Raw genomic sequence first — 71,899 nt, 5'->3', positions numbered from 1 at the left:
GTGACCTACTATTTTGAGTAAATAATATCAATGTTTTTAGGTTGGTTCAGTTGTGCTAGTGTTTGGTGATACTAGTTGCTAGTCTGCTCTAGTTGGGGTCCATCATCATCTACTCTGTTCTGTTCAATCCAGTTTGGGCTGCTGGTTATTTTGTTCTCATGCCGGTTCACCCCATCACTCATAGCCCTTGGCTGTCCCATCTTCACTAACCTGCTAATCTTTATTTTTCACCTTCATGTACCACTGATTCTATTAAATATATTTTTGCCTGGTTCTTCCCCTGTTTGATCTCCTGAGTCTGTTTTTATTCTGTTGTGGCGCATGCCGGAGGCCAGCTTTGCCATACTTCACACTTAATTCATATTCCTTTCCATAGGTAAGAACACTAGAGTGCATAACAGCCTATGAAGTCAAGTGCTCAAAGCCATAGAGCCGGATGTCCAGTCACAAAATAAGCTTGCCAAAGCTAAACAAGGACATACTGCATCTGGCCTGACCTCTTCAGGCCTAACCTATATGAGCTACAACCTTTCTCCACCCAAAACAAACCTGAGCAGACCTAACCTAACCTCATTGGCTGCAAGAAATTAGAAAGGCAGTCCAAGTGTGCTGGTAGAGCCAGTCATTGGCTGCAAGAAGATTGTGAGCCGGGACAGCGTAAATAGGTTAGGCCAGAAGAGGTTAGGCCGGAGTAGGTACAGCCGGATGAGGAACTGTATGCTTATGAGCAAGCTTGCTTAAGCAGTGGCTGAAGACCTACAGTGCTATTATCTTTTGGCAGTGTGTTGCTTGTCAGGATCACGGAGTTCAAGCATAGTCAGCAGCTTCTAGTTCTAAGGCTGAGAAAATTTAATGCATGTTGAAGCTAGGCGTTTGCTGCAAGGCTTATTTAAAAATAAAATTTGTCTGATCCCAACAATATACCTGGCTGTTTTTTAGTTAAGAGTAGTGTGTAAGGGTTCTGTTGTTTGTTTGAATTTAAGCCCAAACTCTGTTCAAATACTTTTTAGTCAAGTAACCTTTTGCATTAGAATATATATATACTTTGTTGCTATCGGATGTACGTTCATTCACTGCCCTGGCCCTCATGCAGACTGTAAGTATACACTTCATAGACTGGGAAGCCCTTTGACTAAGTAGGATAGAAGCCATGTCCCATGTAATTGTTTAGAAACCTTAATTCTTGTGTCCTGTCCAATTTCTGGTGTCTTATTTTTTGCTCACAAAAAGACATAGTGAGTATCCTGCAATTTTCCAGTGCCCATGAGGTTTCTGATTCTCTGGATGGTGTTCTGCCTAGTATCCCTAGTGGTCAGAGACTCTTGGCCGCCCTGCTACTAGACAGGTGAGTACTCAGGGGTGTGTGTGCCTGGGGTGATTGCCTGTGTGCGATTGGGGGAGTCTAATAGACCACAACTACATTGCCCTTAAGCAATATGTCATTATGAATCTGTGCATCAAGTAATGGGTACTGATGGTGCACCACTTACTCCCAGAAATCAAGTAAATAACCACGGTTTCCTCTTTACAGAGTTTTCTCTTCGTCCTTGTGTCTACTATATCCCATGTCTAGCTACTTATCTGATGGTATATAGTGTGTTTATTGATCCTCAGTTGTCATAGGCTAGGATGTGTTCTTGTGATGCGGTAGTTTGCATATCAATTGTACCAGTTGTGCTGTAAAATTGTCAAGCCAAGTACCATAATTCCATAACCAAGACTTGCGCATTGAGTAGCCTAAATCAACCTGTGAAGGATATGTTTTGCTACACCTGGGGATAATCTGATACCTGCTGTTAAAGTTTAGGTCCTTAGTTCTAAGTATACTAGCGTTTTGTAATAACATGTTTTCATTGTCCCAAATTCAGTCTAATCATCTTGAGAAGGGTAGTACCTTGGGGTGAGTGGGCCCATATCCACATTAGTTTCATGGAACCCCAGTTGATCGAAACGCTACAACATGAGAAAATTTCAAGGAGAAAATCTATGCTTGAATTTCAAACACAAGAAGCAAATAATGCTTAGGTCTTCTATCTGTAATAAGAAATAGAGAGCTTTGAATGAATGTATCACTAAATTTTCACTTAATAGTTTATTTTGAGCCCATGTGAGAGCCTGAAGTATGGCAAAGAGTTCTGATTCCAGAACCTGTACCTCTGGACGGAGTTTCCAGCTGAGGCACACTCCTCTGGATGGAATAACCACAGCAGCTGATGTGGAGCAGGCTGGTTCTTCCACCCATGACCCATCTGTGTAAGCAGCAATGCAGTTGACATACCTAGTTTGGGAAAGATCATGAAACAATTGGCTGATGGCAGCAGGTGAAATAGATAACATCGTGATAATGTCCAAGTTGGTGAAAATATTGAAGTTAACATTGAACCACAGAGGCAGTGGCAAAATCAAAGAGGAGGTGGAAGGACGTGGACATGAGAGGCCAATGCAATTGAATATTGTTCTGGTATGTGGGATGAAGGAGCAGTATGCATTCTCTGGGCAGGAGTGCCTGGCAAGAAGGAGCTCATTAGTGGCAGGGCACTTGGGTAATTGTCATAATCTGGCATAGTATTTGAACATTGATTGGTCTCTATGGATTTTAAGAGATGGTATATTGATTTCAGTTTCTAAAGTAATGATTGGAGTAGTTTTTTGGCATCCTGTAGCGATTCTGAAGCTACTGTTTTGATAAACATTTAGTTTGGATAAGTGTGATTGAGCAGCAGATGCATAGAAGGGAGAGGCATAGTCAAGTTTACTGTAAAGTATTACTTTGTATAGCTTTAAGAGAGTTAGGTGATCAGCACCCCAATGCCTATTGTGAATGGATTTGAGATTAAGAATTGGCAAGCATAATGTTCTCAACATCTCAATGCAAGGCTCCCATTTGAGGCAAGGTGCATTTAGTACTATGCCAAGGTGTTTGTGTTGTTGAACAGATTCCAGGTTATGTCCATTTCCTTGAATGGGGAGAAGGTGGGCTTTCTTAGTGGTAAAGCACAGAATTTTGGTTTTGTCCTAGTTTAGTTTTAGGCCCCAACTGTGTCAATTTAACCAATGAGTTTATTTGGTCTTGAAGTTAATTGATGGCTGTTTGGATATCACTCATCATATCACTAATCGAATTGTTGAACAATGTGGGGGAAATTATTGCTCCCTGGAGCACCCCAGATATGATTGGTCTACAGGAAGAGTACTCTCCTTCAAAGAAGACTTTGAACATCCTTCCACTCAGGTAAGCATGAAATTACCTTATGAGAGCACCCTGCACTCCACAGCAACTGAGCTTATACAGAAGGCCTGTCAAAGGCATTACTCAGATCAACAAAGAAGACTAGCAGTACAGACTGTGTGGAGAGCATGATGGATGGCAGCTTCCAGTTGGGCTACACGATAAATTGCCAACATGCAGCAACAAAAACCCCCCTGGGAAGGGCGCAGGGCCTGCTTCTGCTCAAGTGAGAACGTGAGACATTTATTTACCATTGCTTCAATCACCTTGTTGCCGCGTGTCTCCTGCAAGTGAGGCAAACACGTCGCCTACTTCTACTTGATAGGTTGGCAACAACCTACTTGGAAAGTGGGAAATGATGAGACTAAAATTGATCTTTCATTACTGACAAATGAAACAGAATTTAGATAACAGTTCAATTAAATGGCTCTTGGTTATTAAATGAATACGTGTGGTGCATACATAACTGAGTGAAGAATGGCCTAGTATAGGAGCATGGAACTAACGTGCATAGGAGTTAAGGGGACTGGCTACCCTCCAGAAAAACTTCTACAGTTATTATCCGATCATCATGAAACTTCACATACATACGTAAAATGTAAAAAAATGACATTTTGCTTCTATGAATTTTGCGAAAAAATTGATAGAAAAGTGAAATTCATAGAAAACGGCTAAAAACGGGTACTTTGGAAAATCTATCTCCTCCTACAAATATCACCCTACAACATCGAGACACATATCATTCGATTTGTAAAGACCATACCTATCGATTGGAACTTGGTTTTTTTCATTTTCCTATAGTTTTTTATGCGCATTTTTCTCATTTCCCCCCCTCCCCCCCTTCTCCCCCATATAAAAAACGAACCAGACAGAAATTAAAAAAAGTGATGTTCAAATCGATAGGTATGGTTTTTACAAATCAAATGTTATATGTCTCATTGCTGTAGCTTGAAAACTGTAGGAGGAGATAGGTTTGCCGTGAGAGCAGTAGGATTTTTTCACCATGCCCAAAAAACTGCCGGGCGGCACGTAAAATGACGTAAAAGAGTCGTAACATAGCCAACATACCGTAACTAAGCCTTAAACCAAGTCAGGAAGGCATAGAGCGACTGGCTGCACACCTCTCACCTTGCTATCATGATCGGCACTGGCTGCTGTGGCAGAAGCTGGCTTAATTAAGTCCCGCCCTCGAATTAAACCCATAGCAATTAATGATGGCTGCCTAGTACCGCCCCCTGTTCCATGTGCATTGTTTTCGTAAAAATTCCAGTAGAAAGATGTTTCTAGTACTGTTTGAACCGTCAGAAAGTACCTAAGCTTTAAGATGAGTATAAGCACCGGATAATGCCCTAATTGGCCGCTTTACGTCAGACGTTCATTTTTAGTGCGTCCAGCCTTCGAATTAATCCCATAGACTTTACTGAAGGGCCCTAAAAACTGCCCCCCTTTGGGGAGCTGTCACGAAATCATTTTTCGACATAGAGGGATGATTCTGGTACCATTTGATTCTTCAGAAAGTAAGCTTTAAGATGAGCACAAAAACCTGAAAATGCCAAAATTGAAAATTTTAGGGTAGCCGGTCCCCTTAAGGAACTAAAGAGCATGGGAGTTAAGGAACTAAGGAGAATAGGAGCTAAGGAACTAAGGAGAATAGGAGCATGGACTAATGTGCATAGGGGCATGGAACTAACATGAATAGGAGCATAAGGAACTAACATGAATAGGAGCATAAGGAACTAAGGAGCATGGACAAGATGCATATGTGATCTGCCATAAAAGAAAGTAAAACTTATTAATTTTATGTATCACAGCCCTATGACAATAAGATAAAGAATTGGATTAAATATGAACAAGCATTAATTAACAAGCAGAAAAACAGTAATAATCAAGAACCTTAATAATGATTTATTAAAGCAACTGTGGTGCTTATGGATGCAGAAAAAGTAATCAAGCAAACTTATATCGCAGCAAACAGCTTAATGAAGAATTAATGAACACCAAAATATATAGCTTGCAGAATTAAAACACACTGAATACAATTAATAGAAAATAAGAAACAAAGCGAAATCACAAAGTATAAACAATTTGTAATACAACATTAATTAAGTAATAAAATGAATATATGCAATAAATAATCACTCACTTCCTCTCAAGTGGTGAGTTAGCTTAGGTTCCCATCCTGGTGCAGTTATTAATTATTCAATGGAATTTTGCATTAGAATTATGCTTGGCTTTGGAATTTACTTTAATGATTTTACTTCCGTGTCTGGACTAGAGAGAAAACAAAGGAAAAGTAGATAATAAGTTACATAATGAGAAAACACAGCACAGACATCAAATAAATGAGCATGATAGCCAAAGGGTTGGGCTAAAAAGCAATACAGCTCCCCCTGCAACAACTTACCAATACAGGACAGCAAGGAGATAGGTCTGTAGGAAGAGGTGCCATCAGTGGTTTGCCTAGTTTAGCTATGGGAATAATTAAAGCTTCCTTCCAAGATTGTGGAACAGTGCCAGTCCTCAGACTCTGGTTGAGAATCTCTAACAGCCACATCTGGAACTCCTGAGGGAGATGTTATAGCCGGGTGGTTTTTTTTCAGTACTTTTCATCGCAAACCAAATCTGCTATCCAATGTTCCATTCGTTTATCGTTTATGTGTTATATTTCAGAATCTTACATTGCTCTGCTCTATATATTTCCAGGCACAGGGGTAATTCCAAAAATAATATTATTCACTCATTCAGGTGTGTGCAGCAAGTTTTATTAAATATAAGAAGCTGGCAGATTGATGTTCAATGCTCTGACAACTGCAATTGCCTTGGTAAGTGCTTGTTAGGACCAATATTTTATAAAGCTTTTAAAACCAGGTATGTTAGGTTCCATTTGGCCTAATAATTGATTTACTTCATTCTTGCTTATGTTAATACTTTGCACACGAGTTCATCCACTTACTTGCAATATTTTCTTTTAATCTACAGGATGTATTTTGCACAATAGTGTGTTGTTAATATGATTTTACTTTGATTGCTTTACTGTTTCAATCCTTTAATTTAAACACTTGCCATTTTATTAGTTAAATACTAAACTATTACCCACTTATGTGTTTCACCCAATAAGTTGCCATTATTGCCATAGTTGCAATAGTGTCCATTTACCTTGGTCAACTCTAATTTCTTGAATTACTCTAATGTGTTTGCCTTGTCAGCTGCATTCTAACTGAGCTGAAATTACCAGTTGCTGATTGATTGTTATGTCAATGCTACGGGTTTTGGTTTTGATTAACTACTGTGAGTGAGGTTCTTCTTTTTTATTTCACTTTTATTGATTATATGTGTTATCTTTTGCAGCTTAAACACCTCTCTCATGCTCCCAGTGCCTGGTTACACTTCATTCAATCCTCAAATGTATCTGTAAATAATACCCTGTACTTTAGCAATACATCCATATCTGAAAGAATACTTTCCTTCACCTAAATTGTTGCCAGACTAAAGAACTCAACATGAGCATTCCATTGCACCGGCAACAATGTTGGTTGTGCACTTGATCAATACTGGGAGATGTATTCCTCAATGAGTGCAAACAGCATTCTAATTCATGTAGCTGATTGATAGGGGAATAAGTATCTTCACTCAATGCAACTGCTAATGGAAGGATTATAAACTTGGGGTATGGATGGCACAGGTGTTGACAGCACACTTCTCATAGCAAGAAGCAGGTGCATTTGCTTTGGAAAGAAAGTCAGAAATAATTGTTGGAACTGCCTGGATGTAAGGTTGTGTTCTTCTCTGATATGGATTCTGCAATTACTTTATTTTTCACAGAGTATTGATTTGGGAGTATCTGAAGCAATTGAGCTGCAATATTGTGTCCACAATGCTTTCTTTGCAAGATTAACCTCCCTCTTGACCAATGCCTGACTGCGCTTGAAGTTGATTAGATTTGCCTGAGATGGGAGGGCAATCAGGGCTCACTTGGCAGCTCATTTTGCCTCGACTGCGCAAGCACAAGCTTGGTTCCACCAGGGTTTGTTGAAGTGTGGAGTGATAATTTTTTTTCTTTGAGGAAAATGCTCTGTGCTTGTGGAGATTATTGAATTGCTAATATTCCGGTTGCCTACCTCAGTGTTGCTGTCTGGGTGGGTGCCCTGTTGGGACAGAGCAGCAGACCATGCAGCCTACAAACCACCCTTGAACCTGAATGAGAGATGAGTTTCACAGTGCAATATAGAGGCTTCAATGCCAATGCATGTCACCACCGGGTAGTGGTCACTGCCATGTCCTCCTCAGTGTTCGACTGTAGAAAGGGGAATGAGTTCTGCTGCTATGAAGGTGAGGTCTAGTGTAAAGAAAGAATTATGATAAATGTTGTAATATGTGGGCAAGGATGGTGGGGTGGGTAGAACTATACATGGTTTAGTTAGAAGTGACTCAAATAGATTTTTCCTTGTAGCATTTGCAATTTTGCCAGGCTCCCATAGGGGATATGAGCATTCAAATCACCTAGTATGATGCAACAGGGTGCCAGTTGTTTGAAATAGTGTGTAAATTCCTGTTGGTTCACTGTTTCATTAGTGTTGTAGATACTGAGAATCGTCATAGGTTTGCTTCCTTGTAAAAAAATCGTCAGGCCTAGGAATTCCAGTTTCCCTTGGAGGTAGGGATTCAATGCAAGGCCAGAATAATTAACATCATTCCGAATAAGGATGTCATGTCCACCTCCTGCTTAACCAGCACCTTTATGCTTCTTCGGGGTAGGGCAAAAACGATTTATCAGTTTAGAGCAGTCAGTGCTCGCAGGGAAGGAAGGGGATGGGCGTGTGGGTGGTTTTTTCCAGCCCCTCTGATATTCCTATTTCAGTAGCCAACATGCTGTGGTCAGGAGAACATCATGGCTTTGTAGTATGCACATATTTCGAGAACAATCAATCCACTTTTCGGCAGCAGTTCAATTTTCCTTCAATGATGATCTTCCTCAGGCAAACACAATCCGGTCCTGAGTTAGGAAGTTTGAGGCAACTGGTAGCACACTAAGAAGAGATACACATGGCCAACACAGGTCCATCAAAACATCAGAAAATGTCAAGAGGGTGAGAGCAGCAGTCATCTATTTGCCAAGACGTTCTGCACAAAGGCATGCCATTGCCTTGGGAATCTCCTCACATAATTTGAGGAGAATTCTGCATAGGGATTTGCATTTTCATCCCTACAAAATGATGATGGCCAACAATTGAACAAAGCAGACTTTACCAGCTACCAAAATCTGTGTGAGAAGATTACTGGGCTGAAGATAACCCACAAATTATCCATCAAAGACCACTACATTCTCCCAAACTAACACCAAACTAACAGTCTGGTGTGCCATCTCACAATTTGGTGTGATAGGGCCATGCGTCTTTGAGGAGGAGGGAGTAACAGTGACAGTGAATTCTGAACGCTTGCTGCAATGTTGCAAAAATTTTAGCAGCCCATGATGGAAAAAATTGTTGAAAATGAAACATTGGGAGATATGTGGCTCCAGCAGGATGGGGCTACAGCTCACACAGCCCAAATGTCACTAAATGTTTTGAGATGCATGTTTCCTGGATGTCTGGCATCTCTGAGGGATGATCTACAGTGGCCTGCAAGGTCACCTGATTTGAACATTTGCAATTTCTTTCTTTGGGGACATCTAAAAGAAAAGGTGTTGAGAAGTTGCCCTCACACCCTACCACAGCTAAGGCAATGGATTATTGCAGAGGTTATGGTCATACTTTGCCATATGTGTGAACGTGCTGTAGGAAACTTCCAAGAACAACTCAAACAATGTGTTGCAGCTATCAGCCACCATCTTCCTGATATTTTTTTCAAAACATAAGTATTCTAAATGGTATGTTATGCTAACCTCAAGGAAAATAAACTTTCTTCTTTATGTACTCCATTACTCTTATTTTGCCACAAAACTGCTCAATCCGTTTTGCCCCACCCTGTAAATGGCTGTATAATTGATAAAATTAGGTTTGTATGAAGGAGTAGGCCAAGTCTCTGTTAAACAAACTATGTGTGGTTTGGTACTGTAAAGTGTAAAGGTTGAGTTTGAAATTACCAAGTTTGTTGCAAAGGCTGTGACAGTTCCATTGTACCATTGTATATCTTTTATTACTTTTTGGATGGACATTTTAAGGATGGCATATTGAGAACATTTCTAGTCATTGGGCTTGGTATGGTCTAACCCTTAGAGTGGTGTTCATCATCCTCATCCTGAGATGCTGGATTGGCTACTGTGGCCTTCCTGTACATTACCATCATCTGAGGATGGGGGGGCTTCCAGCAGCCTAGCAAAATCCAAAGCTTATGCAAGTTCTTCATTTGGGATATCCTCTCCCAACCATCCAATAACTCCAATAGAGTGACTAGACTTTGAGTGGTTGACAGGCAGTTGGAGGCCAGGGCACATGACACTTTATGGTCCAAGAACCAAGTTGAGTATAGCTTAACAAAACAGGCATCTCAACCTCAATCTATTCTATCAAGGTAAGTACTAAAATATTGCATCCTAGATCTTTACTAAATTTAGCAATTCCCGCTCTACCATCAGAGCATCATTGATGCTCCAAGTATGAACATCTTCAAAAACAGACTAGACAAAGCTATGCAGGAGCATATGTTCAGTTTTAAAATGCCCAGCAAATTACGGACCACGCAATAAGTCCAGCAGCTATCTCAATCAATCGTCAGTTATGGAAAGATTGGGTTCCAAAGGACAGATCCCTTGTGAATCAAGTCACAAAAAGTTCAAGAATCGGCAACAGGCCATGGGCCTATTTCTTCAAAGGAGACCCAGCTAATGCCTTAATGAGAACTATGTCATTTGCAAAAAAATTTCTCAACTGGGCAATCATCGGCCACTGGTTCAAAAATGATTACATTACTGGAACTGGAAGAGTCAGAGCCCCAAGGCTAGAATTTCTACCTGCTTGGTAAGCTCAGTGGATTTTCTCTCGTTCCTTTGTGTGCCAGGTCTGGTCTCTGAGCAGGAGTCAGGATTTCATCTTCAGAAGTTACTGAGCTCATGGAGAGTTCACACAACACAAATCATTTTTGCCATGAAAACCTTCAAAGTTACCCTTTCTGGAGAGACCAGCACCGGTTCTACCATCAGAGGCAGCCAATCTCCCAAAAGCAAAGCCTGGAATTGCTGAGGATGGCAAGCTGTTGATGGCAAGCTTGGTGTCTCAGGGCTGCAAAATAATTAATCTTTCAGTGCCTCCCTTATTAGCAAAGGTAGCTCAATAGGAGCAGGCAAAGAAGAGCAGGTGCCCTCGTCTGAAGACAAAGACATACTGTTCTCTTTCCTGACGCTTATGGCGTGACATCGTTGAAGTTGAAATTGGTAATCTGTTGAATGAATTCGTAAGTTTTCCCAAATACAAAGCAATAAGAATCTTGATTTTCAAAATTAGATATTCTGGCAAGGCAGCTCACCAACGTCTTCTTCTTCTTGTTTGATGCTTATTGGAGCTTTGGAGACGCATCCATGTAGCTCCACATCTGCAGGGCAGCAGGGGGATTTGGTTGTTACAGAAGTCCCAATATACAACGTTTGCACAGGGATTTAGTCAGTGCAGCAGTCCCAGCAACTGTGTGCATATGAAAAATGTCATTAGTATAAAGCATCATAGACATTGTATCAATTGATCAACTAGAGCTCACATAATTGGGGTGTAAATTTCAGTATCATGTTCAGGGAAATAATTTGCTGAAGGCAGATCAGGGTGCAAATGTGTTTCAAAATAAAATGACATTTATTTGTTAAGAATTGCTAGCGATTAGCTCTTCTAAAACAAAGGACTACATTAATAGAGCTAAACTAAATTGCTCAAGTTAGTAGCTAGAGGATGCCCTACCTTGTGCCTCACCAATGTCCGTCGTCGACTGCAGCTCGAACCGGAAATTATGGTGGCACAGCAGTAGGCCACAAATTTTACTATTAAATAAGCCCTGAAGCCAATGCCTAGCTTCTCCGTGCATTAACTTTACTCAGCCTCAGAACTAGAAGCTGCAGACTATGCTTGAACTCCGTAATCCAGACAAGCAACACACTGCTGAAAGATAATAGCGTCGTGGGTCTTCAGTCACTGCTTAAGCATGCTCGCTCATAAGCAGGCAGTTCCCCATCTGGCTGTACGGCCTGTACCTACTCCCGGTACTCCGGCCTAACCTCTTCAGGCCTAACCTACTCACGCTGTCCCAGCTCATAGCCTTCTTGCAGCCAATGACTGGCTCTACCAGCGCACTTGGACCGCCTTTCTAACTTCCTTCAGCCATTAAGGTTAGGTTAGGTCTGCTCAGGTTTGTTTTGGGTGGAGAATAGTCGCAGCTTGTATAGGTTAGGCCTGAAGTGGATAGGCCTGAGCAGGTTTGGCCAGATGCATCATGCAGTATGGCCATGTTTACCTTTGGCAAGCTTATTTTGTGGCTGTGGACATCCGGCGCTATGGCTTTGAACACTTGATTTCATAAGTCGTTATGCACTCTTGCATTCTTACCTATGGAAAGGAATATGAACTAAGTGTGAAGTTTGGCAAAGCTGGCCTCTGGCATGCACCCCAAAATTATTATTATACAGTGGGTTGACGGAATGCTACGTTTTATATAATTCACTCCGTGAGCTTCTCTTGTTCAAAATTATTGGCCACAGCGATGTGTTGCACTGATGAATTGCTGAACTCTCCGTGCATGTGTAACTGGTGACGCAGCTGCGATCGTGCTTTGTTGTACTCTTTGCATGCAATGAGGTAGTGGTGGGTTGTTTCGGCGACTTGACATGAGGTGCAGAGTGGTGACGGAGCTTGACGAATCTGGTAGCGGGCTTTATTGAGTGGGGCTGTTCCGAGACGAAGGCAAGCAAAGAGAGTCTCAAATCAGCGAGACTGGAGCGTGTGAAGAGACCATGGTCGGACTCGGACAGAGAGTTTGGTTATGCCTAAGGCAAATTGCCATGTGTTGAGGTTCATTTTGATTGCCAAAACCGCCAGATCTCCTGGCGGACCACAGATTTTAGGTCCGCTACGTCAAGAAGGAGTTCAACCGGGATGCTCTCCAATGCGGCTGCCCTCCCAGGCTCCCGCCTCCCAGCAACCCTATCTGCGGCTTCGTTCCCCGGCACGCCTGTGTGGCTAGGAATCCACTTGAACTTGACTGCTCCCACTGGTATTCGGGTGAGGAGGTTTTGGATTGAGGCAATGAGGTGCGTGTAACTAGTTGGAAGTGGTTGATAAAGCAACTGCAAGGATGATAGGATGTCGGTACAGATGACACTTGGCCAGATGCGATTTGCGGTGAGGTAGATCATTGCTTGAAAGTTGCCATAAACTTCTGCTGCTACAATTTAGTGCCGTGGGTCCAGTTGCCATCCCTCCACGTGGGGACTGACGGGATAACCATTCCCGTGCCCACTCTGCGCGGTGGGCCCATTGAGAGTGAGCCACCAGTGAAGGGAGCGCAGCCGTTTCGGAGCACAGCCGTACACCACCAAATGGCACCAATTTTGTGCACCAATAAGCCCTGAATCGAATGCCTTGGATCTCTCCGGATATCCACCAATCAGCCGTGCACTACTCGGCTTTGTCCTCCTCCGGCCTTGACCACCACCTGCCGTGCACCACCAGGCCGCGGATCGAATCTGACTTCCGGGCATCGTTAAATTAAGTAATTTTACGTTCACCGCATCAGAGGTTAGGTTTCAGATAGCATAGTTCTGTTCCAAAATGTATCGTCCTTCGACAAGTGGCCGTTCGACCGAGGTCTGGTTCAACCCACGGCCTAGATACGGACGGCTTGAAGTATTGAAGGCTACGTTCCGGAAGGCAGGAATCATGATGGTCCATTACATGATTTACATCCCGGGCAGTCGTGGTCTTCGGCAGGCGACCCCTCAGTGAATATTGTGGGGTCGCCTGCCGAAGACGGGTGCGCAGCCATAGACCAGCAAATTAACGGTCAAATCAGCCCTGGAGCCAACATCAACCATCTAAATGCTATAGATATTGTCATCCTGGCACCTAAGCAGCTGTAGTCAATTGACCTATCTCACCACACAAACTTTAAACCAACACTGCTCTGCTTCAGCACACAAGCTGCTACTCCACATAGTTAACGGTCAATACGTTGTTCTCCAATGCTTTATAACCCATACCATCACTTCTTACACATGCTGACGATGCTGTTATCCCAAGGGACCCAAGTGTCCGCTGAGGCGCTGACCACACTGCATTATCGCAAATTTGAACTGTTACAAACGGTAATGCGTCATCACCTTACTTAATCCGCAAGACGTTAACCCCGCGACACTGTTTCCCTGCCTTACTATCCCCCAGCATCTTCTTCCCCCCACACTTACCCCGACTCTCCACCATTATCGCATGACTAACTGGAGGCTTTTCTCGCAGACCTTTGATGCTTATCCGATATCCGAATTAGGTTAGGATAAGTTAGGTTAGGTTAGTCCGTCCGGCAGTCAGTGAAAAAAGGCGGGGAGACGGGGTATGCATGGAGGTAGAGTTATGCCGGTGGAAAACAGCTGCGACGAACGGACAGGCTGGAGTGCTGACTGTGTATCAACAGCAGTATGGCGTAGGGAGTTGCTTACCGAAAATCGTGATTAGGTTAGACGGCATGGGATCGAGCTGTTGGACGGTTTTCAATACGGCGTAGAGCGATTGTATTGGTGGCTTACTTCTCAAGTTCTCATTAGCTCGCTGGTCAATTTTCATGAAGGGGATTTGTACTATTGGCTTTTAACATATAATCCCTTAGTCTACTCTGCCCTTTAGCAGGCTTACGCACGGAAAAGAGGATGAAAGATATGCTGGTCTTGGGCAATGCTGGCCTTTGGCATGCATCCCCCGAAGACCACCACTGCCCTGGATATAATGGACCATCATGATTCCTGCCTTCCGGAACGTAGCCTTCAACACTTCAAGCCGTCCGTATCTAGGCCGTGGGTCGAACCAGCCCTCAGTCGAACGGCCACTCGTCGAATGACGATAAATTTTGGAACAGAACTATGCTATCTGAAACCTAACCTCAGATGCGGTGAATGTAAAATTACGTAATTTAACGATGCCTGGGAATCATATTCGATCCGCGGCCTCATTGTGCACGGCAGGTGGTGGTCAAGGCTGGAAGAGGACAAAGCCGAGTGGTGCACAGCTGATTGGTGTAGGTCCGGAAAGATCCAAGGCGTTCGATTCAGGGCTTATTGGTGCACAGAATTGGTGGTGCACGGCTGCTCTCCCATATTGTGCAGTAGCCTGAAAAGCGCGTGTCCAGAAGTTCGCCTAACACGTACGTATGGCTCAACGGGAGAAAAATGAATAGTCCAGTGATTTTTCTCCGCTTTATTTCATAGGGGTGACGTAAGAAACTGCACTAAAGGGTTAAGATTAGGTACTGGCCTGGGAACAGATCTTGAGAGAGTGATAATAATAATTGGCAACAATGAAAACCGATTGAAATAGGCTGATCTAGGAACTGGTGAAACATCGTCATCGACATCAGTAGGGTTATATCGAATCCACGAGCGGTGGCTGCTAAACATCGGCATTGTGAAACATGTAAGAAGATCCTTGCTAATTGCTCGTGGTCTGAGCCCCTAAGAGTTACAAGGTACTAGCTACGTTACTACATACTAGCTTACATTAGAATAATGATGGAAGCGTGCTGTGTTACAGCACTAGTGTATTAATCACAATATGGAGACAGTTTCAGATATCGTCTCGCATCTGTGTCAGAAGGGAAAACATCGTTAAGATCAGCAATACTGTTTAGACCGCTTACTATTAATTTTAGGCAGGGGGAGGCAAAGTGACTGGTACTCGTATGGGGTGTTTGGTTTTATTTATCCATATATATGTATTTTTAGACTCGCATCAGAGGATTATTTCAGGCCAATAGAATTGCGTCTCTTGTATCATTCACTAATTTCAGACGGAAAGGATTAGGGAGCGGCAGGACGAATTTGGTTGGGAGAAATGAACACACAATCAATTAATAAATGGATTTATTGGTTTAGCTCACGTAACCTGCTCGATGTGATGATCCAGGAGTAATAGGTGGGCCGCGCCAGAGGTTCAGGTCGACGTGCCAACAAGGCACGCTGGGATGGCGTAGGCAGGCGGCGCGGCAAGATGGCGTCGTGCGCGTGGGCGGAAAGAAGGCGTTGGTCCGCTGACAGAGATGCTGGCTGAGAAGCTGACCGAGATGCTGGCTGAGAAGCTGACCGAGACGGAGTCAGAGAAGCTGACGGAGATGCTGGCTGAGAAGAGAAGCTGACGGAGATGCTGGCTGAGAAGCTGACCAAGACGGAGTCAGAGAAGCTGACAGAGATGCTGGCTGAGAAGCTGACCGAGACGGAGTTAGAGAAGCTGACAGAGATGCTGGCTGAGAAGCTGACCGAGACGGAGCCAGAGAAGCTGACAGAGATGCTGGCTGAGAAGGTGACCGAGACGGAGTCAGAGATGCGTGATCTTGAGTTTATACGTCGCAGGGGTTTTCTGATGATGTAGGCTTGTTCACCGATTGGGGGTCACTGCGAAATAAGGCCTTTGTTAATACGCTATTCACAACACCATCTCACAAATGAGCTATACTGTATGTCACGTGTGCCTCTGGCATGACAGAAATTAATCACTCACAAACTTGCAAAGTCTCTGACATGGCCTTACTCTTACACTTAACACTGAATATAAACAGCTATTCTAAGGCAGAGTTTCTAAGTTAGGGAGCTTACGCGAGATGTTGACTGCTTGAAGTCTAGCGGCAAATGGGACGCTATAGCTTTACAGGGGCTGTGAGATGGCGCGGAGGGATGTTGCCATCGAGTAAACTGAGCTTTCTCCGAGCTGTCCTTATGATGATTTTATAATTATTTAATGTGATAACTTAATTTAGTAAGTATTATTATTAATGTGAACATAAAAATTAATATTAATATGAACATAAAATTAGTTCTAGGCAGCGAGATATGATGTACATAATTTTAGTTTTATGTAGCGAGATCCGCTACAACGTCACAAATAGTCACAATTCTTTCATGCCATAGAAATCCTAGAGATTGCAATATAAACCTAGTGCACTGATAGCGAACTGCTTTATAATTGAGGAATTATTACTAGGTACTCAAATCAAACGGTTATTGCTAGTCCGCCATGTTCAGCGACGCCATGTGGCGGGTATTGGTTTTGTGGCGGGAGGCTTCGGAAATTTCCTAGGTTTTACGTTAGATAGGGACGTCACAAATAGTCACAATACTTTTATGCTATAGAAATCCTAGAGATTACAATATAAACCTAGTGCACTGCTAGCGAACTGCTATAATAATCACATCACTGAGTAGCCACGAGGTTACTATGGGATTCGATGAGCTTTCGTAATGACACATGGGTTAGCTGAGGTAGAATAAACACGTTAATTTACATTTCAGGGCAAGGTGGCTCTCATGTTTATCGTTCAACGGTTGGCACACAATTCATATAGGTAAATGGGATGTTAACCACTTAAGGTTACTTATCGCTAATAGAAAATCCACGCTGGTCCGGGTAAGATCAGCACGGGTGTTTGCGCTATCTCACTGCAGAGCAGACTGCGGCTTGGGTGTGTGCGCGAAGCGTCTCCAACACGGCAGCGGGGCTTGCTTGTCCCGAAAAAAACGGGGTGCCGTTTGAGGTGGACTATGTTAAAGTTCTGCCGGGTATAGATGATATAGATGAAGGGTGTGGGTTGGACTGACGAGCGTCTCAGAGCGACGTCACATCGCCTAACAACTCTGCAGCTGCCCCCTCCACTCCCCGACTGGTTTGACTGGTGAAGTCGAGATGGATTTCATTGGTCAGCGCGTACCACAATGGATGGTCTGTGGTCAGTGGGGCGGGTGTTAATGGCGGGAGTACAATCTGGTAACGGGTCAGCGCATGCAGCGCCCTCGAGATTAGAGGGAGCTTATAAGTTTGGGTGCGGAACGGGGCAATATTGAGGTACCGGTCTCGGCGGTAGAGTGAGTGCACAGGTGAGCTGGTGGGCGGTGGAGAAGCTGTATGTAGTATGAAATCGTACTTTGATGGCGGTGAGAGTCCGGAGGTAGAAGCCCCGCCTCGCAGTACAGGGCTTGAAGAGGTGTCGACCTCTACGTTCCCACGATCAGGCATGCGGCGGTGGAGTGGATTATGTCAAGACGTGATAGTATAGACGGGGATGCTGACGAGTAGATTGCCAGGCCATAGACGCTGCACCCTTGGATGTAGGTTTGGTAAAAGCGGAGAAGGACCGCCCGATTTCCGCCAAAAGTAGATCCGCTCAGTGCCCTGAGGATGTTTAGTCGTTTTTGAGAGCGTGTCAGAAGACTGTAAATGTGGGCTCTCCAAGTGAGGGTGGTAGAATCCAGTATGAGGCCTAAAAGGCGGTGATGGCGGATATTTGGAATTGGCGTGCCTGAGATGTGTAGGAAAGGCAGAGGATGTGTTTTTCGTTTTCGGGTGAATATTTGAAATGCTAGCTTTGTGGGATTAAGGGTTAGGGACCAAGTGTCAACCCAGAATACAAACTCGTCTATCGCCACTTGAAGTCTGTCACCTGCGTCGGGCAGAGTGTCCGAAACTGTGAACATGGTAATGCTGTCTGCGTAGATAGCTGTGGTTACGTTTGGGATCGACCGAATATCTTTGAGAAGTACATTGAACAGGAGTGGCGCTAGGATAGCGCCCTGAGGGACCCCAGACTTAGTAGGGTGTGTTGGGGATGACCTTCCAATCACAGATACATAAAAGGATCGGTCCGTCAGGATTGTCCGAATCCAGGGTAGCATGCGGCCTTCCTGCTTGTGCCAGCTTATAGAGTATGCCGGAATGAGATGCATTGTCGAGAGCTCCCTTGAGGTCGAAGTACACTGTCAGTAGGACCCGTCCGGAGCGCAGAGTGATTTGGATCTCGTGCTCGAGCGGGACTAAGGCGTCTATAGTCGAATGGCGGCGCCGAAAACCAAACTGATGGGGGAGGAAAGACTCTTGTTTTTCTAGGTACCACGAAAGTCGGTCGCACACCAGCCTCTCCATCAGCTTTCCCACGCAGGAAAGCAGAGATATTGGGCGGTATGACGAGGGGGTGCAGGGATCCTTTTGCGGTTTGGGGATCGGGATTAAGAGTGAGATTTGCCATTCGCGGGGGAGCTCCGCAAACCAGAAGGATTGGTTAAAGATTGCGAGTAGTGCTGAATGGTGAGCAGGAGGAAGGTGCGCGAGGAAAGCGTTGTGGATGAGGTCCGCGCCAGGAGAGGAGCGAGTTTTTAGGTGGCACATTCCCTTCAATAGCTCTTCGAGTGTAATGCGGCAGTTTACTGCCGAGTCGTCTTTGCAGTTCAGCGCTCTCTCAATTTCGATCTCCTTTGCGGGCGGAATTGCGCATCTATGGGAGAGCGATTTCGCTAAATGAGCTGCCAAAGCCTCCGCCGTCTTCTCTGGGGTGAGTGGGGCAACAGCTGCCAGTGGGATCGCCGAAGGGGGCAGACAACGACGCCCCGACACCGCCCTTAACATTCCCCAGACCGTGGCAGTAGGAGTCCAGGGGCTAATATGGGAAAGGAAATTTACCCAAGATTTCTTCTTTGCCAGCTCGACTGCAGTTTTTGCTTCTTGAGACCTGGTGGAGTAGGTGGTCCTGTTTGCTGGGGTTTGATGTCGGTAAAAGAGTTTGCGGGCTCTCCGGGCGTAGACCGCCAGAGCTCAGCTAGTTGTCCACCAAGGGCAACCCGGCCTGTGCGGGCGAGTTGACTGCCTCAACTTGAAGTGTTCCTCACTGTGCTGTCTCAGCACACGGGAGAAAGCCTGATACGATTCCTGTGGGGTATCTCCGTGGGGGATGCTCTTCCTCGCCAGAGTCGCACGTCAATCCCCCCACTCCACCGCACCAAAATCACGAGGGAGAGACCATCGTGGGCGAGTCTGGAGCCTCGGAGGTCTTTGCAGAGTGTGTTGTAATAGTAGGAATGTGTGGTCACTACCCAGGTCCAGTCCAAGAGAAACGGAGCATGACTGGAAACATGAAGCCCAGCGCTCCAAAAATGGGTCCAGCGCTGAACCCCCCGGTATGAGGGTCTATGCGGGTCGGCAGGCCCGGTGGATTGAGGAGCAATAGACGCGATTTGATGACTGCGTTGAAGAGGGAGGTGCCTGTGAGGTTTTGCCTAGTATTTGGAGTGTCCCATAGGGTCCCGTGTCCCGTTAAAGCCACAGTCCCGTTAAAGCCACAGATGAGGTCCTCATGATCTCCAACGAGGGAGAAGTAATGTTCAAACTCTGGCTGGGAGATGGAACAGAAGGGATTGTAGAAGAGGTGGATGCGGGACCAGGTCCCAAAAAGAGCCACATCTACTGCAAGCGATTGCATATATCCGTCTGCGAAAGGTTCGAATGTGGCTGCTCTTTACTGCCTTTGGGTTCTGACTAGGATGAGTAGTCCTCCATAGCCGTCAGGTCTGTCTTGTCGCCCAGTTGAAGTTGTCGGTAGGATGTGTATCCCGGAAAGCGAAATGAATGTCGTTCTTGTAGTTGCGTCTCTGCTATGCATACTATGGTTGGGTATGCATGGAACAGGAATAGTTTGAGTTCTGAGTGTTTGGATAAGAGTCCTCGGGCGTTCCAAAAAAGAATTGACGGAAGATGCATTAGGAGGAGGATAGGTGGCTAAGCATTGAGGTAAGAAGAGGTTGAATAACCGTGGCTAGAGGGCTGTCTGCTGTAGCTAAGTACTCTGAGAGAGTATGAATACATTGGTGGGAAAGTGATTTGAGGAAGCTTATGCATAGTTCGGCGAAGGGGAGGGCTCGTGTGGGTTTCGATGTGGTTTCCCTGTGTCGAGCCGGGGAGCTGAGTGATAGCTGAGTGAGAAGGGAGGAGCATAGATTGAGTTTGTCTAGAGATCTCCACTGACGATGTGCTGATATTCTTCAGTTAAGGGGAGCGTCTACCCTAAAAGTAGAAATTTTTGGCTTTTCCGGTTTTTATGCTCATCTTAAAGCTCATTTTCTGCCGCATCGAACGGTACTAGAACCATCTCTGTACGTTGATTCATTCGCTCAGGACAGATCCCGAAAGGGGGGAGGGTGGTGGGGTCCCTTCACAAAACCCTATGGAAGTAATTTATGGAAGTAATTACGGCCAAGCCCGATAAATGTGCTGTTGCTGGAGCCAGAGCTCAGTTGCAATACAGATGTCATGCGGATAGGTGTTGCTAAAGTTGTCCTCTGCACTGCTGACTGACTTTGAAGTGAGCTAACGCTTATTCTCGGTATCTAGGCTACGTAACATGCCTTTATATAGCGCGCGGCGGTTTTTGGCCTCTACTGAACAATTTGAAAACGTGAAAACCTCTCTCACGCCAAGCCGATCTCCTCCTCTAGTTTTCAAGCTACAACAATTAGACATATACCATTCAATGCGAAACAAAATTATCTACAAAATGTCCATCCCGGTTTTTCTAGTTTCATTATAGTTTGAATTTTATTCTGCAAAAAGAGAGGGGTGGCAAGGGGAAAATCGAAAAATTTCCGAACATTTTGGAAAAATTCCCCCCACTTCCACAAAAATTGGAATTTCAAAAAAAGGGGATGAACATTTTGTAGATGAAGACCTCACGCATCGAATGATATGTGTCTCGATGTTGTAGCTTGGAAATCCTAGGACTAGATCTATTTCTACAGTACCCCCTTTTATAGTCGTTTTCTAAGAATTTCACGTTTTCTTTAATTTTTTTCGAAAAATTCACACGAACAAAATGCGAGTTTTTTTCCATTTTACATATGTGTACCAAGTTTCAGAGTGATCCGACTGTAAATAGCCGAGATAATTTTTAGGGTAGACGCTCCCCTTAAGTGTTGCGGAGTGGAAGATGTGGAAATTTTCCTTTTACGAGAAGGTGGGTCTGTAGTGGTCGTACGGTGCTGTCCTGGAGTTATAACTAAAGAGGCGTAAGTTTGGGTAAGACTAGGAGTTGTGGCAGTTGCGGGGTGTGAGTTGCCACTCGTTCTGTGTTGCTCGGGCTTTTGTGCATGTAATCCTCCTTGTAGGCTACGGGTTGGGTTAGAGTTACTAGTGCTCGTGAGGCTGGGATGCGTTTGGTGCGCTTGGCTAGGATGAGCGGAGCAGACTCCTGCGTTTGGTATTTTTTTTATCCGAGACGAGACGAGATAACAGGCTCTGTCCCGGTTCGCAATAAAAACCGGGACAATTTTCAGCCGTCCGTAGGAGTTCCGGGACGATACCGAGACGAGACGAAACATCTCCGAGACGAGACGAGACATCATAGGTACCTTAAGATTTCCCGGAATTTATAGCCATTTTAACGAGATATAACGAGACGAATCAATTATTTATGTGGTGTAAACTTTGGCTTACCATCATACATTTATACAGAGCTGGGCAGCGCTACTTTGAAATGTAGCGGCCGCTACCGCTACATGCTCTAAATGTAGCTGGCGCTACCGCTACAATTGCTTAAATGTAGCGCCGCTACCGCTACAGGCTGAGGTTGACAACATTACACTGAAATCTTTCGTACATTTTTATTCTGTAATTTATATTATGTATGTATCATGCTGGTTTTTAATAATATTTAATACTATTAAGTAAAATCTAAAGGCTTTATCTATAAATGTAGCGGTAGCGCTGTAGCGGCAAAACCTCGTATTGCTACTTAAATATGCAGCGGGCGCTACCGCTACCGCGACAATTGCTTAAATGTAGCGCCGCTACCGCTACTGAAAATGTAGCGGCCGCTACATACTTCTGCCCACCTCTGCGCGCTACTGTCCACCATACTCTCTACATAGCGCGCTAGCTACTGCCCACCTCTGCATTTATATAATAACTTGAGACGTATCCTTTTACTATTCTGATTCGAGCTCGGCAATTGAAATGATTTTTGATACGAATACATGTTGTGGTTTAATATGGTACTTAATCTTGACAGGCAAATAAAATTTGAAAACCACATTTTTTCAAAAATTGTTTTCTATGATGGTTTGGAGGAGGCCATACTATCTGTAGCTGGTGACATCGGCTGACTGGACAGACTTTGATTTACCTCCAGCTCAATCACAGGATCAGATTCATCGATCTTGCCTTAAGCAATCTCCTTCGACAAAAAATTTGGAAATAAATATCAACAACATTTTAAAATACAACAAAATCTAAGTCGGAAAAAATATAATAGCTTGATCTTCAAAAAAGAACTCGAAATATCCATGTGTATCCTTTCTAAATAACATTAAACAAGCCCAAATGTTTGATAACAATTCAGGAAACTGCGCAATTGTGAAGATTTCCTGGAGGCGTACGTAGCACAAAATTTTACTAAAGGCAGAGATAGTATAATACTAGCTTTAGTATTATTAGGAATATCTTACCAGGACTCCACTCCACTGTCTACTAATTGGCCGACTAATCTAGACACTGCGTCCCTACTCTACTCCCTATGCGCTCCACGGCGCCTGAACTCGTTCCGAACGCGTAATAAACTCGACTCATATTCGTACGGTTCCCATAAGTGCCATCGAAGCCTTAGTTAAGACTTAAGAGTAACGTTATTGACTCAATACTCAGCCATGCATACATCGACAGGTTTGCGGTGTTTGTCGGTCCACTAATTAACTGCCATGTCAGTTAGTCAGACAAATTTTGCTAAATCTTCAATTAACTCAATTTAACTGGTAACTGTCTATGGCCCTATTAGCAATAAAGGACTAACGTGTCATTCTTCGACCCATGTTTTAGAAATGATTCGTATCGTAATCGAAAAACTTGTTTTGTCGTAAATAATTAAGACAAATCTCGTCTCATTATGTCTCGTTTCAAATCTGTCTGTCTCGTCCTGGTTCATAATTTACCGGGACACAAGTTTTCAAGTCCGGGACAGAAGTCTTGTCTCGGTTCATACGTTTATTCCGGGACGAATTTTACCCTCTGTCCCGTTATTTTTTCCCGGAATTTTCTCGTATCGTTTCGTCTGTCCCAGTTCATTTCGAGAAAATTATTTCGATACGCAGGAGTCTAGAGCGGAGTGAGTTTTGAGAGAGGTATAGTGCGGCATATTCCTTAGCCGCCGATTCCCGTGTTAGCTGCCTCGCTGCTACTCGTGACGAGATGGCGAGTGATTTTTTGTAGACTGGGCAGCGAGGGGATGACACCGGGTGAGATTCTTTACATGATGGACACTTGGGGTTTGTTGCATCACAGTTCTGCACGGTATGGAGGGGAGCATCGGGCGCAAATGGGTAATCTTCTGCAGGAGATAGAGCCGTGGCCGAATCGTTGGCAACCGTAGCATCGTGGAGGAGGGGGAGCCGCTCAGATAAAACTTTTTTTTATCACTTTTGAAGAGCCGCTCTCATAAAAAAAACTGTCAGGCACGCCGTCAGAGAACTCAATTGCTATACGCATTGACATGAATGTGCTCTGATTTGGATCCTCAACCACGTGGATGGGATAAAGTTCTCTGATGGCAAGGATTTTGTTGGTGTTACGGCTAGAAGGAAAGATAAGTTGGGCGCAGATCTCCATTGGAGGGCAGGCAAGAAGGGATTTGTCCTCCATGTCAGTTAAGTCAAAGACTACTTCACCAAGATGGAGAGATGGGGCATTGGGAATGCGAATAATACTGAATGTCATTGTGCTTACACGAGAGATTTGCGTCTGAGAAGCGTTCGATGTCCGCCTGGGCAATTTCACCGGTAATTACTGTGCCTTTGGCATTCCGAAAGAGACTGTCTGGTTTAACCAGCTTTATAATGCCCCGTTCTCACATAGCCGGTTAAAGGGCCGGAAGACACCCGGAATCGATTCCTGGGGTACCGGTTATCAAACTGGAGATCCGGGAAATGAGATCCGGGAGTTCCTAGAGTTCCTGGAGGGCGTGGCCATAATCCGGCTTGGTCGGAAAAATTATTCAACATGTTGAATAATTTTGCCGGTACGCCCGGAACCATGAAAATCCGGGAGCCAACCTGCTCTTCCGTTGCTATGTGAGAACTCAACCGTCACGGCCGGGGGACCATCCTGGGGTACCGGGAGGGGTGAAATCGTCCCAAAAAATTTTTTTTGTGCGAAAGCATTGTCACTTATTCACATTTGCTGTTTCAACTTTGTACTTTGTTATTTTTTCAAATGCATTGTTAATTGTTCATATTTAATATTATCTGCTGTTAAAATGATGTACTTTTTCACATTTTTGTGAAAGTTTTGTTAATTATTAACATTTCTTTCTTGTCTGCTGATTAAACTTTGCAAATTTGCATTAGATATACCGGTATGCATGTTTATATAGTTTAAACACAATGTAACAAAAAATGGGGTGTGATTAATTAAATGAAACATTATCACCATTTTCTTTTTTGTAAACACTTTCTGAAATAATTGTCTAAAATAATTTTGTAAACACTTTCTGAAATAATTTTGTGTTAAAGGTGAATACAATTTTTTAACTGAAGCTGATACACATTTTTGCTTTTACTTTCCGAAAAGTTGTCCTTATTCCAATAAAGTTCCTTAAACATTTGATACACTTTTTAACTTATAATACCTGTCCCCATTTACTTTAGATCTGAATATTGTGGAAAAGGTATTAAATTAAATAGGGGAACTTTTCATTAAACATTGAAAGCTTTTATTGAAAGGGGCGGGCCAAAATTTGCATAACTTACCTGGAATACCGGGAAAAAAGCCGGGCCTACCCTGGTTTTACGGCAGTTTTTACTGCTCAAACGGCTCTACCTGCTGTTTTACCGGTTTTTTTCCGGGAATTCCGGCGATCTACCTGGAAATCCGGGAGGCATACGGGACTTCCGGCAGGCTCCCGGGAGTACCGGGAATACGTTGACAGCCGGTATTGCAGGATCTCCCGGCTACTGAAGCCAGATCTCCCGGATATCCGGCTCTTCCGGGAAACCTATCGGCTCTTACGGGACAGCTACCTGGAGGGCATTACATATTAAGCCCTGCCCCTTGCATATTACGCCCTGCCCCATATACCGGCTATAAATCCGGCATTTCTACCGGCTTGACGTTTCCGGGACTTCCGGCCCTTTAACCGGCTATGTGAGAACGGGGCATTAGCGCTTCCCAGTTTGGGCTATTTGCGAGTAGGCCTTGAAGGGCAAGGCTCTTTTGTCTTCTCGTAGAAGGAGTCAGGTCAATGAGGATTTTTGTGTAAGTTGCTCGCTGTTCATTGGTTTGCTGGATGTCAGAGATGTAGATTCAGCTGAAAGGGTTGGGTTAGCATGTAGTCGAAGTTTCTTTGTTATCACAGTGCGGCTAAGGACAGGGGAGGGCGAAGGAAAGTCGTCGGTTCCCGTGAAGTCCGCCATTGTTGAGCTGTGGTCTTCGAAGCTTGTTGTGTGGCAGGATGAAGAGGCAGACATGGCTGCCTACTTAGCACTTGGAAACACTGAGTTTTACTATAAACTAGTCACAAGAGTTAATAGATAATCAAAATTGATGTTCGAAACACGCACTTTAGACAGATTTATGTTCGGACTTTGAGCGATAGAAAGGTAGCACCTCTCACCATGAACGTTCAAACAAGACTCCTCGAACCGGAAATCGCGGCCCAGAGTCGACTTCTCATGACTGCGTCTACGGAAATGGACAATCCGTAAACGAGGAATCAATTAATGACACATGAGAAATCAAAGATGACGTCACGGCACCGAATCGCGAGATGCATTGTGGGATCGGTCGCCATACATGTAGCATGCATGGTCTAGGTTTCGCCTACACGTTTAATCTACTGCGCTTGTCTCTTTTTGAACTTGTTGCTTGAAGATGGGACGCTAATGCGCCATTGTTGGATGTACCAGTCGTTTTCACTACTATTTGAGGGGGGGTATACCCTCCAGAAAAACTTCCACATTTACTAACGGATCTCTCTGAAACTTCACACATATATATAAAACCAAAATACAAGCACATTTTGTTCGTATGATTTTTCGGAAAAATTGATAGAAAACGGGAAATTCATTGAAAACGAACAAAAAAGGGGGTACTTTAAAAATCTATCTCCTCCTAGAGTTTTGAAGCTACATCAATGAGGCATATACCATTCGATTTGTAAAGACCATACCTATCGAGTTATCGAGCCCTTTTTTTAATTTTGCCTTAGTTTTTTTTTACACGCATTTTTCCGTTTTCTTCTCGTTTTTTCTCATTTTCTTTAAATTTTCCCCCGTCCCCCCCATTTTGAATCCAAACTATGCACAAATCTAAAAAAGGTTCGATAACTCGATAGGTATGGTCTTTACAAATCGAATGGTACATGTCTCATCGCTGTAGCTTCAAAACTCTAGGAGGAGATAGGTTTGCCGTGACAATTAGTGTGAATGTTCAGTACAGCCCGACAAAGTCCTGCGCGCATCGCAATAGCCACTCAATGTAGCAAGGATACAAAACTAAAGTTACTGGAGCTTGATTCCAGTCAAGGATGGTGGGAGCGACTGCATGCACACCTCCTCATACGACGCCAGGCGGGTAACTAAGGTGCACCTCAAGCAGACACTCTATTTAAAGTGCTCGCAGCGAATTACCTCCTATGTTATTTGTTACAGAACTCCCCCACCCTCCCCCTTTCATGATCTGTCGTAAACCCATAAATCAACGTACAGAGATGGTAATGGTACCGTTGGATAGGGCAGAATGTCAGCTTTACGACGAGACTAAAAACCGGAAAAGCCAAGTCCGAAAACTTTAGGGTATACCCCCCCCCCCTTAAACAGAAAACTGGACAATTGAATGCGTTTTCAGTTTATCAGACGTGTATATTGTATCATTAACGTATCGTACTGATATACGTATCATATATGTATGAACGCGTTCAAAACAGATTAGACAAGGTCATGTAGGAGCATATGTTTAGTGTTAAAATGCCTTTCCCTACAGAACAACTGATATCTAGAATCGATTTTAAATCTACCGTCCGTTGAAAAGATCCGATCAAAAGGCCAGTCTAGTCAAGAAAAGCACAAGAATCGGCGACAGGCCTATCCAGGCCTATTCTTTAATGCCGAAGATACTATACTATACTATAATATATATCAGTTTCCCACCCGTGAATATTCATGATATATGATACTATATATTTTCCAGCGGCAAAGTCTGTTACTTACAGACTTTGGCAGACATATAAGCTACATAAGTAAGAATAAACAGTAATAATATTTACAGATCAGATTACATTGTCACGATCCATTATCTTCACCTTGGCAGCAATGACAGTGTTGCAGTTGGCTGGTTTGTTGGTGTAAATCTCCTGCACCAATCCATCCACAAATTGCTTGCAAGCTTCAAGCGTCTTGTATGCCTTGATTTCTTGCAAGGTGTATTGCTGACACCAAATAGTTCGGTAAACTACCGTTTGAACCGGGAGGCAGTCTTGAAAATTCTGCACACCACTGCTTTACCGGCACTTCGTAGGATCATCATCGTTAATGTCAAACAATTTTCTTAAATACCGGTCTCTCGCTGACGGAAGGAATTTTTGACAATACCTTCATCCTTTCTGTTTTGCTCTTTCTTTCTCCAGAGTCACCAAAATATCAAAACGTGTAGGAACGAAAGAGTAAGCTAAGGTGCGAGTGTGCTACAAAGATGGCGGCGTAGCAACGCTGATTACGTATAAGCGCGGGAGCTTGGCGAGCCCAATAGGTAAAACAAAGCAGTATCGATCAAAACGAGTCAAACTTTACACGTATTGTACAATATTTTTACCAAAACGAATTTTGTTTATGAGCAAAATCATGTTATGTGTGCTTGGACAGCAGTTTATCAACCGCCTGCCAAATTTGACATATGTATTGGGAAGGATTAATTCTTTTTTGTTTTGGCACTGCCATTTCTTTCTCACATAATTTCTCCTACAATTCATTTTTCATTTCTTTCTATCATAATAATTAAAATTAAATCGTTCGTTTGGTCCAAGTTATCAGTTTGGTTCCGCTTTAACTTTTGCTCTAGAAATTCCTAGAAAATTTGAAACTAGCCATTAGTAGCTTGTTGCCTCAGTATTATCTGATACCCAAGTAAGATAGCATGCAGCTCCTGAGTGATACCACAGGCCTCAGTGCTCAGTGCTATGGTCAGTTATCTGCCTCGGGCTACTTCAGTCGTGGGACGCTCTACGTAGACGTTTCGCATACGTCAAGGCCGTAAAAATAATTCAGTTTTTAATAACATATTATAGTGATGTCGGCGCTGAAGTGTAGGCCTGATGTGGCCTGTCGCCGATTCTTTTCCTTGTCGTGCTTTTTTCACAGAAGATCTAAAATCGAATCATTTGACCAGATCTTTTCATGACTGACAATAGTTCGAAATAGCTACTAGACTTCCACCGGGCTCGATATGGTGCTTATGGTGCTAGGCATTTCAAATCTGAACATATGTCTTTCTATAGCTTTATCTAGTCTGTTCTTGAACGCGTTCATACTTGGAGCGCCAACGATGTAATCAGGGAGGCTGTTCCACATTTCGGTGATTCGAAGTGAGAAGAAATGTTTTCGCGTGGATAAGTTGCAGCGCAGATTTTATAGTTTATAGCCGTGGCCCCAGGTGTTGGTTCTTGTTTCAAATTCTAGTAATCTTTCGGGGACCTTGTATAAACCATGAATATACTTGTATACTTCAATGAGGTCTTCGCGCAGACGTCGATAACTGACGCTTGGAAGCTTCATAATCTTTAATCTTTCTTCATAGGACTTGCCCTTCAAGCCTGGAATTATCCTTGTTGCACGTCATTGAACATTCTCTATTGAATTTTTGTCATTTTTGAATCTCGGTGACCACACGTTTCCAAACTCTGGATCCGGGCGCACGACAGCAACAAACAGCTACTTCATCGCTTCTGCACCTAGGAACTTGTATGAGCGTCTGATTATAGTACAAGAAGTTTGTTGGATGTGTTAGTTTGCGTTCCAACATTCTTAGAAAATTTCAGCTCCTTGTTGACATAAACTCCGAGATCTCTTTCTACACTGGACTTTTCAATAATTACTCTCTCATTGCAACCATGCCTTTACATCCTGTAATCTTGCTGTTCATTGTTCCTTACGAAGCGAAGTACTTTACACTTGTCAGCATTAAACCGCGGCTGCCACGTATCAGCCCAGTTAACTCAACTCTCAAGATCATCCTGCAATTGCGCTTTATTTGACGCATCCTTCACTGAATTATAAACTTTTGTGTCGTCGGCATACATGGAGCACACGCTGGACACTGCTTCTGGCAGATCGTATATAAAAGCAACGAATAAAATAGGCCCAAGAACGCTTCCGTGTGGCACCCTATATACTGCGCACTGATGCCCAGTCTGACACGGTTCCGTTAATACTGACACGTTGCCGTCTACCTACTAGAAAATCTCTGATCCATTGGAGTACGTTTCCCTCAATTCCCAAAGACTTCACATTACGCAACAGCCGCTAATGCGGAACACTGTCAAATGATTTGGCAAAATCGAAATACAAAGCATCCACTGGCTCCCTATCGTCCAGCAGGCGAGTGCAATCGTTCAACGTAGATAAAAAGTTAGTGGTGCAGGATCTCCCGGCAATAAAACCATGTTAACAATCTGATAGGAGATGGTGAGCAGTCAAGTGATTGATAATCTTATCCCTCACAACAGATTCCATTAGCTTACATACAACACTTGTCAGACTGACAGGGCGATAGTTGCCGGGGCTGCTTTTGTCACAATTTTTGAACAATGGTGTTACTTGAGCTTCTTTCCAGTCGGACGACAAAGTTCCTTCGTTCAAGGTTTTTAAAAGAATACTATCAATGGGCCAGCCAGAACGGTTGCTAATTTTTTGAGCAATCTGAGATGGAAGCCGTCTGGTCCACATGATTTGTTGGGATTTAGAGCTACCAGGCGCTTGAGAACCTCTTCTTCGTGTATTTCAAAACCTGTTAACTTCGAGCTGACTGGGCGCTTCTCAATATCTGGAATGCTGTTCAAGTCCTCATCTGTGAATACACTGCTGAAGAACTGATTAAGAACGTTTGCCTTGCCCTTCATCAGAGGAAATCTTTCGTTGGTCTACTTTCAAATCAGATATACCGTCATTTGATTTACACTTCGAACTAGCGTACAAAAAGAAGGCTTTCGGATTCTTTTTTGCATTTTTAGCAATATATTTTTCAAAGTTTTTCACTGCAGTACGACAAACTTTTTAGCTTGATTTCGAGCTCTTTCATATAGGTTACAATCAGAATCGCTGCGAGTTCGTAAATAACGCTTGTAGGCTTCTTTCTTGGTCTTTAGCTGAGCCTTAACTGCACTGTTCATCCACTGGGACTTATTGACTCCTCCAGACGTAACCTTAGGTACTGCTGACATAACCGTGTCTTTGAGAAACGACCATGAATCAGCCACATTCATCTCCTTAATACAGTCCAAAATATTTGCTGCATTCACCGCTCCACGGAGTTTATCATAGTCGCCTTTCGCAAAGTTCAAACGTTCACGCTTACGAAGCGTTTTTTCTGCACAACACTTAATACTGAAAAACAATGATTGGTGGAGGCTTTTGTCCAGCGGAGCCTCGTGGCGAAGCTCATCTATCATTGATTATTCACTAGTAAACACAAGGTCTTGAATACTTAGGGTCTGTTTACCCCTAAAATTGGTTGGCTTGGTGATGTTCTGGATAAAAATGAGTCTCGCAGACTCAAAGAATAGGGATGCTGGGTAATTCCCATCTCTTGGAGATGATTCATCTGCCCAGTCTATTTCTGGATGGTTAAAGTCACCAACGATCAACGTATGTGACCTGCTGAATGGCATGCTCGGTAAAAGGCTGTTTAGTACTTTATTGTCATCAGAGGAGCTGTTAGGTGATCTATAAATGAACCCAATGAGGAGGCTATCTTTGCCTTTTAGAGTAAGTTCGCACCCCACTGATTCTCTAGCTGATTGATGCTCTGCTGATAACTTAATTGCTGAGCCCCATAAGAGGTTCTAACCCACAGAGCTACGTACCTCTACTGCACTGCTCTTCATTTAAGTTATGAAAACAATCAAAACCTGACAGCTGAAATTCAACAGGTACAATTTTCCCCCGTGATTTTTAGGGAGTGTTTCTGTAATACAATAATGTCTATACACTCGTTTGCTATTACATTCAACAGTTCACTTTTTTTGTTCGAAACGGAATCCGAGTTCGTGTAAACACATTTTAAAACTTTTTGCGCACTTTCACTTTGATGTATGCGGGTATTTCCTTCATTATTTACAGGCCTTGATCTACGGACATCATTCCTACTAATTACTTGTCCTCCATCTCCTTTGACAGTCAATGAGCAGCACCAAAATCACGATAAGTTGGCTTGACAGCTTGGACACAAGATCTCGGAGGTTGTCTTGACAGCTTGGAAGTGATTGACCTGATTTTCCGTGCCTTTCCGCCTGATTCTCTCCTGCCACTTCTTGCGAAAAACCGCCCTCTCTAAAGGGGTGGAATCTTTCTTTACAAAAACTGACTTGTAATCAGCGGATTCTCCAAGCTTTCTCGCTGTTTTCAGCACGCTTCAGACCTGAGCAGAATCCTTTACAGTCACCAGCAGAGGTCTGCAGATGTTGGCAGCATCCTTCGAGCGTAGCCTCTTGCACGCTGTAACATCAATCGGTGTGTTGAGTACCTTGCTGCAACAATCTACAACAAATGCCGTGTCATCCATCACTCGGTCCTTCGCATCAGATACGGTACTTTTGGGAATCCCAAACCAAACCAGATTGTCCTTCCTACGTTCTCTATCAAGTAATTCCCGTGAGCTTTCGCTAGCGACTTCAGATAAATCAGCTGTCTTGTTCTTTACTTTGTAACAACTTCATCATTTCTACATCTAGGTACTCGTAGGAGCGTCTGATCGGCTCAAGCAGTTGTTGGCTTTATTACCTTGCGTTTCAATATGCCTAGAAATTTTTAGCGCCTTGTCGACACAAACTCGAAAATCTTTTTCCACGGAAGACTTCACAATCATAACTCTATCGTTGCAGCCATGTCTTCTCATGCTGTCAGCTTGCTGTTTATTGGTCTTGCCGAGATGAAGTACTTTACACTTGTCAGCATTAAAACGCAGCTGCCACGCAGCAGCCCAATCAACTGAACTTTCAAGATCATTTTGCAGTTGCATTTCATTTGACGCATCCTTAACTGCATTATAAACTTATGTGTGTGACGTCGTTCGTCACTCGTCAGATTAAACGCACTAAGTTTTCTTATCCTCATCTATTCTTTTTTCAAATCTTCACTCATCCCTGCGTTCACTCCACAAGTGCGTGGAAAATATCGCAATGATCAACGAAATTATAACCATGTGAACGCAGCGAGCCCTCAAGACTCAAGAGTCAAGCGGTTCCCGCGTTCTCAGCTAGCGTGGCATCGTCAGCGCCGTACCAGTGCGCGTCTAGAGCTCGAGCGAGTAATGTGTTGCTCCACGAGCCCTCCCGGTGTTACCTTATTTTATGATGCTATAGCTTATTAAGCCTATTGTATCCATGTATTCCTCTATTGCCTTCACTGTGTATGATTCCAGAATTGTGATTCTAAATTCATGTTATTGAGTGCATATTATAATAAGTTGTCACTGCGAGTCGTGCCGCGCCGATGTAATGGCGGCCATGATCACGAACACCAGCTCATAGGCTCTTGACTATATCATAGTTGATATGTATTTTCTAGTATGAATTCGTCTAGGAGTAATTATTTTAAAAGGGGATTATTTGTCGCATAACTGGATGTACTGATTTGATATTTTCTAGGCCATTTGCCTCACCATTGCCGTTATAATCATTCGAATGTGTAGCAAAGACGCCGTTCTGTTTTCTTCGACACAATCTCATAGAAAAAATTTTAAGGGATACTACTTCGTTCTCCTCTTACAGCCTCATCGAGCCTTACTGCTTCCTGGCGAGTGCCGACATGCGTTTCTTTCAGTCTCCTTTAATTTGAAGCATTTTAGGTAATTTTAAGATATTGTCCTCTAAAGTTTATCTCTAATCTGATCATTTCAGGTACCGTAATCGTAGGCCAAGCCCAACCACAGTCGTTGGCTCTAAACGTAAAGAAAGCCCAACCCAGCGTTGGCACTGTCATACTTAGTAATCAATTTCAAGCCCAACCCCGCGTTGGCGCTATTATCGGAATCGAATCCCAACCTAGCGTTGACGCTATAACTGTAATTGAAGCCCAACTCAGCGTTGGCAAATTTAAGCATAAGAAATTAAATGTCAAGATTAGGTATATCTGGCCTAACTCGTTGAAGCTCAGAAATCTTAAACGTAATTATCGTCAACTTTGTCGTCTCTTCTTCTCGCCTGCCAAAACCACCTCGTGTGAGTAACAAATGAAATATCGCGGCCATGCCGACATAAACAATTCCTGTCATGTCAGTTGTAATTTTGTTATCGAGAAGTCAAATAAGAACGTTCATCTATCCTATAACGTTCAGTACTAAACAATATCTAAAGTCTAAACAATGTGAGTCTACCCCCTGCTTAGTTTAAGTTTCATGTACGTCTATCTCGACCTATTAACTAATATTAAATCTTATTTTCAGCTTACGTCACTCAGCTTACGTCAATAAACGGGAGAAAAAGCAAGTCAACTTTTCCCTACCCCGTTGAGCCCGCACACGTATGTGTCAATGTGACATCGGCATACATGGAGCACCCGCTTGTCACTACTTCTAGTAGATCGTTTATAAAAGCGACAAACAAAACAGGTCCAAGAACGCTTCCTTGCAGCACGCCCCTTGGTATCTTTGGTATTTGTTTCGGACGTTGCAGTCCCAGGCTACGATGGATCGCCTCCTCTGATTATCGCTCATTCGCCCTCATTTGGGCCAGCTGATGCAAGATGCTGTTGCTTGCTTCTCGCTGCTAGTAGTGTTGCAGAAGAGTTCGATCTGGGATTGCGCCCAGGAACACGTTCAGTCGTCTCTTGAAGGTCTCCAGGGTGAACTCCCCCTCTCTTAGATCATTTGGTAGGACGTTAAACAGCCTCGGCCCTGCCACAGAAAGTGATCCTTTCCGCAGGGATTGAAATCTGACTGCAGATCTGTTACGTAGTAGGGGGACCTTGCACAGTCTCCCCCTTCTCTCGATGTGACGTGTCTCAATCCTGAAGGTCTCGCTCTCGAAGTTTGGCGCCATTCCGGTTAATATCTTCCATGTGTACAGAATGACATACCTCTCCCGTCTCCTCTGCAGTGAGTACAAACCCAAGCGCCTTAACCTCTCCCAGTAGTTCAATTCTTCCATCCCTCTGATCCTGGAAGTGAAGGTTCGCTAGACACCTTCCAGTTGTCGCACTGCGCCGAGTGTGAACGGGGTCCAGAGCTGGCAGCAGTATTCAAGGATTGGTATTACAAGGGCTCTAAAGATTGTGAACACTGGTTCCGCTTCTCTTGCTCTGAACGTCCGCCAGATCCACTCCATCAGCCGCCTACCTCTTGCGGTTATTGCCGTTATGTGATCACCAAAATTGACCTGAGTATTCTCTTCGATTTCCGAGTTGTCAGATGCTAGGTAGCGGTGCTCCATACCTGCTCTTCCGCTACCTCTGTATCTCAAAACCTCAAACTTGGTCTCTTTGAACTACATATTGTTCACTTAGGCCCAGTCATATATTGCAGCGAGGTCTTCTTGCAACCTCTCGCAGTCTCTGCTGTCCGTTATGGTCATTAGTATCCTGGTGTCGTCCGCGAATGACGATTCAGAGGCGTGGTTCACTGCCACATCTATGTCGGTGATGTGAATGAGGCCACTGCACACTGTTGCCCAGTCTAATTGTGACGTCGCTCTGAGACGCTCGTCAGCTTCAAACACACCCTTCAGCTACATCATCTATACCCGGCAGAACTTTGTCATAGTCCCCCTTAAATGACACTCCGTTTTCTTTGGGACAAACAGGCCCCGCTTGGGTTGCTCTACAAACACCCCAAGCTTCAGTCTGCCTTTTTGTGCAGTATTCCATGTCACCCATATGAAATAAAGCGAAGAAAAATCCCACGGATTTTTATTTCACTCCCGTTGAGCCAGACATCTAAGCCACTAATGCGGTTCCGTTAATGCTGACACGTTGTCTTCCGCCTACTAGGAAATCCCTGATCCTTTGGTGTACATTTCCATCTATTCTCAAAGACTTCACTTCACGTAGCAGCAGAAGTGGGCAGTAGCGCGCTACATGTAGCGGACGCTACATTTTCAGTAGCGGTAGCGGCGCTACATCTAAGCAATTGTAGCGGTAGCGGTAGCGCCCGCTACATATTTAAGTAGCGATACGAGGTTTTGCCGCTACAGCGCTACCGCTACATTTATAGATAAAGCTTTTAGATTTTACTTAATATCTGTCTCTTATACACATCTAGATGTGTATAAGAGACAGATTGTCACGGATCTAAATATCACCTTCTGAGGTTGACAGGCAAAATCTTGAATGGATCTGTCTGATCTACTAATTAGACGTAGATAGACCTGAGGGGTTTTGGTTCATTTATAAATTGTCCGAATAACAGATTAAATACTCATCGGCCAGGGAAGGATAAATAACAAGTCGTGTATCTAAGCTTAAGTATTGAAGAAAGGTTCATGGGATACACTCGATAGAAGTTACAGGATCAAGCACAGTATGTGCAGTAGATTGGGAGATAGAGTTAACGACACTACATATTGGTCTGAGTGCCGGAGTCTGCATGACTGCAGCTGAAGGCTGTCTGCCTAAGACTGAGACTCTGCTGGGACTGACTAACAGTGCGCTTTCTCAGCTTATATACGCGGTGACCCACGAGTAGTGACGTCACAGAAGGTGACGTAATAGTCAGTAATGACATCACAACCCTTTCTCAGCTTATATACGCGGTGACCCACGAGTAGTGACGTCACAGAAGGTGACGTAATAGTCAGTAATGACATCACAACCTGACAGGAACACTATCAAATGCCTTGGCAAAATCGAGGTACACTGCATCCACTGGCTCCTTTCCGTCTAGCAGGCGAGTCCAATTATTCAAAGTAGACAGGAGTTAGTGGTGTATGATCTGCCAGCCATAAAGCCATGCTGACAGTCTGATTGAAGATGGTTAAAAGTCAAGTGATCTATAATCCTATCCCTCATAACCGATTCCATCACCTTACACACAACACTTGTGAGACTGACAGGACGGTAGTTACCGGAGTTACTTCTGTCACCTTTTTTGAACAGTGATGTCATTTGAGCTTCTTTCCAGTCCAGTAATTTTATTTTAGTTTAATTTAATTTTCAAGATCTCCAGCGCACAAAAATTATTGTCGAAATGTCATTATAACGATTAAATTTGAATCTATCAAAGTTCTGTTTAAGGCATTTTATTCAGTATTAGCGCCAATTAGTCCACTTAAAGTAGACCGTGAATTCGCAAGCGAACAATAATTTGTGATATTATTAGTGAAGCAACAGATAAGAAATTCAATATTACTTGTTTGGCTTCAAGTCGAAAAAGTATCTAGTCATAATTATATTTATAAAAAGACAAGGAAATGTTGAAACTGCCACTGAAAGTGTCGAGCGGTCACACGGCGCACGACTTGGACGCTGCGACCCAGCGGAGGGTAAGCAGGCACCGGCCAGGAGACTTCCAGGATGTGGTGATGCTGCAGCCTGGGGGCTGGGTCATGCTGCGCCGGTACCTCAAGCTGCACCAAAAGATCTCCAGCTTCCAGGTATTATATCAGTATTATTTTATCAGATCCCAGCTCTGTGCGTCAGTTTCTGGTCAGAATCGGCAAGGAGGCCGGGCGGTTAAGCAAAGCAAAATTGAAGCAGTGAGTTGCGAGTTCAAGCCCGCAACAAGCTGTGGAATATCTGCAATGTTAAGAATCGGCGACAGGCCTCCAGCCTAATAAATGCTGAAACCGCTATATATTATATATAATTATACCTAAATGTTATTATATTATTCCGGTATAATGCCTTCATATATTTTTCCAGGCATAATACCAGTAATATCCCTTTATAATATTCCAGGCATTATATAACCAAATTTCCAGTTATCATACGTCTGGTGCTTCCAGGCGTCTGTTTCCCAAGCTGTCGAAAGTGTTTAATTGAAAAAAAGTCTTGCCTTATAATGCGATAAGAAAATATTGCGCTCTCAACGGAATATGCATTTTGTTTTATTTTTTCTATGCGTAGATCAGTTTGGCATTCCAGGTCTTGTGATGTTGAAGCCAAATTCACATTTGCATCGTCGTTTCTTATCATAGAAATAATATTTTACATACATTTTGTTCATATAACAGCGAATGACATTACTTGGATAGACAATTTGCAGAAAAGAATTGGGTTGACAATCTTCAAATCGTTGTTTGAATTTTTTTCCTACTAAATTCTTTATATGAGAGCTTTTCTCAACTTGATTACTTGTGTCACAAGATACTTTCGCGATGATCACTCAAGAAACTCATTAACATTTAACACAAAGTTGATTGGTGTGCAACGTTGCAGTTTCGTGCTGACGACGTCGTCGTGATGACGTTCCCTAAATGCGGCACCACGTGGTGCCAGGAGATCGTCTGGAATATGAGGAACAACCCCAACCTCGACAACCCTGACGCTGACCACGCCCTCTTCATCCGGAGCCCTTTCCTTGAGTGAGGTTATAGAATAGAATAGGATCGAATGGAATAGAATAGAAGTGTTAAGATCACTTGGCTGCTTATGTCGCAAATTTATCAGGAATTTAAAATTAAAGAAAATCGGCAAAAAGTTCCCCATTTCTTATAAGAGAAAACGTTTTGGAGTTCAGCTCCATCGTCAGTTTAAAACCTATAACTATGCAACAGTATGACTGTATATGTATATATGATAGAGCTTGTTTTTCCATGCATGCATCTGCAATGTCACTTATAGAACACTGGTACAAACAATTAGTAGCTTAAAATTCACATTCAAACAATTCACCTAAACTTAAGGACACTAGAACTAAAATCGAAAGTAAAACAAATAAAAATTAGATAACATTTGGAGAAGGTACTATCTATTTGCAATTTGCGAGGATAGGGACTGATTGAGGCATTTAAACTGGGCTTCTGTTTGAAAATAGATAATGATTCTAAAATTCGTAGGTCAGAAACACCGGTTGTGGAGGCTAAAACTCTAAAATCACTGTTGGACACCAGGAAGTTGCACTGCTCGGCATGAATACGTACGGCTGAATGAGGGGGATGCGCAAGTATGTTTCCTGTTCCCCACTCTGTTTTATACTAGGCTTGCAGAGCATAGAGGCAGGAGTTATAGAACAGGGAACATACTTGCGCATCCCCCTCATTCAGCCGTACGTATTCATGCCGAGCAGTGCAACGTTCCGGTGTCCAATAGTGATTTTAGAGTTTTAGCCTCCACAACCGTTGTTTCTGACCTACGAATTTTAGAATCATTATATATTTTCAAACAGAAGCCCAGTTTAACAACTTGATCGGGTACCTCTCCAAGTCAGTTTAATAAGAGTTTTCGTCGGAGTATTAATGAAGACTTGTTCCCACAAGCATTTATTCAAAAACACAGTTTATTTACAGCACAGATGAATGATAGGTTGAAATTAACATACGGGGCAAGCATCTGAATAGGCAGGAGGCTGAGTAACCCGTCGCAAACACTACCACATTCGAGGTAACCTTCGGTCTTGACACTACATTTTGGAAAACCCGCTATTTTGTTAGAAATAGTCCGCACACCCAGTTTAAATGTCGCATTCAGTTCCCATCCTCTACAAATTGTAAATAGATAGTACCTTCTCCACATGTTATCTCATTTTTATTTCTTTTATTTTCGATTTTAGTTCTAATGTCCTCAAGAATAGAAATGTCGGAGAATAGAAAAAGAAATAGGCCCCATGGCCTGTTGCCTATTCTTGTACTTTTCGTGACTTGATTCCGCAGGGGATCCGTCCTTATGAACCCGATCTTTCCATAACTTTTATGCCTTGCGTTTTTTCATTCAAGATAGCACCTAGAAATTCTCATTTAAAATAAGATGAGGGTATGTTTTCTAGATATTCAATATATTAAAAAATTTGTAGAATTATTGACTCGGAAAATTTGTTTTCCCTTTATTAAGTGTGAATTACATACAAAATTTGAAATAATTATTTTAAATTCCAAACGCGAGGTAAATAAGAGTTTCTCGCTAAATGTGGTCAAGTACGAGTCTATATTTAATTAAAAGTGCATTACTTTGAAACTCACTAAAGGGTTTCAAACGCGAGGTTAAGAACAACCAGATACTGAAATATGAAGACATTTCTGCCCTATAAGGAGCGCCCTGTCAAGCTGCTGGTCTTGTGACGAATTCACAGAATTATTACTAATTTTTGTGTATGCAATTTTCTTATGAATTATTCATTTCTCTCTATTTTTTTGCAGATACATTTACTCATAAATTAGAAACATTGGTATTTATTCCATATTGTATGCTATTCTAATGACGAATAAACTTGCACCAGAGTCGACATGTTGACTCGAGGCAGTCCTACGACAGATCTAACTGCTCCGAGGAGACAAGCGTTCTTCAAAGGCATCGAGATATATAGTGTTGTCCCCGACTTCGAGAACGGCTTCATGATAGAGGTGTTGATTCACGATGAGTCGTTCCACATATACTGTATAACTTAATGCAGCTACGATCGTTTGATTAATATTTCTATAATTATTTGTCGCCTTTAATTATTCTTTATAAAATTTACCGTCAATCTTCATTTGTGCGCTTCATGGATGCCTTATTTGCAACAGCTGAAACCCCTTAAATAGCGCTGATGAGTAATTTTATCTGCATCTTTAATTGAAAATATTAACCTAATTGTAGAATTTTGGTGCACTCTTATTCGTAGGCTAATCAATTATACTTAAAATGAGAATAAATATCCCCGTCCATTAAAGTTCATGTCATCATTTTCGTCTCAACAGTTGGCCGAGGCTCACACCAAACCCCGGACCATCAAGACTCACCTCGCCTTCTCATTGCTGCCAAAGAACTTATTGGACACATGCAAGGTTTGTATATAAATAAATTAACAACTTATTGGACACATGCAAGTTTTGTATGTAAATAAATTAACAACTTATTGGACACATGCAAGGTAGCCTATGAATGTAAATAAATTAACAATTAATTGGATACATGCAAGGTTTGTATGTAAATAAATTAACAACTTATTGGACACATGCAAGGTTTGTATGTAAATAAATTAACAACTTATTGGACATATGCAAGGTTTGTACGTGAATAAATTATCAGATCCATGCATGAACATTCCAATATTTAAGAGTACGTGAGTTATATAAAGAGAAGGTATATGAACAGTGAACATATCATTGATCATTTAATGTTCATATCTCCACTAATTTGTCTACTGACGGTGACTTATAGTGACCAAATTACTCTAATGCAATTCCTGTCTTATTCAAAAAATGAACCCTAATTATACTACAAAATTTAACGTTTGATGAAGGGAAGATTTTGGAATCCTTCTGTAGGCTTTTGAGAACCACTTTCTCGTTAATTTGTCACCGAAATCAATCGTAAATTGTCATTCGTGTCTTTGTGTTTGTGTGAAATTTACAGCATTTGATTCATTTGATGTGCCGTCACTATGAGCCCATTGACAACCCTCAATGAGTTTAAATATTATGCATTCAGGTGCAAGTTAAGGAGGTGGAAATCATGTTTTTTATTATTGCATTGATGCTCCGAGCATTTGATGTTATATCGCTGCCGTTCCAAATCTCACTTTGCAAAACATTGCATGTAAAATCTTTACAAAACTATTTACAATGAAAAACGTTCCTTGCACATAGATAATTGTTATAGCAAAGTGATGCCTCACAAAAGTTGTATTTGCTACTTAAATATTGTTCTATAACTCATTGAATAATATGTAGGAGAATATGCTGCATAAAAAGTATGGAGTATATGATCCGTAACTCGACAGGTTGTGTACGTGTTCCGTAACCCGACAGGTTGTGTTCGTGTTCCGTAACCCCACAGGTTGTGTACGTGTTCCGTAACCCGACAGGTTGTGTACATGTTCCGTAACCCGACAGGATGTGTACGTGTTCCGTAACCCCACAGATTGTGTACATGTTCCGTAACCCGACAGGATGTGTACGTGTAACCCGACAGGATGTGTACGTGTTCCGTAACCCCACAGATTGTGTACATGTTCCGTAACCCGACAGGATGTGTACGTGTTCCGTAACCCCACAGGTTGTGTACATGTTCCGTAACCCGATGGACAACGTTCTCTCAGCTCTACATCACTATAAGTTGGTCAAAATTCACAGCTTCGTCGGCACTCAAGACGACTTTGTCGATATGTACGTCGATGACTTGCGCAAGTCAGAAAATGCGTTTAGTCGACGACGAAAAAAAAATGTGCTCGTTAATTACACGAATTTCACTGCGATTTTAACTTCAGTCGTCTGAGAACAATGCAGTTACGACACACTTAACTAATTTTTCTCGACTAACAGCAGTAGTGTTGTCAAAACTGTTAATAGCGTTCTTTCTTACAAAAATCTCCTCTTCACTCGACTATCAAGATTTTCGACTCGACTATCAAGATTTATGATTTTTAATCTTTACATTCCCTCACTCGCCCAACAAATAGTTCAATCTGCAGCTGATTTTAAGCTAAAATATGTGACATCCACGATAAATCATTTACAATCGCTGCAAAATTACAATTTGATACATTAATTCATAATAAGCAACGATACCTTTCTATTTAAATTGTTCTTTACAACAATTGTCATGGTTTCTCCCACTCAATATAGTCGCTACTTTCTAGAGAAATGCGCCGCTCTTAGATCGGATGCCACTATAAGATACGATAAGTCCACATCGCTATCAAGTTTAATATAGACCATAAGCTATGCCTAATCATGAATTGGTCTTTGCAAGCCTCACCAAAATGTGCGCCGCTCAAATTCTTATACATCTTGGCTGATCTACTGAGATGTTAATTAAGAACACCGCGTGACAGTTTGTACAGCCCGTACGGCCAGCACCTGCGGGAGGCGTGGGCGCGACGCGGTCACCCCAACCTGCACGTCGTCTCCTTCGAGGAACTGAAGAGCGACACGCGCGCCCAACTCTGCAGACTGGACGCCTTCCTCGGCACCCGCCTTACGGATCAGCAGCTCGAGAACGTGCGTCTTGCGTCCATAACTCAATTTCTTTATTGCTATACGGTATCTTGCTCAAAAATTGTTTTTAAATGAACAAATTATTTTACTGCCGTACTAGATTTTCAACGAGGTGAATTTTTTACACCACTGAACACTATTGAAAGTGTTCAATAGTGTTCAGTAGTGGCTATTGAACACTATTGAACACTTACAATGGAGTTCATTAGTGTTCAAACATCATTCACCGAAACTGATGTCGCTATAATGTAACCTAACGCTCGTTTGATATGCTCCCAATTGCATGACACCTCATCAAACGGCGCTATGTGTAATGTTTGTTGTGTGTGAAGTGAGTTGTATAGAACGGTGTGTGAATAGTGATCTGACGCCTCAGTTATCACTATAGGTAGATTTTCATTATGATTATTACGGTTGTTTAAATTTCTTCTTCGAATAATTGGGAGTGGGCGACTCGTCTTACAGCACACAGGATGTTAGAGTTGCTCGCACTAACCAAGATAACGAAATGCTGGGAACTTATCATAAAATTTTAATTCTCCAAGAAACTCGCGGAAGATTTTACATTAACTAAATCGAATTGTTGAGAAAATAAATCCTTTCTTTAAAAATTCTCCAAATTAAGGAACAATTAAATGAAACAACAATATGTACTGCTACAATTATGATTTGCAATGAATATTTTAACGAAATTTAAGGAAGCTTTAGTATATAAAAAGAATAGTTTCCATTAAAAAAACATCGTCAAGTTATTCTTACGCCTGACATGAGTCTTTGACGCGTGCAATTTGTCCAATGCAATTAATATATTTAAGAGCAGCAATCAATGCAAATAAGAACAGCAATCAATGCAATTAAGAGCAACAGTCTTTTTATTTACTAATGCAATTAGGAGCAGCAACTAACGCAGTTAAGAGCAGCAGTCTTTTGTTGCGCAGGTCTTGCAGAAGACGAGCTTCAAGACCATGCAAGACAGCGACCCCTTCAAGACAGCTGGACACGACGCCTACAATAGACAAGTGGGGGAGCAAGAGGGGCTCTTTGTGAGGCAGGGTGAGGCATACAATAGACAAGTGGGGGAGCAAGAGGGGCTCTTTGTGAGTAAGAGGGGCTCTTGGTGAGGCAGGGTGAGGCATACAATAGACAAGTGGGGGAGCAAGAGGGGCTCCTGGTGAGGCAGGGTGAGGCATACAATAGAGAAGTGGGGGAGCAAGAGGGGCTCTTTGTGAGGCAGGGTGAGGCATACAATAGAGATGTGGGGGAACAAGAAGGGCTCTTGGTGAGGCAGGGTGACCCATACAATAGAGAAGTGGGGGAACAGGAAAAAATTTTTAGTGAGGCAGGGTGTGTCAGTTAAGGTTTACGGTAAAGTTTAACCAAAGCAGCTTTTCTTCAAGAATAACTTATCTTCTGATAATGATTTGAATTAGTGAAGTTTTAACCCTCTACCGCCTGACACGAGTAACCGGGGCAATATTAGTAGCATATAAACATTACTCATATAATATTAGTAATATTAGTAACCGGAGCAATATTGTCACGCGCGTACTTCCCAAAAAGGATGAGTTCTAGTGAGCGCAAAATGACTTGCACTGATGGTTGCCGCCACGTACGACAACTTTAAAATGTTCTCTGTTGCGTACAAACGTCCTCAGGTTGCTGCACTCAATTGTTTGCGTATAATTTAAGTTGAAAGTTATGTTCCCGGAGAGTGACATACGGCGGTAGAGGGTTAAAGACAAGCAAAAAACTTTTGAACAGAAAAAGTTTTCGATTTACGCACGCTTACACATCGACTGCAGTAATAAATTTCTCTCGGTTTTCATTGGGATTGACATCTTATTTTGAACTTCCCGATACCGGTTATGGGTAACACAGACTTTACAGAAGAATATTTAGGTCAGCAAAACATTTTGTTCAGTGACAACGTGGATTTCGCGCATAAAATGCATTTATTCATTCGATAAAGAAATAGAGGAAAAAATATTGGACAAATTTTTAAATTAGAAACAAAGAGTGAAGGGAAAATTTATAATTTTTTTTTTATTCAGGCAAAGCTGGCTGGCACCTGGAAGGAGAAAATTAGTCAGCAGCAACAAGAGAAGCTCGAGGATTGGATCAAGAAGAACTTTACAGATTACGGTATCAAGTTCAGGTTTGATTAGTCTTCGTCTTTCACAAATTAGATACTTCAGTAATTAAGCTGCAGTACCGGTACTACTCATGGTTAATAACGTGAGTCTACCTGGAGTACTTAGATGTGGGAATAACTCATATTCTCGCTATCTTCAAAAGCTGCTTTAGTCAACTTCATGAGATGCTCACGACACAATATTTGTCTGTATAATTATTATTGCGTCGTACAGTAATTAATTAAATTACTCGCATAATTATTACTCGCATAATTTACTATTACAGTAGTAAATTAATTACTCACATAATTATTATAGTGTTGTACAGTAATTAATAGAATTACACGCATAATTATTACTCGGAATTAATACTATTCATGCAGCAGTACTTGAATTTTTGGTCCCTCTCCTTCATCCACTTGACCTCTCCAGCGAAACCGTCTCTCAAGATCCAGTCAAAGTTGCAAAACACCAAAAATCAACTGAATTATCATTGCGAAGATAATTTCAACCATTTACTTGTGAACGCAATTTATTTATACTAAAATAAATGATTCCGAATAATGCTACAATTTCTGGAATTCGAGTTTTACTTTAATAGGTAAGTATATCAAGTAGAGACAGCGTGTTGTTCTGTATAAATAAATGAAACATGTCTTCAATATGTTAACATGTCTTCAATATGTTAACATGTCTTCAATATGTTAACATAATATTAGTACACATGCATTGCTGTCAACATCGAATTAGAAGGAAACAGTTCATATATATTTTTGAAAAATATAATGGAGTTTCTACATTAAGTGAAAACAGCAAATAAATTGAAGTGTACTAATGTACGTAGTAAGTAGAAAAGAAAACTACGTCGAGACTTTCACTGAAGGCCTTACAGCGCACGCCTCCCGCACGTCTTTCCCTTCGCGTGAAACACATGCATTATTTTATAAGTGAAATTTCTGCTTCGCTTCAAAACACGAACACAATAAATGATATACAGAATAAATGCGAGTTTTTTATCAATACATATTTTGGCATAAAAATATTATAAAGCTTTCCCCAGAGTTTCGTGAAAATAACAGGATGATTCGACACTTTTATCAGGTTTATTGAAGGTGAGTTTCTGCACATAAAAACACGACAATTTTGTAATACGAGATAAACAGGTTAACGTGGTATGCAACAATATGGTTCAAGAGTATAACATACAAAATAAATACATCAAACTAAATTAGCTAACCGAATTATTGGAGGAACTGGGGTAAATTTCGAAAAGGTCCGAGTAAATATACTTAACGAAACGAAAGCAAATTCAAAGGTTGCGTAATGTCGTCGGTCTATAAACGTTCTGTCTACAGAATGACATTAGCTCCTGACGACACCTCCTATTACAGCATTAAGAGAAGCCTAAACAAACATGCTACATAAGAAATAGTTGTTTTGAAATCAGATCCACCCAACAACCTATAATTCAGACTTCAATTTTTAAATAAGATAAATCATAAAAAAAACGAAGAAATTTAGGCAGAGGTTACCTCTAATCTGCATAGCTATTATGATTTTTTACGCTGCTGTTACTACATTTGGCGAGAATTGTCCACATATTAACTAATATTTTCAAACTATTTAACTTTTTACTCTATCAAATATTAACATTTTACCTTTTTCACACATCAACATTTTAGGTCAATTACTATGTGAAAGCAAAATCAAACACATGAATATCTTACGTAGAGGTTATATTATAATGCACTGCTGATATTACTATCGCAATCGTGGCAATCGTCTTCTAGAAAATGACTTCAGTTTGGTTGCTCATAACTTTTCGTGTTCCACATACTTCAAAATCCTTGGTTCTACAGAGTATTTTACTTGTTCAAAGTTCAGTGCAGGTTTTTTCATTTGTACTAAACTCTCTGCTAAATTTCTGGCACATAAACGGCTACCGCGCTCAGCTGATTAAGTTCGAAATGATTAATTAATGTAAAATGTGACTTAAAACACTGCAGTAAATCTGTCATTTATAATAGTGTAGCGGGGGGCAGGTATAGTGAGCTGCAATAGTGTAGCGGGGGGCAGGTATAGTGAGCTGCAATAGTGTAGCGGGGGGCAGGTATAGTGAGCTGCAATAGTGTAGCGGGGGGCAGGTATAGTGAGCTGCAATAGTGTAGCGGGGGGCAGGTATAGTGAGCTGCAATAGTGTAGCGGAGGGCAGGTATAGTGAGCTGCAATAGTGTACCTATAAAACCAGCTTACACCGTCACAAAGCAGGTATGGCAAGACGAATGCACCATCAAGTTCTCAAAGTATTCATCATTTATTTCTCAATCATTCAACACGAATCAATCAATCTTGATGCCACTATAGGGTGCAAATTTAACACGAGTTGCAAAGTTCCTAGCGAAAATATGAATTACTATAGAGGTAGTGATGAAAACACGTAATATCAACGTAAAACTGCTTACAAATAACGGATGGTGAACGAAATCTTAAGCACATCAAGAAGAGATTCATAGAAAACGGCAAAAAAGGAAAAAATTCAACGCTAGTGAGAATAAACTCGACTGTAGCTGGTGTAGATACCTTGCAGGTTCATCATCTTACATTACTGCAAAGATTTTCTTTATAAAACAAGAAGAAATCAACATGAATTACATTTGTCATGAATTACATGAATTACAAAAGAATCATGCCTGACGCCTGGACTCCTATAGGATTAAGAAGACTCGCGAGTGAGTCACAAACAAAATATAATAAACAAGTCCTTCCTTAGATCGTAAAAATTGAACAATGTAAAGATAAAACAATATAAACTTAGATAAATTCTACGATAATGTCAGTAATTTTATTAAAATACTAAAATTTATAAACGTGAGAGGAATGTGGAGTAAGCTTTAGGCTGTACAGATGAGACTGTCTCCATACCTCTCCATGCAGGAATGTGGAGTAAGCTTTAGGCTGTACAGAGGAGACTGTCTCCATACCTCTCCATGCAGGAATGTGGAGTAAGCTTTAGGCTGTACAGATGAGACTGTCTCCATACCTCTCCATGCAGGAATGTGGAGTAAGCTTTAGGCTGTACAGGAGACTGCCTCCATACCTCTCCATGCAGGAATGGTAGGCATGCAAGGCCGTAGCTTCCTCTAAGCAATGACATGTTAAGACATCTAAGATGGTTTTAATCACCACTAAATTTATTTAAGGTAGAATACGAATAACAAACCGTAAATGACTATAATCGCAGCAATTATAAATTTATTATTAGTCGAGGCAATTATCAAATTAGCTGGGAGAGATTAACCAGTTCTTTAACATAAGAAATGCAAATTATATTAAATATTAATCTCATGAATGAATTTCTTGTGACTGGATAATGGAAATTGGTATGATAATCACCACATATCGGCATATTTATGCCAAATAGAAATCGTACCTTGAGTAATGAGATTCCTTTTAATGACGAAGTTGGCGAATTTACACGTAGAACTCGTACCTTTAGTAATGAGATTCCTTCTAATAAGACGTTAATGCAATTATTTGTAATGAGACATTTACGCAATTATTAAGAATATCGCACAGCATCATCAGACATTGCACGGCAGCTCACACATGTAGCCTAAATATTCGCTTTATTGCTGCCGTCAATAAATTATATAAGAAATAAATAAAATAGCGCCATACCACTTAAAGCAACATACATTCAATGCAAGTCACTCAATACAATAGAGAGACCAAAGTAATTAGTGTATTATAGTTATTCATGCAATGCAACTGCTAGGTATAACAGCGAGATAAGATATAATGAACTCTGTTTCATTCCGATCGCAAGACCAATTTTTCGCTCCAAAGATCACAAGCCAATATTTCGTCCAAAGATCACAAGCCAATATTTCGTTCAAAGATCACAAGCCAATATTTCGTCCAAAGATCACAAGCCAATATTTCGTTCAAAGATCACAAGCCAATATTTCGTCCAAAGATCAATAGCCAATATTTCGTCCAAAGATCACCAGCCAATATTCACTGGGGACATAGCTCAAGGCCTTCATCAGAGTGTCCTTCAGGAACGTGGCTGGCCTGGACGAGTCCTTCAGTGTAGAGGCCTTGCTTACGAAGGATTCCTTCAGGTCCTTTAAGGGCGTGACTGCGGATGAAGTCCTTGACTTGCGTGGCGTCCACGTACGCCATCTCCATGCGACAGCCCCACGCCACCAGCGCCAGCGGCTGCAACATCAATAAAATATATAGACTTCTTCTGGGATTACCGTGGCTGTAAAATGCATTAAGAGACTTCATCTTAGATTAGATCTTATTAGATTAGACTTAGTCGTGGTTGTAAAATGTCTTCAGAGACTTCATCTTAGATTATCGTGGCTGTAAAATGCATTAAGAGACTTCATCTTAGATTATCGTGGTTGTTAATGTCCTGAGAGACTTCATCTTAGATTATCGTGGTTGTAAATGTCCTGAGAGACTTCATCTTAGATTATCGTGGTTGTAAATGTCCTGAGAGACACTTCATCTTAGATTAGATCTTATTAGATTAGACTTAGTCGTGGTTGTAAAATGTCCTGAGAGACTTCATCTTAGATTATCGTGGTTGTAAATGTCCTGAGAGACTTCATCTTAGATTATCGTGGTTGTAAATGTCCTGAGAGACTTCATCTTAGATTATCGTGGTTGTAAATGTCCTAAGAGACTTCATCTTAGATTATCGTGGCTGTAAATTGCCTAAAGAGACTTCCTCTAGGATTATCGTTACACGTCCAACGTTACATCCGGGACCCGAGGGCGAGACGGAGGACGGAGGACGACGAAGAGACGGAGACGGAGGACGACGAAGGCGGCGCATCAGCGTGACCGTGGACTAGAGAGTCCCGAACTCATCATAAGGTCATATGCTCACCCTAGCAGGGGTGAGGGGTGTGTAGGGGTGACACTCACCCTAGCAGGGGTGAGGGGTGTGTAGGGGGAGACACTCACCTTAGCAGGGGTGAGGGGTGTGTAGGGGGTGATAACGTGCTTGTACAGACACCCCGTCACCAGGGTGCGCAGCTGGGCCACGAGGTGAGGTTGGGTGCAGGGATGGTACAGCATCACCACGGCCCCGTGCTGTAAAAGTCATACACAAATGACGAACAAGTAATGAGTAAAAGTCATGCATTAATGATAAATTATTAATGAAAAGTCATGCTCTAATAATTCATTTAAATCTCATGACGCTTAACCATCTATGACACGAGTAGGAATTTAGCATCTACAATGATGCCACAATGAAGAGAAATGCCGTTGAATTCTGGCCTTCAATGTTTCACATTGGAATTAAGATGATTTTGGATACCAAAAGGCATTTTTCCACCGTGTAAACTTCCCACCATCATTCTACCGTGAAGAAAATGCGTCTATAACCACAAAGCTTGTCACCACAGCAATATCGGGTGTCTACATTTCTGTCTCCACACCATATATATTTCTCTGGACCACACACATATTTATTTCTCTGTACCACATCAATGTCTGTCACCACCACAATGTCCGCCACCACCACAACGTCCGCCACCACCACAATGTCTGTCACCGCCACAATGTCTGCCACCACCACAATGTCTGTCACCGCCACAATGTCTGCCACCGCCACAATGTCTGTCACCACCACAACGTCCGCCACCACCACAATGTCTGTCACCACCACAATGTCTGCCACCACCACAATGTCTGTCACCACCACAATGTCTGTCACCACCACAATGTCTGCCACCACCACAATGTCTGCCACCGCCACAATGTCTGTCACCACCACAATGTCTGCCACCACCACAATGTCTGCCACCACCACAATGTCTGCCACCACCACAATGTCTGTCACCGCCACAATGTCTGCCACCACCACAATGTCTGCCACCACCACAACGTCTGCCACCACCACAATGTCTGCCACCACCACAATGTCTGTCACCACCACAATGTCTGTCACCGCCACAATGTCTGTCACCACCACAATCTCTGCCACCGCCACATGTCACCGCCACATGTCACCGCCACATGCCACCACCACACCACCACCGACACGCCACCTCGATGTTGTGGAGCCAGCGCTGTGGCGGGACGAACTTGTACTCGCCGAAGGCGGGCCAGATGGGGCGGTGGTCGCCGTAGGACGGAACGCGCTCCTCGTACTGCACAAATGCCATACAATCATCAGGCCTCGGCACCTAATCAGTTTAATTATCGCTAATGAGTAATGAGAAATTTGGTCCCCAGATAATATGGTCAGTAATGAGTTGTTGAAATTAATTTATTATTAATTAATTTATTTAATTATTATTTTAATAGAAATAAACTCAATTGATGCTTTTCTATCATAATTCATAGTAAACTTATTTATTTCTGAAGGGTCTATATATCAATAATGAAGATTTGCTTAACAAACTTAATTTGTTCATCTCATATATATTGCAACGCATAGAAATGCAGGAAAAAAGACAACTTTTTACTGATCAATACATGGACAATCAAAGCAAGCAAAATTTAGAGTTGTAAGTTATAACTTCAGGTAGATAAATAGTTCTTCTTGAGTTCTACTTCATTCATTCAAATGAAGATAAAGGTACTGAGGATTTAATAATTTGAAGAAAATATACAATAAAATTGTCGCGTTAGCAAACGGTGAGTTTTTTTTAATGTCTAGTATTTGGGGTCAAAACCTGCGAATGGCACCTGTGGCCTTTACTTAGATAGTTCAATGCTCTTCCAGAGCTCATTCGCATTTAGTCTTTCGGCAGCTACTGATGCCAGATTCGCACATTCACATGCCAGTAGTTTGTCTCTATAACCATTTCATGATCTCAGTACCAATTTTGACTTGTTTATTTTGTATTTACCTATTTCATATGAATTCAATACCGCTAAATTTCATCAGAGTTTACTTGAGATTTGCTAAGAGTTCATCACCTTGGGCATTCTCCTTAGTAAGTTACTGAGCTACCATTGCTGATACAGATGTTTCTTGGAACATAGTTTCGTTTGTGATGATTATTTTGAACTAAATTGTCTATTTATGGTTTATATTGAAAAGTTATTTATCTTGCTGTATTATCCTTGTTTTCAGTTTACGGACTCTGCTTTCGAAAATAAAATTGAAACTTCACTGGACTTTAAATTTGGAACTGATGATCCATTAACTTGGTTAACAGTACGAAGAAAACGAAATCCGTCATGCAGGTAACCGAGACAAATATAATGCATAGCAGAGAACAATGCATTACAATAACACACAACATGACTGGTGTTGTGGGAAACGGCATCATCAACCTCGTGCTTCAGTGATTTTTAAGGTATCTTTCTATTCAAATAGGAAGACAAACTTCATTCATTATTCTGTAATAATCTGGGAGTGTTTGAGTCAAATGGAGTTGGAGTTGGGAAGTGTCACAGCAGTTGTCTGCGGCCAGTAGGCAAGTATAAGATCTAAAGTCAGAAACTAGTAAAGTTTTTAAACACCCCAGGATCTTCCCCCAAGTCTTTTAACATCCTAAACATAACATCAATTTCAACATCCACTAAAAAACCCAATAAAGATAAGCACAGACCTGTCCATCATCACAATGCACATCTTTGACCCCCATCTTGACTCCATGTTTGTCGTCCAGCAGACTCTCCGGCACAGTGTTTGACACGTCTGAAAATAATAGCTTTATTATTATACGTACATGTTTATATGGCAAAATGGAATGAAATTCCTCAGTTAACACCATGATGCAACAAGGTTCAAATGCCACAAGCACTCTGAAGCACCTAATAATATTTGATACATTAAAATTTTCATCTTAAAATGATTTTTTTCATATTTGAAATTTTTTTACATTGACAAAAAAATCAGTGTTATAATGACTGTGCATGCGCTTTGCACCAGAAAAAAAAACATAAATATATTCATATGCAGCAAAGATAACATAATACATTACATATTGCTGCACGGCAGCTAATTACCTGTTTGGTGTTGAATAGGTAATCCTGCGTCTACGATGCGGTGAGGATACCACAGGTCGGAATAGCTGCTGCTTTTGCCTCCACTCTCACTGTCTTCTCTAGTCTTGAAGAAAAGAGGTTCATAAATATTTCATAAATAACAAAGGTAAAGTATCATGATTGTAAAAATATTTTCATTTATCAGGATTGTACTATACATCCATGAAAATTATACAAGGCAGTGGCACAATAGCCAATCAAATATCATTGTATTCATTGCTTCTTATAATGTGAAGAGTTGAAGCTACTAAAATGCTAAACAATAACCATTTCCCCTTGATGGAAGCTAAATGATTCTTAGGTTGTATGTGTCAGGCCACCACCAGAACAAGTTACCTATCTTGATTCAAACAATAACAGCTTTGTACATAATGCATCTGCCTGAAATATGTAATGTCTCTTCCCATAAGACTCCTAAGCAGTTTAACACACTGGGGCGAGGGTGATGACAACACTTAATTCTCTTTATTGTACACATATTCAATGCTTAAAACAAGTTATGTTCAGTGGTTGTAGTCAATGTCATTCTTGTCAGGCAGAAACAATGAGCAATCAGTGGCACAGTCAGGCTCAGAGGTGAAATTTCCTGATACTTGCAGGTTTACTGTGTAGGCATTTCTTTCTGGCGTCCTGACATTATATCTATGCATACTCTGCCTTGCACTTTTATATCAAAGTGGCAATGCATAGATTTTCAAAGGAACTTCTTGAGAAAGACATTTATTCTTCCATTTTATAAACTAATATTACAGTACTTAAGTTCCAGATCTGGCCATGATAGATAGAATCTGCGATGTCAAATATATTTAATGATAGTACTGATTCAAGTAGGTATTTATAATATAATTATTTGGTAAGTTTTCATTGCTCTAGGTGTTTGTAAACCCTTCCCAAACTATCACAAAATGAATATCACAGAAGTGCATCTAGTAATATTTACTTTTTCAAAGGCTGTTTAAGTCTGCTTATTGTTTTTCTGGAACCCACCAACCAGCAAAGATCCCCATGTGATTTTTCTCATTCATATTTCATGAAAACCCATGATGATGCAAAGCTGCTGTAGGTGGTGTAGTAAGATTTGTGTAGTAGAATTGTGTTATCAGCCACATTGTGGGTCTTAGGGTGTTAGTTGCAAGAGGTCAGGAAAACAAGTAATTAGTGATGGTCTCCACCTCCCCAACAGCCATCCCAATCCACCTTTTTACTTGACTTTTCCTTGTTTTTATTTAACAATTTATTGAGCAGCAACACAAGAAGAACAATGTGTGTACAGTGAACAGATAAGAAAAAAGAACCAGTGCAAAACCAAGGCACGGGGGTCTACTCAACCTCAAATAATGGTATGTACCAGTCTGTCCGTTTTTACCCAGTCTGAAAATTAAACATAGGATTAATATGATCAACCTAAGGAGTGCACTAAATACAACCATAAAATATCAAATACAACCACAACACCTTTAATGTGATTACATTAGTGAATTATGTTAGACAATATGCAATCTACTTGTAATGTTAACACTGAAATTTAAACTCCTGCTTTAATTTTAACTTTGATTTCACATTACATTGCATCTCAGGAGAGGGGGGTTTGCAGGACCCCTAGTAGGGAAATCCTACTTCCTTGCAGTATCACTGAAAAGGACTTCCCACAACAGTGAAGTGCAATAAAGCAAGTCACAACTGTGACTCACTTTATTGCAATATTGTGAGTCACGAGACCAATAAAGCAAGTCACTACTGTGACTCACTTTATTGCAATATTGTGAGTCACAGTGAGACACAAGACCAATAAAGCAAGTCACAACTGTGACTGCTTTTAATTAACATAAATAATAGGGAAATAAAAAGTGAATGCACACTATGCTAGATAACTCACTTGTCTGGTGTGAAGAATAACTTGATCTTCAGCCAGTTCATTGTGAGGAACATCAGGGTAATCTGTTTTTCCTTGTAGGCTTTGCTGTTCTTCAGCATCTGCCAAAATATTTATATTCAATTTTTTGAGATTTTATTATTTTATGGAGTTTTATTGTTTTTCTCTGAAGCTAGAGTAATCAATAATCACTTTTTCATTGAAAAATAACAAAATAAAATGAAAGTGTCCAAGAAACATTTGTAGCCTAAACAGTCAACCACAAGTGTATCAATAGAAATGCAAATGAATTTGAACATCCATTATTAAAAACAACATGCAATATATCTTTTCATTTCATCTCAACATCATCATGCATTCTTTAATATAGGACAAATGTGTTCAAGTTAAAAATATCATAATATTTGGTGAAGAAATTATTTATTATGTGGAAGTTGAATTAAACAAATTTACTCAATGACAGGAAAAACACATGAAATGCTTTGAAAAATATGCAACCTAGATAAAAATAGAGAAAAAAATGTAGGTATTAATAATAATTTACTTTGCAGTGACCAATAAGAAAATATGGCTTATAAATTCAAGCTCCACAAGTAAATTACTTTGACCCTAACTTAATAGCAGAGCATGTGGTTTATTCTATAGTCAACTTTCAAGGCATTTCAAAAGTGTAGCACTCACCAGGAACTATGTATCCCACATCTGAACCTGGAGGGAAAACCAAGTGACTATGGCTTTGGGCAAAAAAGAATATCATGACTAGCTTAAACCTTACATTCAATTGAATAGCCATTGATTAAATTTTAAATAAATCTGTATAAATGAGCTGCAATTTTTTCTGTAAGAGAGCCAATTAGAAGTTAGTTCATCTGAAAATATATTACACTAATGATGAATAAAATTTAAATTGATCTCTTGCAAGAGCTTTGTAACACACACACTGTTTCTACTTGCCAAGAGTTAATAATAGTCCTATGGTATGATTTATTAAGAAATATTTGTTTTTGGTAAACCAATTATGAGTTTGATGCATGCATTTAATAAAACTGTGCCATCAATTACAAATAGTTTGTTTTGTGCTGAATACTAGGAGTATACTGAATAGATGACAAATGTACTTTTGTTTGAAGAATGCATAAAAAGTACCGTATATACCATAATTTCATCTAGTAAGGAACCTCTACTTTCCAACTAGTGTGGATAAAGTCCACTGTTCAACTTATGACTGCCCTTTTGGGGGCCATGATTTTCACAATTTCGAGGCTGTGATTCCTGTTTTGAACCATGAACACATTTAAAAAACCATGAAAGTTAACATTCAAACTGTATAAACATTTGCATCATATCTCTAATTTTACCTTAAATACAGCAACTGAACCTTTTGCTTCATATTAGAGCAAAATTTGAACATTATTATGCAATCTTTTCATCAAGAATGCCTCATATTTTCATTGCAGCAAGCAATCTGTCTCACATGACCACAAGTAATAGACCATTAACACAAATGTTTTGGCAGCAAAAGATTTAGGCGGGGTGCCAGTAGCATGACCACAACTAAGAGAACATTAACAAAATGTTTTGAAAGAAGGGTTGAATTGAAATTCAGAACATCAAATTTTGGTGGAATGATGTCATGTCAAACTAGGTAATAATGGACGGGTGGGGTAAATTGGGACAATCCTCTGACATTTCATAGAACTGCTGTAAAAACCAAACTTATTGAAATATTGCAAAACTAAAAATAGTGGCATAAAGTTTAACATTGTTCCTATCTATGTAGCATAAAGCAATTTAAGAAATCATACATTTACTACTGTCAAATAGGGTAATAATAAGGGAGTAATGCACGTTGTTTGTTTATAGAGCTCTTCTTACCAGGCAATATTTCTTTAACAAGTTTGTGCTCATATTAAAGCTCTTTGCAAGGGCTATTGTATGGCATCTCCTAGAAAATTCCATATGCTATTTGCAGGGTGCCAGACGCAAAATAAAAGCATCCCAAATTACCCCTGGGAATGAAGTAATCTGGGACATTTGAAATAAAACTTAATTTGGAAATGTTTGAAGCATGCAGAGCGTACTCATTCATTACTAACAGCACTCTTAAGTCCTCCTCTTCCTTTGTGGATGATGTAGATGTAGAATAAATGACATTTTCTGTGATTTTTACTTGTTTTTCCTATATTGATATGACATTACCATATGACATTACCATATTACCGTATTATTATTGTCATATTACCGTATCCATGAACATGCCATTGAGCATTTACAACAACCTTGTCCACTGCAAGCTTCGTATCAGCAGCCTTATAGCATTTTTTCTGTATCTGTTAGCTTATAGGACTGCTCATAATCTCACACCATTTTAATTGAGTCAAGTTAATCTACCATAAAAAAAGATTGTAAAAAACATACCTGAAACAGAAAGGAATATTTTAGTAACTACCATCATATTTTTTGGAGAAATAAATCATAGTTTAGATTAATTACTTTTCATTCTATGTTGCCCAGTGCACAATTCTATCATCATGGAGCACAATATCATGGAACTGGCTTACCTGGGATGCAAGATTTTTCTAAATGTGTCCCCCTAGAGCACCACTTCAGTATCCTACTGCTAAGTTGTCTGCATATTGAGATTATCACATCTGGTACACTGGGTAAATCTGACATCATAATATTGAACAGAGTGGTAAAAAGAACTGATCCCTGGGACCCTGAGGGACCCGACAAAATGGGGAGCTTGCCAGAATAAGCACCTTCAAAGAATATTCTAAAGGTGCATGAGCTAAGGTATGCATTGATCCAGGACAACATTTGTCCTCTAAAGCCAATCTTCTGAAGCTTGTACAGCAGCCCTAGGTGCCATACACAGTCATAGGCATTGGATAGGTCAAAGAATACTACTGCTGCACACAGCTGCCTCTTGCGCAAGGTGTGGGCCGTGTGGCAGATACACATTTCCAACCTGGCAACCTGATTCAAGGCACAAAGATGGCACCTGTAACCACTCTGGGTGGGGCTCAGACTCCCAGAAGTCTCCAAAGCATATATCAGCAGTGAGCTAATAACTCGCTCTAATAATTTTGGAATGCAAGGTAAAATTGGGCGATATGATGCTGGATCACTGGGGGACTTTCCGGGTTTAAGTATGGGTATGATAGTAGCATGTCTCCATATGGTTGGTATCTCCCCATTCCTGTAGCAGTGATTTAATATATCCAGGAGCCAGTCTTCATAGTCTGGCAAGAGGTGCTTTAACATTGCATTATGCACCATGTCATGGCATGGTGATGACATATTCAATACCTTCAAAGCTTGCCACAGCTCATACAGCAAGAATGAATCATTATATGCAGCAGGATGCTCCACACTTACAGCAACAGCAATAGGGAGTATGTAGGACTCACTGGCAGGGTGAGAACCTCTCAGGCCTGCTGCACCCACCAAGCTTGCATATTGCTCAGCTATTATGTTTGCTATATGAAGAGGATCTGTGATATATTGTTGATTGTAAAATAGTGGAGTAGCGCAATGGACTGCTTGTTTATTTGCCAGTTCCCCAATTCTCCTCCATACCTTGATCACTGAGGTAAAACTGAAAATTCCTGAGATGAAGTTTTTGAATGACTCCTTTTTGGCTTTCTTGATTTCTTGCTTCACAAGTGTCTCTGCTCTGGAGTGCTATCAAATTAGCCAGTTTGGGGGTATTCTTTAACTTGTTTCTTGTAGCATGTCTTTGTTAGACAAGGGCAGCACAGGTCTGATTTTAGTATATTGGGGTTACCAGTTCTGGGGTCTTCCTGAACACATTTCCGATCATTTGAATCAGCCTTATTGTAAAAGTTGTTACCTACTCCCCAAAATCTCCACTTCTCTGGGCATGACCCAGGGCTGCCTTCCATGTCCACCAGCTGTCAGGTTTAAAAATCCACCTCGGTCTAGCTCTGAAAGTTGCTATGGCATGGTTATAGTTAAGTGTAATGAGTACCAGCTCATGGTTGCCCCCCATCTCATCCTCCAGCACAATACAGCAATCCCTTGATTAAGGCGGTTAATAAATCCCCGAGTTTTACCATGTTAAGCAAAACCGCGCTAATCAAGCTCAAGAATATATGGGAATAATTATAATGAATCCTCAAAAATAGCAATGTTACATAATAATTATTTTTTCCACTAAAATTCATCATATTTTGCTTAGTTCAATTCATCATTCAAGCTTAGTCTCCAAAGTGATATTTTTACGTTCAAGTGTTCCCTTTTTGTCCATAATTATGACGGTAATTTATCAAGGAAAATTATGTACATATTTGATAAAAGTGAGCAGTAGATATGGCAGCGATCTTGACCAGTTGAAGGCTAACGAGTAACTAGAGCACCGGCATGGCGCACTTACCGGCGAACATTGCCGAACTTGACCATTTGAGTTATGAACGAGACAAGGCGCGGTTAAACCGACTCTGTAGTCAGCACGAGTGCCTACGGAACAGGACCTTATTTAAAGAATTATTGGCTGAAATTCATAAAGTAACAACATTTGGTGAATTTTTCCAAAAGTCATAACAAAAGTAACAACATAAGATCTAATAAGCAAAAAGTAACACTTCTGTTACGAACGTAACACCTCTGGCTAGAGGCAGGAAAATGATGCATTGTGAAAAAAAATCACGCTAATCAAAACTGGCACCGCGTAGATCAAGGGTAGGTTGCAAAATTTTTTTCCGCATTAATCAAAACTGCGGTATTCAAAACCGTGCCAATCAAGGGATTGCTGTACTGGCACTTGGTACCAAATCTGTTGATACATAACACAGGTCAAAAGCAGAAAAGTTGCCTGTTTTGACATGTAAATAGGTAGGGAGAGTGCAGTGTTATCAAATAAAGATTAGGGAATTCTGCCAAGCTATCAACTAGATTAACTCCTGTTCTGTTGCTGTGCGTTCTTGCGTCACACATATGATGGTGGGCATTGAAGTCCTCAACCACAAAACAAGATGGAGTTAGCTGCAGAAAATATGTCATGTTGTTTGTTGTGCATTGCCTTTTCTTCAACTTCGAGAAGTTTCTCCAACTGCCAATGAGTTTCTCCTCAATTTGAAAGCTGAGGTAACAAATAGGTGCCATAAATGTTTTTTTATATTTAATTTGAAACTATTATGTTGGGAGTAAATAGTATTTCCTTCTGTAGATCCATCCTCTTGCTCATCTGTGAGTGATGCGCGCAATTAACAATCTTGCATGGGACCTTCTCTGTGTTGTCTGACTTGACGTTCATACAATCATAGCTACTGCAACCGAAGCTGATTTCTGACGGCCTGCAAACCTGTTTCTAGTTGCCTGGAACATTTTTTTTAAGGCGGAACGTTTTTTTTATGTGATCCACGAATTTTAGAATTCCAGCCTGTCCAGGACTACCATGGCTATAGTTGTAATGTCCTCCAAATTGAATTTTGGAGGGTGAGATATCCGTTCTGTCTCTGCATAAGTTTGACTAGCTGCCTCTATAGCTTCTGTTTGGGTACCGTCAACCGGGGCTACTCGGGACGGTTTTGAGCATTTTTTGTTAATAACTTCTTACGATGAAACATTTCATAAACAAGTTTAGGCTCATTTTATAGCTCTTTGCGAGGGCTATCGAATGGCATATTCAAAAAAATTCCATATGCTATTCGTAAGGTGCCAGAAGCAAAAAAAGAGTGTCCCAAGTATACCCCGTCGAACGGGGCTACTCGGGACACTGGGAATGAAACTTCATTTTAAAACACTTGAAGCATGCAGAGCGTACTCATCCATTACTAACAGTACTCTGAAGTCTGGCGAATATTTTTTTTGCTACAGACCTTAGCAGAAGTAACTTTTCAAAACAGCGTTTTTCACCATTTTCTTCAGGAATTTTTCAAAGCTAGTAAATGTCGTATTTTTCGACTGCTTTTATACTACATAGATAGGAAAAATGTTGACGTTTGCGCCACTATATTTAGTTTTGCAATATTCCAATTAGTTTCGCTACTATAACAGTTTTACGCCGTGTCGGAGGTGCGTCCCGAGTTGCCCCACCAGTCCTGAGTTGCTCCGGTTGACGGTACTCATCTCTTTGACTCTGGGGCTTCGTATTCCTTGTGTTTCTGTCTGCCTGATAATGTTAGGAGTTAGAGAAGAACCCATTTGCCTATCAGAACTACCCAAGTCAACACTGACCATTGGTTTCTGCAAAGGCCTCTGCACAGACCTAACAGCCTGAACTGCATCTTGGTAAGACTCGTTTTGTTCAGCTCTCACCTTTTCCACTGCCTTGGCTTCCTTCATTTTGAAGCAACCCCCATAACATGCTGTATGGTTTCCTTGGCAGTTAGCACACTTTGCTGATGTTGAATTTTTGTTAGGGCAGTCCTTGGAGCTGTGGGCTCCTGAGCAAATCACACATCGAGTCCTGGACCTGCAGTGAGCAGCCTTGTGAAAAAACCCTTGACAGTTATAGCATTGCCATGGACGATCAACAAATAAGCGGACTGGAAAACGCTGATATCCCATGCTCACATAGTCAGGTAACTCTTTGCCAGAGAAAGTCAACTGGAGACACTGTGAAGGGGTTTGGTTTTTGTCCTTCATTATTCTTCATGCTGATTGCAAAGATGGATGCCATTTTTCAGCTCCAACAGAATTTCCTCTACATCAGTCTCCACACCCACAGGACCAATGACTCCATGGGTTAAGGATTGCATTTGTGGTAACCTGCACCTCACTTCCCTACTCCCAATTGAATTCACTGCCAGCAGCTTGGTTAGCTGTTCTTTGTGTAGTTCATGGAAGTTCAGTATCAGGAGCCCCCTTTCATACCCAGGATGGTGCTGCGTGTACGCCGGAGGTACGGAACCTTCAATGCAGCATGTATGCCGAACAAAATAAAAAGTCAAGGTATTGAACGTAGGTATGAAAGCCACAACAGAAATGTTATCTTCTTCTAGTTGTTGTTTTTTGCCTATGGGATTATGGGAGCTCAGAAGACACGTCCATGTAGCCCCAACGTAAATGTTATGAAACACCGAATCCACTAAATTGTGGTTTTGTGGTATGACAGGCAATGTCTACCATAACTTAACGTACGGTGGAACGATTCTAACGATTATTTTTTTTATTATTTCTGATTATATTTATTTACATTGTTCTTTGTTTTATACACTCATGAACATATCTCTTACGACTTATAATCATGCACATTTTCATGAAATATTTACAATTTATGAATTATATTGCATCAAGACTTTGCTGCTTTATGATAATTATATGCATGGATTTTTATATTTTTTCTGCACCACAGATTCAAGCGTTGTTCTGGAATTAGACAGCACAGCAGTAGAAGAAGGGGGATTCACCTGCAACTAAAAATAAGGAAATAAATGGAGCAAAGAAGAATGAAGCTTTAGCAAAAAAACTGATAATTCATAGACTGGTGCTTGTGCAAACACAAAGTAGTAGTATCCTTTCACAGGAAAATAAGCACTGAAAAGAAACACGAATACAACTGGTCCAGAAAAATCAGTTGCAGCTTTCGACTATCATTACCCTACTCATTAATTAGTATTACCTTCTATTTATAACATTTTATATAATTCATGCATTATTCTTGATTAACTTCAAACTCTTATGTATCACACAAAATTTTGAATAGAAGTGTCTGTTCTTATTTTTTGTATTAACTACAGCTTTTCCTAGCATGTTGGAAAAAGTTTCATCGTACAATTTTACCAATCGAGAGCTTCCTCTTACTCATCCACTTGCGATCCAGGCGTTTCAGCTAGGCCAACAAATGAACACAGTGAAGTTAGACGCCTACGTCGACGACTTTGCTCACGTTGCATCGAGTAGCTAGGACGTCAGTAAAAAAGGGCTGCGGTGGGGGCGACGGCCATGCTTGCGATCACCTGAGTAGAAAAACTGTGCGTGCCGCGCTATGCAAGCAGTCGTTCCAGCGTCACTTTAACGTCAGTAATAGGACCGCTGACAGCAGGTGTCAGCCAATTATCCCTGCCAACAACAGATAAGAAAGACTTGTGAATAGCAGCAATGTTGGGCACAATGTACTTCTGAGCGAGCTATACGTTCAGAGATAATTCAAGATTCTTGCATCTTGCTGCCAGGTTAACGAGCCGAATGGCTGCCGCTGCGTGAGTGTACTCTTCCATAAACTCTTCACGATTTTCTTCAGCAAGCTGGTGTACGATGGAAAGAGCGTCTAAATAACAAAATCAGCACCTGCTTCACCGATGCACTTGGCGATGCACAGATTGAAACTCCGATGAAGCACACAGGCAAAACTCACCACATTGGCCTCCATATCCTTCTGTTATCGCACTCGCCAAACAACTGGGCGTGATGGAGTCCCTTCTGAGACTCCACCAGCCATCCCTCTAGTAGAGGTACATCTTTGTACATACCAATGATACCACCTGGATGCACGTTCTCGTAGCTCTCTTTCAAATGTTGATAGTCATCAAGGCAAAATTCTTCAGTGCGCTGCGACAAGAAAGAGGAGACCTTGGGCGAAAGCACTGCAATCTTCCAGTGAGGAAGTTACAAGTCTTGAGCAATTTCCATTAGCCACCGAATCGGCACCATGAGCTCCAACAGGCAGCACAGGTCGAAAACGAAGTCACTACCAAATAGGAAATAGCTGGCATTGAAGCTCCTCATTATCCACATGGAATGCGTTGTGTAGCTCCAGGTAGCTGGATGCGATTGCGTCCCATTACTTAATCGCCAAGCTGGCAAACCGTTGCACTGCAAATGCCAAAATTGCACGAGCTCCTGTTTCAGAGGCAGCCTCGTGAGCAGCATGTCCGCGTCCGCCTCTAAACAGGTGAGCAAAAAGGTTGGCGCCCTTAATGAACCAGTGCAAATAGAGACCATGTACCTCATCATCACGCGCGTCAGTAAATACCAAGTTAAGAAAATGTGCCGCGTCCCAACTTATGGGGAGTAATTCAGCATCGTCATCAGCAATGCCGAGCTTCTCACGTACGATTTAAGTCTTATTACTGCATGACACTGATGACATAGAAATTGCAAAGCTGCTGTCTAGATCTTACTAGTCTAGCTTGTTTTTGTTCATAAAATAGATCATTTCTGTTGAAGTCACAACCAAGTAACTATCGTGAGTGAGACGATCGAAGTTTAATATTGACTTCGGCTTAGATGCTTTAGCAATATAATTATGCAGTACAAAGTTTGCCATTACGTCCATTATATTATCATCCAAATCTTGAAATTTGACTTTATATTGATTGAAATACTTACATTTGGGCCTGTTTGTTTTTGGATTAAGGAAAACACCAGGAAGTTTGAAGCCATGAACTCTGTTGTTGATGCTCGAGGTTAAAGTTTTGTGATAAATAACCATAGCAAATGTTGCCTAAAGCATCAGAGAGAACTTTTCTGCAATTTCAAAAGTAAAAAAATTATATCAATTATAGATTTTGATGCATTATAAATTAAACTGGTCCTCACTTGCAGATTATTTGCATAGAAGTAACATGTCCATTATGCTAAAAAAATTATTCCAAATACTGTTATGACAATTGACCAGTTTCTTTTTAACCAGTAAAATTTAATAATAAAACTAATTGAGCAACTCTAGGTATAAGTTTCATCCCAAAAGGGTCCAGACGGTATTAAAGCTGAGGTTAGTAACCTGTCTCGAGGTTACTAACCTGAGGTTAGTAACCTGAGGTGAATAAATAAATTTTTATGACAACTATCATTGAAAGTTGTTTCAAATTTATGTCAACAGTTAATTAGATAAATCAGAATCTGTTCAGTGGTCTGGAAAATGTTTTAGGCTTGCTAAGAATCTGAAGACCGGCCAGCGAATTGTTCTACTGGTACAGAAAGTAATTGTCACTCAATTGACACTACGGTATATTGATTCTCAATTGACACTACAATCACGGTATACTCAGAGGTGGTGACTACGCGCTACGTCGTTCTTATTAATTTCAGATTCTTTAATGGAATCTGGATGGATGAGTTCAGCCTGCATGATGAAAAATGTAACCGTTAAACACAGTGACCATAACCAGATCAGTGTTTCTACGTAGTTGATTGATGCCCTTCCTCTCGAAGCTACTTCTTCTAACATGTTACAAATTTTGGACAAACGTAACTATTTTTATTATCAAAATATTTTTTTTAGCTCTTTGCCAATTTAGTGCCTTTTTCGATCAAGACAAGCATTTGATAGATTGATCCATTACCGCTTGCGCACTTCGTAATGTATCATCTAATTTTTTATAAACTAAAAATTTGATTCTCACTAATTATGTGAAGGAAAGAGGAAATATCAACATAATTTCTTATAAATTTAATTTAATCCAATGAAAGATGGGAATATTTTCTGCAAAATGCAGCTGCTTGTAGTGGTTTGATAAAGGCAATGTGGAGAGCAGAGATTCTCCAATCGCAGCAGCGGATATCGGACTTCGTTTTGTTCCCAGCCGACATTAGTGTGTTGGCATCTATAATGGGCCACAGAATCTGAAACTAAAAAGAGTATTGAAACATTTAAAATCTTATATACCGGTACCGTAACTGTATCTATATTTTTTTAAAGAAATTTATGCGTTAGCTAACAATTTCTATTTGTACTACCATGCCCTGTGCTTGCAGCCCTAGAAATGTATGCATGTATTGTACGAGGTAGTGGCGGGACCGCGATACGCCGCAGGCTCGCAGCGTCGACATTTTTCCTGATGTACGTCGGGTGTCAGCCACTGTGCAGAGAGTGGATGAATATTGCAAGATCTTTGGCGATGCTTCAGTAGCAAAATTTATGCCTTCAGAAGATCTTGCCGACACATTTAGATTGAAATTCTTGCATTTAATATATTTGTCAGTTTTCGGCCAACTATTTAAAAAAAGTAAGGTTTCCGATATGTTAAATGGATCAGGATGCAGTGAAGCTTGTCCGGAAATCAGTTACAATGAGTTCCCGCCAAAAAAATGTAAACATCAAGCTTACGATTACATAGTTGCGGTCACATTAGAGCGGTCAGACTCATTATCACATGTTCAGTTGACACTTGCCGTACAATCGGACTGTTTTTAGGGTAAAATTAGTTATTTGGGGTAACATGTGCATGCAACCTAACCTTGTAAATAAGTTCATGGCTTGTAAATAGTTCTTCATTACTCAGCATAAATGGCTTTTCATTAAAATTTACCCGGCGACGCATCTTAAAATTACCCGGCAACGCTTAGGGCTTAAAAACCCATATATTGGCGACGCTGCATCCACCCTCTGCGCCCTGGGGTGTCTGCGCCGCCCCAAGTGCAAAAACTTTTCCTGATGTACGCCGGGGGTCTACCCCAAGTACACAAATTATTCCTGATGTACGCCAAGGCGTACGCCAGGGCAAGTTCTCAGAGCCTTGTTTACGCCGGATTAATCTGCGGAAAACAGCACCATCCTGGGTATGGGCCCCTTGCTAGATTTTTGTTAATTGAAGCAATTTGATATTTGCCAAACAAAGAAGCATCTTTCTCTCTTGCCAACTTGATGTCATTGGCAAAAAAGCCTTTTACTTTGTCAGGGGTCCCAATTGGTTCAATTAGTATTGTTTTTGAAGACTTGGGCATGGGCTTCATGGTTGCAACCTGGGCCCTGGGCATGGCCAGATTGGAAAAACAGAGGTTGTTTGGAGTGTCTAGGGCCCTTGATGTGGATTGCCAGCTAGATGGAGAATTGCCAGTAGGTTGGAGTAGTAGCTTCGTCATTGAAACCTCTAAAGTTGTTATTGCTTTTCTTCTGGCTGGCCATGATGCAGAGGATGGATGCAGCTTCACCAATATATGGATTTTTAAGCCCTAAGCGTCGCCAGGTAATTTTAAGATGTGTCGCCGGTAATTTTTAATGAAAAGCCATTTACGCTGAGTAATGAAAAATTATTTACAAGCCACGAACTTATTTACAAGGTTGCATGCACGTGTTACCCCACCAGGGTGCAGAGGGTGGATGCAGCATCGCCAATATATGGGTTTTTATACTCTAAGCGTTGCCGGGTAATTTTATGATGCGTTGTCAGGTAATTTTTAATGAAAAGCCATTTATCCTGAGTAATGAAAAACTATTTAAAAGCCATGAACTTATTTACAAGGTTGCATGCATGTGTTACCCCAAATAACTAATTTTACCCTAAAAACAGCCTGATTGTACAGCAAGTGTCAACTGAACATGTGATAATGCAGTCTGACTGCTCTAATGTGACCGCAACTACGTAATCGTTAACTTGACGTTTACATTTTTTGCCGGGAACTCAACGCAACTGATTTCCGGACAAGCTTCACTGCATCCTGATCCATCCAACATACCGGAAACCTTACTTTTTTTAAATAGTTGGCCGAAGACTGACAAATATATTAAATGAAATAATTTCAATCTAAATGTGTTGGCAAGATCGTCTGAAGGCATAAATTTTGCTACTGAAGCGTCACCAAAGATCTTGCAATATTCATCCACTCTCTGCACGGTGGTTACCCCAAATAACTAATTTTACCCTAAAAACAGTCCAATCGTACAGCAAGTGTCAACTGAACGTGTGATAATGCAGTCTGACCACTCTAAAAAAGACTAATGTGACCGCAACTACGTAATCATAAACTTGATGTTTACATTTTTTGGTGAGAACTCATCGCAACTGATTTCCGGACAAGCTTCACTGCATACTGATCAATCCAATATACCGGAAACCTTACTTTTTTTTAAATAGTTGGCCAAAGACTGACAAATATATTAAATGAACTAATTTCAATCTAAATGCGTTGGCAAGATCGTCTGAAGGCATAAATTTTGCTACTGAAGTGTCGCCAAAGATCTTGCAATCAGAGTGGAAATCTAAGATTAGAGGTTCACTTAAAAAAAGTGTTCCGCCTTGAAAAAAAAATGTTCCAGGCAAGTGGCAACTAGAAACAGGTTTGCAGGTCGTCAGAAATCGGCCTCGGCATGAACGTTACTTCAGGCAACACAGAGAAAATCCCAATATTGTTAATTGTGCGTGTCACTTACGGATAAGCAAGAGGAATCTACTGAAAGACACGTTGTGCTCAGTAGAACACGTTGTGCTCAGTAGAAGTTACAAGGTCGCTACTGACACCAGTAGAAACTCATCACTCACAGTCACCGATGAGCAAGGAAGATCTTGGGAAGACTGCATAAGCTTTGCGCCCCACATGAATGTTTCCGAGGTCGCCGGTAGAGATGCGTCACTCTCCGGTGAGCAAAGGATATCTTGAGGAGGCCTCACAACGTTGCAGCCGGTAAAGGATGTACTCTTGATTCTGAAAAAAGTTCCATTAGATCTTGCCGATATACTTGAATTCAAAAGTCGCCTATATACGAGTTGATTAAGAGCACTTGATGTATTAGTTGATCAGAGTTTGACCAGTTGATTCAGAGCACACCAAATTATTTTCATTTACGGTCATAATTAATTTACTCCTTAATTTTTTTCATTATTTCTTAAAATCATACCTGAAACTGATTTGGAAGATATGCTAGCATCCGCTCAAACCAGCTCAAACGAACGTGGATTCAATTGCATGCAATCTATTCCTTTGTATCATATTAGTTAAACTGCACGTGAAGAAAAAAATTGTCAAAATTGGCATTGTTCTATTAAAGATAATTACACTCTTGTTGATAAAGCTTGCATTTTATATAGAAAAATAAACGTGATCATTGAACATAAAAATTTTTGAATTCAAAGATTGTATTGAAACATCGTATAATAATTAGTGGAAGTAAAGGGCTGACTATCAGAACATTAGGTACATTAAAAAGCTAATTCTTTCATTTTATGCAATCCTCCTTAGCAAATACAGTAAACAATGCTAAACACGAATGCATATTACTTGAATTAAATAATGACTGCCGTTAGTGAGTAATGAATGGCAAAAAGAGTCTCGCCAGTCGCCACTCTCCTTATAGCTTCGCAGTTACCATATCCACCGGTTGCGTGAGAACTAAGTCAACTAACCAGGCTGAGCCAAAGCTTTTCCCGCTAGCTTTGTTGCACACGATTGATACTGCATGCAATGCATGTATAACATTTACGACCGTTATTAAACCATTCTGTTGAATGTCAGTTACTAAAAATTTACAATATAGAAGAATTGAAATTTTTTTTTCTTCACGGAGTATATTGATATCATATTGTTGGTATCTCTGTCACGTGTCACCTTCTATGTTATTGTTTCGGTACAGATGGTACTCCTGAATCCTGATCGCAAGTAGTTTTCAGGTCTCAATGCTGAAAACTATCATCAGTTTTTTATTTGTCGATGAATTCATAGGCAGTTTTTTTATGTATTTGTGAGTGAATGTACAAAGTAAAGATGTTATTCTTTTCGATCTTCATCAATAGTGACATAACTACATTATTGTTCTAGGCGCTTGAAATAAGAAATGTAGCATTACCTATTAAATTAGCATTAGTGTGTTAACAATGTGTGCATTTGGGGCGGTCCATTCTAGCTTTCTAACGCTGTTTGGATTCCAGTGGCAGTGACGTTGCACGCGTTCTGATGGTAATTGGATTCTTATGACTGGCGTTGCACACGTTCTAGCAATGATTGGATTCATTTGACTGTGACATTGAACGCGTTCAAGCATTGATTGGATTCTTGTGACTTACGTTGGACGCGTTCAAGCGTTGATTGGATTCTTGTTACTGTGATGATGCAAGCACATTTTTTTTCAAAGAAACAGCTGTGGCATCTTGCAGAGACTCATCAGTGATGATGATGGACTGAAAGTGGAAGTGTGCTGGACGTTCCAGATTTTTGGGTCCTGCTTTCCAATTTGCTATGTTTACCAGTTAATATATTACCCCTCTGGATTTCCACACTGCTTGCAATATTCATCCACTCTCTGCACAGTGGCTGGCTGGTTGCTTGGCTCTCTATTTCAGGACTGGATGTTGCCTTCCTCTTTTGTGCATGAGACTGAGTAGCAGCAAAAAAATGTTCAGTAGGTATCTGACTCAGCCATTTCCTTACCAGATGGGCCATCTGAGAATGACAAGTCTGGGGGGGCCATTCATCATCAGGCGATGATCAGGGGACCCAGCCCGGCACTGGCAGAAAGACCATTTACCTAGATTTCTTTTAGTGAGTCTTTTACAATTCTGATGCTTAGATTTGCCTGTCACAGCCAAAACAGCTCCATTCCCCAGAGTGGAGCTCTCCATTTCTGCCTCCTTTTCCTATTGATCCCTCTTTTCTTCCTCTCCTGACTCCTCTTTGTGACCAATGCAAGCTTATTGAAAAAAAACTCACACAGTCAATCCTACTCTTCTAAGTTCTAACCATGCTAAAGGCCCGTTTACACTAGTGGCAACGACATGCGCCTTGAGTCGTTTGCTGCAGTGCCTCACCGCGCACAACCGTTCACACTACTTTTTTACTCGGTAGTTTGGGACTGTGCGCTTTGAACACTAGTTGCCTCCTAGACGTCAATTAGGATGGATGTCACCGAATTTGAGCTGTGGGCCATTGTTCTCGGGTACGCTGCGGTCCATCATTCTTCGCACAATGCCAGTTGTAAACGAGAACTTAGCATAGGCATCATAATTAGAGAACTAGCACATTCAAAAAGATACAGTTTAAAAAAATATAGTCTATTGTTAAATAAAAAGCTCCAATATTCGTACAGATATTACATCATCCTTTGAAATCACTAAACGGTAATGCATAAATTGTCAGGAGTTGCTATTTGCTAAAATCACATAAACTAAACACGTCATGTAAAAATAACTTACATCATTTGTATTTCGATTTTTGTACTTCTTTGACCGAAGACTTCATAGACATTCGTGTTCTCTATAAAGATCAATTAGGCTCTCTACTAGAGAGTGACTCCAAACGAGAGTGGTGTTAGTCGACATTTGGAGTGCCAGACCAGCGTACACAATCAACCTAACTAGACCACAGACAGCTATCTACTAACTAAGAATTTAAAAAAAAGAATAGTCCACAAAAATTCATATCTTTATAGAAAACGTTTCGGAGACCAGCTCCATCGTCAGTTCGTAGAATCTAGAATCATAAATTAATACATTGAAACCATAGAACAAATTGAATTTCTTTAATTAATTAATTTAGATTTTTAATTTGATTCAAATTTTTAATTCAATTCAAATTCTTAGTTAATTTGCGATTTAAGCATACAAGTGATATCAATTCTTTAATAGCTATCTACTAAGCGCCACGCTTGTGTTGCACGAGGCATGGCCCCTGTCAATCGCTAGCTCGTCAATCGATCAAGAAGCGCATGCAGAGGCTGCAAAGCACCTCTGCATGCGCTTTGAGGCACTTGACTCTCGTGTTTTGCCCCTAGTGTGAACGGGCCTTTAGACTGTTACCGGGGGTAATCTTAGGGCAGACCAAGCTCATGTGTTTCAGCTCACAATTATATAATTTTCTATTTCAATCATTTATTGTTTTAACTTATTACAAACATGGTTATTATTTGTCGTCTTTCATGCTTATCATGCAAACTAATATTATTTCATGCATTTGTGTCTAATGTCGCCCTATGTTTTTTTGTCTCGTTTCAGGTATTGAACGACCCCATAAACCTAAATTAATGCATGCACAATAAATTTATCTTGAGTTATCAGACAAACCTGAAACTCGCACCGCCATCACCAGTTGGTGAGTTGGCTGTTTAGTCTGCACTTTAGTTATCAATTATTTAATTATCAATTATGTCTAATGTACATATTTTAGGCTGATTGTTTTATGCATTTTGGTTCTTACTCATTCTATTGTCATTTATTGTTATAATGGTTCTTTTCATGTCTGTCAGTTTGATTAACTTTTAGTGTGATGCCTGTGCTTGCAATAATTACTTTGTTTTCTTAAATCATTTTTGCACTTGAAAGATCTGCACTTGCATTTGCTCTTGACTGTTTTAACTCTATAATATATTCCTTAATTTACTCCTATTTTGTTGTTCATGTTTAAAGTCAAATTAATTCACTAAATTCCCTCACATAGCGAATAAATTATTATGTCTCTTATTGCATGTATATTTATGTTCATTTGTTTGTTTCAGTTGCTGTGTGTTTCACTCCACCCATTGTTTCATTCCATAGTTCCATAGTCCTAAATTTGTTTGTTTATTGATTCAATTCTAATTATGAGCTTGGCAAATTGTTCTTATTGTATACAATTTTTAACATATTGGCTTTCTTTTAATAAATGAAAATAAATACTTAAATAAAAGCAAATCCTGAAGTAATTCATTAATTCCCGTTTTCTGTGACAAGCACTATACGAGTAATTTTCACTAAGTGAACAACGAGTTTGTTCCACCCGCTAGTGCGCCCGGTTACA

The 71,899-nt window shown here is 41.2% G+C and overlaps 3 protein-coding genes across 3 annotated transcripts; 2 read left to right on the top strand and 1 right to left on the bottom strand.

The window, feature by feature from the left end:
• Positions 1-36,814: 36,814 nt before the first annotated feature.
• Positions 36,815-39,946, top strand: LOC108665219. Its single transcript, XM_018151952.2, has 3 exons — positions 36,815-36,997; positions 37,782-37,927; positions 39,778-39,946. The coding sequence occupies exons 1-3, from the start codon at positions 36,815-36,817 to the stop codon at positions 39,944-39,946; spliced, it is 498 nt and encodes a 165-aa protein (XP_018007441.2).
• Positions 39,947-40,213: 267 nt separating this feature from the next.
• On the top strand, positions 40,214-44,643 carry LOC125179328 (sulfotransferase 1C4-like). The gene is made up of 5 exons (XM_047884982.1): positions 40,214-40,324; positions 41,538-41,668; positions 42,316-42,481; positions 43,417-43,575; positions 44,530-44,643. Exons 1-5 carry the CDS (start codon positions 40,214-40,216, stop codon positions 44,641-44,643), a joined length of 681 nt encoding a protein of 226 aa, XP_047740938.1.
• A 1,051-nt stretch (positions 44,644-45,694) lies between these two features.
• Positions 45,695-55,378, bottom strand: LOC108665218. The gene is made up of 8 exons (XM_047884978.1): positions 55,190-55,378; positions 54,512-54,609; positions 52,597-52,699; positions 52,197-52,285; positions 50,682-50,783; positions 49,591-49,719; positions 47,708-48,831; positions 45,695-47,650 (listed from the first exon to the last, which is right to left on the bottom strand). Exons 1-7 carry the CDS (start codon positions 55,299-55,301, stop codon positions 48,628-48,630), a joined length of 837 nt encoding a protein of 278 aa, XP_047740934.1. The 5' UTR covers positions 55,302-55,378; the 3' UTR covers positions 45,695-47,650; positions 47,708-48,627.
• Between the last annotated feature and the right edge of the window lie 16,521 nt (positions 55,379-71,899).

The sequence above is a fragment of the Hyalella azteca genome, unplaced genomic scaffold (assembly GCF_000764305.2).
Source record: "Hyalella azteca isolate HAZT.00-mixed unplaced genomic scaffold, Hazt_2.0.2 contig2057, whole genome shotgun sequence".
Taxonomy (NCBI): Eukaryota; Metazoa; Arthropoda; class Malacostraca; order Amphipoda; family Hyalellidae; genus Hyalella; species Hyalella azteca.
Note: the sequence above shows the minus strand (reverse complement) of the source record. Positions and strands in the feature narration are given on the sequence as shown.

Excerpts from the sequence above, each read along its gene's own strand:
- LOC108665219 (XM_018151952.2), top strand. The coding sequence starts at position 36,815 with ATGTTGAAACTGCCACTGAAAGTGTCGAGCGGTCACACGGCGCACGAC. Across the intron at positions 36,998-37,781 it reads AAAAGATCTCCAGCTTCCAG|TTTCGTGCTGACGACGTCGT; the intron begins GTATTATATCAG and ends GCAACGTTGCAG. Across the intron at positions 37,928-39,777 it reads ATCCGGAGCCCTTTCCTTGA|AGTCGACATGTTGACTCGAG; the intron begins GTGAGGTTATAG and ends AACTTGCACCAG.
- LOC125179328 (XM_047884982.1), top strand. The coding sequence starts at position 40,214 with ATGTCATCATTTTCGTCTCAACAGTTGGCCGAGGCTCACACCAAACCC. Across the intron at positions 41,669-42,315 it reads TACGTCGATGACTTGCGCAA|TTTGTACAGCCCGTACGGCC; the intron begins GTCAGAAAATGC and ends ACCGCGTGACAG. Across the intron at positions 42,482-43,416 it reads CGGATCAGCAGCTCGAGAAC|GTCTTGCAGAAGACGAGCTT; the intron begins GTGCGTCTTGCG and ends TTTGTTGCGCAG.
- LOC108665218 (XM_047884978.1), bottom strand. The coding sequence starts at position 55,301 with ATGGCTATTCAATTGAATGTAAGGTTTAAGCTAGTCATGATATTCTTT. Across the intron at positions 54,610-55,189 it reads TGTGGGATACATAGTTCCTG|ATGCTGAAGAACAGCAAAGC; the intron begins GTGAGTGCTACA and ends ATATTTTGGCAG. Across the intron at positions 49,720-50,681 it reads GCTGGCTCCACAACATCGAG|CACGGGGCCGTGGTGATGCT; the intron begins GTGGCGTGTCGG and ends TGACTTTTACAG.